The 70,577-nt window shown below is 43.7% G+C and overlaps 3 protein-coding genes across 8 annotated transcripts in view; all 3 read left to right on the top strand.

The window, feature by feature from the left end:
* LOC308251494 (caspase-14-like) overlaps window positions 1-15,696 on the top strand; it is a 16,661-nt gene extending 965 nt beyond the window's left edge. Inside the window, exons 2-7 of one of the 2 annotated variants that reach the window (XM_080674981.1) lie at window positions 837-889; window positions 2,598-2,747; window positions 8,541-8,766; window positions 9,495-9,611; window positions 11,815-11,924; window positions 13,470-15,696. In XM_080674981.1, coding sequence (XP_080531107.1) covers window positions 837-889; window positions 2,598-2,747; window positions 8,541-8,766; window positions 9,495-9,611; window positions 11,815-11,924; window positions 13,470-13,571 — 758 coding nt within the window. In that variant the 3' untranslated portion in view covers window positions 13,572-15,696. The remainder of the gene's footprint in view (window positions 1-836; window positions 890-2,597; window positions 2,748-8,540; window positions 8,767-9,494; window positions 9,612-11,814; window positions 11,925-13,469) is intronic. The other variant, XM_080674982.1, reaches the window with a different exon arrangement.
* A 2,792-nt stretch (window positions 15,697-18,488) lies between these two features.
* On the top strand, window positions 18,489-24,819 carry RPSA (ribosomal protein SA). The gene is made up of 7 exons (XM_080674980.1): window positions 18,489-18,556; window positions 19,401-19,566; window positions 20,419-20,537; window positions 22,112-22,357; window positions 23,313-23,441; window positions 23,571-23,736; window positions 24,655-24,819. Exons 2-7 carry the CDS (start codon window positions 19,434-19,436, stop codon window positions 24,747-24,749), a joined length of 888 nt encoding a protein of 295 aa, XP_080531106.1. The 5' UTR covers window positions 18,489-18,556; window positions 19,401-19,433; the 3' UTR covers window positions 24,750-24,819.
* An 8,919-nt stretch (window positions 24,820-33,738) lies between these two features.
* MOBP (myelin associated oligodendrocyte basic protein) lies at window positions 33,739-66,214 on the top strand. 5 transcript variants are annotated; one of them, XR_013960931.1, is made up of 7 exons: window positions 33,739-33,914; window positions 37,920-38,004; window positions 47,461-47,670; window positions 47,980-48,294; window positions 55,923-56,130; window positions 64,086-64,168; window positions 64,287-66,214. XR_013960931.1 is itself a non-coding variant. In XM_080674977.1 (5 exons), exons 3-4 carry the CDS (start codon window positions 47,465-47,467, stop codon window positions 48,257-48,259), a joined length of 486 nt encoding a protein of 161 aa, XP_080531103.1. In that variant the 5' UTR covers window positions 33,739-33,914; window positions 37,920-38,004; window positions 47,461-47,464; the 3' UTR covers window positions 48,260-48,294; window positions 55,923-58,637. The 5 variants fall into 5 exon arrangements, 3 of the variants coding, with proteins under 3 accessions (XP_080531103.1, XP_080531104.1, XP_080531105.1); XR_013960932.1 differs by lacking the exon at window positions 47,980-48,294 and having other exon boundaries at window positions 33,823-33,914; XM_080674977.1 differs by lacking the exons at window positions 64,086-64,168; window positions 64,287-66,214 and having other exon boundaries at window positions 55,923-58,637.
* Window positions 66,215-70,577: the final 4,363 nt, after the last annotated feature.

The following is a 70,577-nucleotide window of genomic DNA, read 5'->3' as shown; positions in this document are numbered from 1 at the left end:
CCCGTTAGCTCATTGCCCCAAATCTGGGAAGATGTGGCATAGGATCAAGACATGCAGCAGGAAAACAGGTGGAGGGAGGTTAGTCCCTCCACCCCCCAATTTAATAAGTGTATGTGTGTATAATATATGAGTGAATGGACAGAGAGAGAGAGAGAGAGAGAGAGAGAGGGAGGGAGAGAGAGAGAGAGAGGCAAGGCAGTGCTTATATGGGAGGCTTTGAGGTGGACACTAAAATGTACTGTCCATGGTCGGTGCCCTCAGCCTGCATATGATCTGGTTGAGTTTGAGGTACGGAGCTGTTGCTGATTTTTGCAGGTTGGCAACCAGCTGATTTTTGCAGGTTGGCAACGGATGAGAACTGTAATTGCCAACAATCAAGGCCTGTAGGCGGGATATTGGTCCCGTTGACCTTTGATTCCCCCTTCATTTGCTGCCCCTGCACAGCGCTTACAGTGTCCCTCCTGTTAGTTGTTTATGTATCACAGTTTAATTACCATTTCCTTTAGTTCATCTTCTCTTTATTGATGCCTTGGTCTCCTCCTCAGGAAGTGCATGTGCCTAATATCAATTAGTCCTTGTCCTTTTAACCTCTGGCTGGGGTCTTTCTGTCCCTGAACCTCACTGGGGCCTGAGGGAGTTCTGTTTTAGGTTTCTAGCCTCATGAGTTGGGGGGAGGGGGCATTCCTAATCGAAGGAACCTGTTCTAAAATGTGATCGAAGCCTGCTGGACCCAAAAACGTAAGAGGCAATTGGAATGCTTGGGAGGAGCTTGATTCAAAAGAAAAAAAAATAAATAATGCTCTTTTTCTGTTCTCTTTCCATGAAAATTCATTCAGTGACCCCAAGAAAAGCTCTGAAGAGAAGCTATGACTGTGTGGACGGTGACTTGGTAAATATCACCCTTACTCCCACACTGCACACTGGTTATTAAAGCTGGTATTTGGCCACCACTTGAACATTTTGGGTCCCGCTCCTGTAGGGTTAAAGATGACTCACTCACTACCTCTGTGCTTATCTCCAGTGGTCAGATCTCACTGCTTCCTGTTATAACAGTGCAAGCCAGTTGAAACCACTGTTACGCCCTAACTGATTTGGCTCAGTGGATAGAGCGTCCGCCTGCGGACTGAAAGGTCACAGGTTCGATTCCAGTCAAGGGCATGTACCTTGGTTGCATGCACATCCCCAGTGGGAGGTGTGCAGGAGGCAGCTGATCGGTGTTTCTCTCTCATCCATGTTTCTAACTCTCTATTCCTCTCCCTTCCTCTCTGTAAAAAATCAAGATATATTTAAAAAAAAAAAAGAAACCACTGTTACTCTCTCTATTTCACAAGTCAAAGAAAGTGACCACTGGAGATAAAACACTGTTTGCATGGCCTTAGGTGTTTTTTTTTAAATTGTTGTTTAAGTTTTATTATGGATATTTTAAACGTCTGATAAAGTAGAGAGACTGGAAAGATGGCTCCTCCAAACCTCAAGGGGGCATACGTATCCTGCTTCAGCAATTAGCAACATAATGGCCAGTCCTGTTTTATCTGTTCCCCCAAAGCAAATCCAGATATCTTATCCCTTTCATCTACATACACTTTATTTTAGTATGTATCTCTGAGAAAGCTTTTCTTCCAAACAGAACCATAATTCCCTATTTCTACCTAAAACAAAGCATTCAGATATCCTTGACTGGTTCCTATGTCTTTTAAAGTTGGTTTGTTGGAATCAGAACTCTGGTCTACACAACTACATTTGACTGGTTTGTCTCTTAAGACTTCTTCCTGCCCTGGCCGGTTTAGCTCAGTGGACAGAGCGCCAAACCCGGATAAAGGATCCCGGGTTCGATTCTGGTTAAGGGCACTTAGTACTTCGGTTGCAGGCTCCTCCCCGCCCGGGCCCTAGTCCGGGCACATGCAGAGTGCAGGAGGCAACCAATTGGTGTGTTTCTCTCACATCGATATTTCTCTCTGCCTTTCCCTCTCCCTTCCACTCTCTCTAAAAATCAATGGAAAAATATCCTCGGGAGAGGATTTAAAAAGCAAACAACAACACAAAAAACGTCTTCCTTCTTTAACCTTTTTCTAGTTGCATATATGTTAAAGAAACCAGACTGTTTGTCCTGTAAAATGTCCCACACTCTGGATTTTAAAGACTGCAACCCTATGTTGTCATTTACCACTTTCCTCTGTCTGTCCTGCTTCCTGGAACTGGTAGTTACGGTTGTATATACCGTAACTCATCAATCTTACCGTAACTCACCAATCTTTCTGGGATTGGCCTCCTAGTCCAGGTCTGAGAAAGGTATTGGAACGAATTATAAATCAAGTCATGCCTCCCCCCAGAACTGGTAAGAGAGGCCATCACTGTGGTGCCCCTGGTCTGAACTGGGAAACCTCACCATTAATCCCAGAAGAAACTCATCGCTTCATATACCGTTGACCCTTGAACAACACAGGTTGGAACTGCGCCGGGTCCACTTACACCGGGAGTTTTCCACTGACCAGCGCAGTTCCAACCCTCATTGTTCAGGTGTCAGTCTTCCGTGGTGTATTTGGCTTTATGAGTGTGGGTTGGCCTAAATATTGTTTCTTGGCTTTGCCGGAAAACAGGACTGTTACGACCTGAGAGGCAGGCGGAATGCTTTCCTCATGTGTATGAAGAAGAACAGGCCAGGGGCCGACCGGGATGTCGTTCTAATGAAGCAATGGCTTGGCCAGTGCCAGTTTGAATATACGTCATGCATCGACCCTGACAAAAAGGTAACAAACTGAAAACAAAAATGAAAAATTGTAGCTTGGATTTTATACCCTTCCTTCCTTTTTTTTTAGATAAATAGTTGGGCCCGAGCCCTAACCGGTTTGGCTCGGTGGATAGAGCGTCGGCCTGCGGACTGAAGGGTCCCAGGTTCGATTCCAGTCAAGGGCATGTACCTTGGTTGCGGGCACATCCCCAGTGGAAGGTGTGCAGGAGGCAGCGGATTGATGTTTCTCTCTCATCGATGTTTCTAACTCTCTCCCTCTCCCTTCCTCTCTGTGAAAAAATCAATAAAAAATATATTTTTTTAAAAAAATAGTTGGGCCCGACTGGCGTGGCTCAGTGGTTGAGCAGGGACCTATGAACCAGGAGGTCACAGTTCGATTTCCAGTCAGGGCACATGCCTGGGTTTCAGGCTCGATCCCCAGTGGGGGCGTGCAAGAGGCAGCCAGTCAATGATTCTCTCTCATCATGGATGTTTCTATCTCTCCCTCTCCCTTCCTCTCTAAAATCAATAAAAAATATATTTAAAAAAGTTGGGGTTTAGTACCTTGACAAGAACCAAGACCTGCTGAGCAGTGACCTGTATATCCTGATAATTGTTGGTGCTTTTATAATCCGAAGTGTATGACACCCCAGATCCCCTTCCAGTCAAGCAGGACCTCTTGGGTTTCAGTCTTAGCTGGGGCTGTGCAGTTGAAGAGGGAAAGGGAACTCAAGAAGATGTCCTAGGCAACATGGACAAGGAGCCCCAAGGATGAGCTGTGTGTCCAGAGTGGGCAAGGTCCAGGACATCTGGGAGAAGGGAAGACCAAGGAAATAGCTCTGGGAGATCAGCAGGAGGCCAGGTCGGAGGGATTTCAGCAACATTGGAGCCTCTGGGCTTTGAAGAGTCCTTGTGGGACTTACCTGGAACCATGTGAGAGGTGGGTCACTGAGATCCCAGGCAGAACTGCATTGTGACTTAAGTAGATGACACAGAAAAAATAAGATTGATGAGCAGTGGGGCGGATGGGAAATCCATTTTGATCTCTGACCCTAGCTCAATAGTGGCCTAGAGCTGCCATTATTGTGGGACAGGACATAGGAAAGCCCTTCAGGATCCCAGGAGTCACAGCTGGTGAGCATCAGGGGACAGCATAGCAGAGGGGCTGCGGATGCAGTGCGGATGCCAGAGTTGGAATCCTGTCTCTTACTGGCTGTGTTACTTTAAATCTGGTTCTCCGCTGAAGGTGACTTTGTCCCCCAGAGGACATTTGGCAAAGTGTGGAGACATTTTTGGTAGTCACAGCTGGTAACAAAAATGGGGAGGGAGGACTATTTCCTTGATAAATAAAAAGTGCCTACCAATCAAAAAGGAAAAAAAGCCCCAACAACCTAACAGAAAAATGTGCAAAGGATATGGAAAACAGCAAGTGGTGTCTAGTGGGTAGAAGCCAATGGATGCTGCTGAGCGTCCTACAATGCCCAAGACAGCCACCTACAGCAAAGAATGTTCTGGCCCCAAATGTCAATAATACAATTGCTTTAGAAACCTTGTCTTAAATCAATTGACTACTTTCTTTTTGTGTGTGTTAATCCTCACCCAAAGATATTTTTCCATTGATTTTTAGAGAGAGTAGAAGGGACGGGGAGAGGTGGAGAGAGAAACATCGATGTGAGACACATCACTTGGTTGCCTCCTGAATGGGCCTCGAGAATAGGCCCTGGTGGGAGACCAGGATCAAGCCTGCAACTGAGGTAGGTGCCCTTGACCGGACTCAAACCCCAGGACTCTTCAGTCCACGGGCCGACTCTCTATCCACTGAGCCAAACCACCTAGGGCTAATAGACTACTTTCTTATCTCAACAGTGGGCATGATGTTAGTAAATTATCTCGTAGGGTGCTGGTGAGAATGAAATAAGCTTCTACTAGTATATGTAGAAGTTCTCAGAATAGTAGCTGGCTTATAGTTAAGTGCTCAGTTTTGATTTTATTATTCCAAAGCTAAAAAAAGGCTCCTTCATTTTCCTCAACGATTGTACCAGAGTCTCTTCTGAGTTACATGATTTTTCATCAGGTCCCTTCCGTTCGGATGGCAGATATTGCTAATGTTCTTTTGGTTTATTCTCTTAAAGATCTGGAAGTAGCCCCTTTCTCTATATCCTGTCAACATTCATTTATAAATATTTTGTAATCTTACTGGCAAAAGTATTTCACTGTTTTAAGTTTCATTTTCTAGGTCATTAGTTTGGTTGAACATCTTTTGGCCATTTTTTATTTTTCCTTCTGTAAAATATCTGTATCTTTTTTCCTACTGGACTTCCTTTTTCTTTTTTTTTTTTCTTTTACATTTTTATTGGTTTCAGAGAGGAAGGGAAAAGGATAGAGAGATAGAAACATCAATGATGAGAGAGAATCATTGATCAGGCTGCCTCCTGCACTCCCCCTTCTGGGGATCGAGCCCGCAACCCAGGCATGTGTCCTTGGCCAGAATTGAACCTGTGACCCTTCAGTCCGCAGGTCGATGCTGTGTCCACTGAGCAAAACTGGCTAGGGCTGGATTTTCTTTTTCTTTTTTTTTTTAAAAAATATATTTTTATTGATTTCAGATAGGAAGGGAGAGGGAGAGGGAGAGGGAGAAAGAGAAACATTAGAAACATTAATGATGAGAGAGAATCATCGATAGGCTGCCTCCTGCACGCCCCCTGCTGGGGATCGAGCCCACAACCCGGGCATGTGCCCTTGACTGGAATTGAACCTGGGACCCTTCAGTCCGCAGGCCAGTGCTCTATCCACTGAGCCAAACCAAGTAGGGCTGGATTTTCTTTTTCTTATTCTACAGTTATTTTCCTGGACACTATTCATTTACAAAATAGAGTGCGAATGCTTTTCTCCTACCGTTACTTGCGTTTTGACAAATTTTGACTTTTTGTTGTCTTAAGTCATAGGGAAGTCTTCTGAATTTTGTGAGTAAACTGGTCACTTTTTCTGTTTGTAGGCCCTTTTTTCTTGTGCCTTGATTAAACCCACTGCCTTCCCAATTTAAAGAAGTTTAAATTATTTTTCTGTGACTTTTTTAAAATTAAGTTTTACCTTCTCCCTGTAATTTTAGTTTTGTAACTGTGTGGTGTAGGAGGTCTAATTTTATTTCCAAATGGATATTCAGTCCTCTGAATATTTATTGCATGATACCTTCTTCTCTCACATATTTGAAGTTATATCTTTATCGTGAACTAAATTCCTATAGATAGCACTTGAATTGATTTCTGGATTCTAAAATATCCCATTCACATAGTTGTTTATAGTTATACAGTATATCACTATTTTTTCCACCATGATTTTATAGTACGTTTTGAGTTTTGATAAGACCTATCCCCCACTCATTCTTTTTTCTTCTGAACGTTCTTAGTATTCTTGAGAATGACCTGTTCTCTATGGCCTTGAGAACCATCTGGTTAACTTCTACAGAAATCCTTTGGGATTTTGAGTGGCATGACACTGAATTGAAATTAATTTGGAGTGAATTAGCAAATTAACAGTATTGAGTCATCTCAGCCAGAAGCATCAGCATGTCATGGTTTGTTTATGCTGCCTCTTCACCAAATACATACATTCTTTTGGTTTTCTTCACTTAGGTAATGCGTATTCCTTGCTGGGTTTTTTTTTTCTCTAGGTATTTTAGTTTTGTTGTGACCATGGATGGGATCCCCTTTTCCATTATGTGCCTTAAATGATTATTGCTGGATAATTGGGGGAATGTAGACTCTGTAAGTGAATCTTATATCTGGTCAACTTGATGATCTCCAATTCTAATCGTTTTTTAGTTGATTTATCTTATATTTCTAGATAGTCAGGTTATCTGTATATAATGAGTTTTGGCTCTTTGTTTCCAATATTTGAACTTCATTTAATTTTTACTTTACTTCATTGAGATGGGTGGGTTTTTTATTAGGACATGCGTGGGAGTAGAGGTGGCTGCCCCCTGTGGGTGGACTTTGATGACATTTGCTGATAGACTCTGGCAGGTGTATATTAATGGCTGGACTCTTCCATTCCCTTCCATTTCTACCTTATTAAGAGTATTAATTTTATAAAATACTTTTTATATATTAAAATAAGTTAATAATAAGAACTAAAAACACCAGCCCTTTGAAGAGCTATAATTCTGTTGTATTTTGTGGTAGATAATCAGAAATGCCCTAATTTTGTCAAACTAGAACCAGTAGCACAAGAAGAAATCAAATGAACTCTGAGAGCAACCAAAAGGGAGTGACAAGTCAAGAAACGAATATTTACCTCATACTAACTCTGTTAGAGACGTAGGTATTGTCATATTTATCATTGCACTGGATAACCTCCTTAGTAAAGGGGCCACCTCTAGTGTTTCTGATTTCCTCCCACCTTCAGTTCTTACCCTATTCTAGTAGCCCTGTGCACGAATCCGTGTGCCAGTAGCTCTCTGTGGGGCCTGGCCGCTCCGCGCCCGCTGCCCAGAGGCCCATCTGCGGCCGGGTGCAGAACACTTGCCTCGTCGCCACAGTGACGAAGCAAGCATTCCTCCAGGCCGCTCACACTGCCCGCTCTCAGCGGCCGCCCCCCCCCCCCCCCAGGACTGGGGGACTCCGGCAGGGCCAAGAGGACTGGGCGCTGCCACCTTGTGGCTATGGGCTCCGCCATCTTTGTGATGGAGTGATGGTTAATTTGCATATTACCATTTTATTAGATCGGATAACAAAGAGGTAATATGCAGATTGGCCCTCACGCCTTCACACAAGATGGCTGCCCACATGTGGTCAAAGATGGCCACCACAAAATGGCTGGCAGGGGAGGGTAGTTAGGGGTGACCGGGCCAGCAGGGGAGGGCAGTTGGGGGCAACCAGGCCAGCAGGGGAGGGCAGTTGGGGGGGACCAGGCCGGCAGGGGAGGGCAGTTGGGGGGGACCAGGCTGGCAGGGGAGGGCAGTTGGGGGGCACCAGGTTGGCAGGGGAGGGCAGTTGGGGGCAATAAGGCTGGCAGGAGAGGGCAGTTGGGGGCAATCAAGCTGGCAGGGGAGCAGTTAGGCGTCGATCAGGCTGGCAGGGGAGAGGTTAGGGGGTGATCAGGCTGGCAGGCAGGCCAGCGGTTGGGAGCCAGCAGTCCCGCATTGTGAGAGGGATGTCCAACGGCCAGTTTAGGCCCGATCCCACAGCAGTCGGACATCTCCCGAGGGGTCCCAGATTAGAGAGGGTGCAGGCTGGGTTGAGGGACACCCCCCCCCAAGTGCACGAATTTCATGCACTGGGCCTCTAGTCTATCTTACCTAATAAAAGAGAAACATGCAAATTAACCATCACTCTGCTACACCCACAGCCAATCAGAGTGAGTATGCAAATTAACCCAACAAAGATGGAGGTTAATTTGCACATGCAGGCACGCGGAGCGGTGTGAAGCCTGCTATGAGGGGAAGGGGGGCGGTGGAGGGAGCTACTGGAGTGGTGTTCCGGACAGAAGCGAGGACTTGCCGGCTCCGGGTGGCCTGGGAGCGGGGATGTGCCGGCTCCTGGGCGGCTGGGAGTGAAGCCAAGGGAAGGAAGGCCTATTCTTGCACGAATATTGTGCAACGGGCCTCTAGTATATATATAAAAACCTAATATGCAAAGTATCCCCTCGGGAGTTTGACCAACCAGGAGTTTGATCACTTGCTATGACATGCACTGACCACCAGGGGGTGGTGCGGAATGAAGGAAGGCCCTGGCCGGCTGCTGCTAGGGACCCTACCTGTGCCCGAATTCCATGCACTGGGCCTCTAGTTTTAATATATTATTCTATTTCACAGGAGTTACTTGAAAAACTAACATCATTTCGTGATGGATTAAATGAGATTAAAGATGAAATTAGCTGTTGCCTTGTCACTCTTATGTCCCATGGAGAAAAAGGCTATATTAAAATAAAAGATGATGAAAGAGTCAGCCTGGAAGAGATTTTTGAAATGTTTAATAATAAAAATTGTCCAGCACTTCAGGAGAAACCAAAGATCTTTATAATCCAGGCCTGCAGAGGAGGTAAGTGGAAACGTCTTTGTAATCATCACGTTTGTAGGGAATTCTCATACTGATGACAGAGTAAAGAAGAATAGGTTTAAAAACATATACGAGCAAATAATATATTTTAAATTAGAGGATCCTTAGCTGATGTAACTTCAGTCATATAGTTATACTAGTGACTTTGAGCTGGAGGAAGGGATGGATGGAAAACTTACCTGGGATAGAATAGCTAACTTGGGCTGAGGAACGGTCCAAGTCACTGACTTCATGAGGTAGGTCTGGGAGCTTCAAATTCTGGGAGAGGTTACGTGTACAATTTCCAAGGGATGTCCCACCTTCCAGGTGATTCCAGGTGGCTTGTGGGACTAACATCCGACTTAGCTTATTTCTCTCTTCTTATGAAGATACAAGCTGTGATGACGTTTATTTTATTTTAAATATGTTTTTATTGATTTTTAAAGGGAAAAGGGAGAAAGAAATAGAAACATTGATGAGAGAGAAACATCGATAGGCTGCCTCCTACAAGCCCCCTACTGCGATGGGCTGCCTCCTGTATGCTCCCTACTGGGGAACGAGCCCGCAACCCTGGCATGTGCCCTGACCAGGAATCGAACCAGCGACCTCTGGGTGCATGGGTCGATGCTCAGCCACTGAGCCACATCGGCTGGGCATGGTGACGTTTATTAAGGGTCGCTGGTGTCAGTGATGTATCATTGTAATTTGTCTCTTCATTCCTCAAAAAACAGAGAGAAGAGATAGTGGTGTTGAAACAGATGATGAACCCATGGACTTGGATGACGTATCAGAGAGGAAGAGGCTGCCCACGTTCAGTGATTATTTCATCATCTATCCTACCCAGGCAGGTAAGACAGCAAAGCTAGATGATTGTGAGATGCCCATTACCCCCTCCATCTCCCCTCAAGAATGGTTCCTACTTTCAGAAATGGTAGGTTGGCATCTTACCATTCATTTCTTCCAGGAAGACATCAACCTCTGAGTAACCACAGAGTAAATAAGGTCATTCATTGGCTATCATGTGAAAACAATGTTGGCTCAAAAGCTAACTCTGTCACTGGCTATCTTTTAGACCCTGCAATATTTTTTATGTCAGCTTTGTGTGTGTGTGTGTGGTTTGGTTTTTTTTTAATCCTCACCTGAGGATATTTTTCCATTGATTATAGAGAGTGGAAGAGAGAGGGAAAGACAGAGAAATGTCAATGTGAGAGAAACACATCAGTTGGTTGCCTCCTGCACAAGCCCTGACCAGGGCCCGGGCCAGGGAGGAACCTGCAACCGAGGTATGTGCCCTTGACCAGAATCGAACCCAGAACCCTTCAGTCCGCAGGCTGACGCTCTCTCCATGAGCCAAACCGGCTAGGGTGAGTGTTTTTTTGTTTTTTTTTTTTTAAATATATTTTTATTGATTTCAGAGAGGAAGGGAAAGGGATAGAAAGATAGAAAGATCAATGATGAGAGAGAATCATTGATCAGTTGCCTCCTCACACCTCCCACTGGGGACGGAGCCTGCAACCAGGCATGTGCCTTTGACTGGAATTGAACCCAGGACCCTTCAGTCCACAGGCCGACACTCTATCCACTGAGCCAAACCAGCTAGGGCTAGGGTTGAGTTTCTTCATGTAAAATGAGAATGATAAAATTTACTTATGTCATTAGGATGTTATGTAAATTAAATTATGTCATGCAGGTGCTGTGCTTATTATAATTGGCATAATAAATACCGAAAAATTAGCTAATATTATTACTAATGTATTATGCTAATAACATCATTATTATTACTAATACTGTTTACTAATAAGTTAAAAATTTTTAAAAATCTTATGTGCTGAAGGGGTGGACTTGACAGGGAAATGTAGAGAAGATAGAAGTAAATGGTCAAGGACATTTATTTAGCTGTTTTTATCTTTACCTTCGAAAAGGATTAAGGTAGTATGTAAATAGATATATATATGCAGTTCAAGATAAAATGTTAGTGAAGAAATGGAAGCTAAGGATGTAAGGGCAATAATGTAAAATGAAACATACTGAGCCAAAACTGGTTTGGCTCGGTGGATAGAGCGTCAGCCTGTGGACTGAAGGGTCCCAGGTTTGATTCCGGTCAGGGGCATGTACCTTGGTTGTGGGCACGTCCCCAGTGGGGGGTGTGCAGGAGGCGGCTGATCGATGTTTCTCTCTCATCGATGTTTCTATAACTCTCTATCCCTCTCCCTTCCTCTCTGTAAAAAATCAATAAAATGTATTTAAAAAAAAAGAAACATACTGAATTGTGAGACATTAAAAATGTCCCCACTAAAGTTAGATGTAAGATTCCACTTCTTGGTTATTTACCCAAGAGAGATGAAAGCATATGTCCTCATAGTCATTTGTACACAAATGTTCATAGTGTACAAATAGTTGTTTGAAATAGTCAAAAACTCTAAATAACCCTAATGACCATCACCAAGTGAATGGATAAGCAAATCGTGGCATATCATACTTTGAATACTCAGTGTTAAAAAGAAATGAGCTCCAGCCCAACCAGTGTGGCTCAGTGGTTGAACACTTAACCTATGACACACGAGGTCAGGGTTCGATTCCTAGTCAGGGCACATGCCTGGGTTTTGGGCTTGATCCCCAGTAGGTGGCGTGCAGGAGACGGCCCATTAATGATTCTCTCATCATTGATGTTTCTCTCTCTCTCCCTCTCCCTTTCTCACTAAAATCAATAAAAATATATTTTAAAAAAATAGAAGAGGGATAAAGTGAAGCAAATGATGAAAACCAAGGGATGATTCTGTGGGGGAGTGTTAAACTTTGCTTTCTACCTTTGTGTATATTTGAAAACCTTTACTAAAAGAATGCCCTATTGAGAGGTTTCTGTGCTGTTCGTCACATGGGCCAACTGTTATGACCCATGTCTGTTATGGCCCCAGGCACACTTCTGCTATTGCAAGAGTGTTTCTGTCCTCTCAGTTCAAAGCCATTTCCTAGGCTTTAACTATGGGCACAAGCACAGTTAGCGCAAGTGGAAGAGGAAAATGGACGAAATGTTGGTGTTTTAATTTGTAGATCATGTTGCTTTACGGCACCCCCGCACTGGCTCTGTGATGATTGAAGCAATGACTGAAGTCTTTCAACAGTATGGAAATAAGTGGCACATCGCTGACTTTTTCACCAAAGTAAGTAAATTCCAAGGGTCTTTGTGCTTCATTCACTCTAACGCTAATGCACTGGATGGGAAGGTTATAATGACAAGATTGACCTTAGCCATGTAATCAACACTAGTGTTGCTGTTACTGTGCTCATTTACAGCCTTTTTTAATTAACTCTCTTTTCATATAAAAATGCCAGATTAAGAAGAAACTTACTCACCCTGGCTGGTGTTGCTCACTTGCACAGGGGTGCTTTCCGCAGCCCCTCACGCTATGTCAGCTCTTTGGTGTCAGCACGTACACCAGAGGGTTGCAGGTTTGATCCCCGGTCCAGGTGGGGGCACGGGCGGGAGGCAACCAATCAATGTGTCTCACATCAATGTTTCTCTCTCTCTTTCTCTCTCTCTCTCTCTCTCTCTCTTTCTTTCTCTCCCCCACCCTCTCTCCTTTTCATTCTCTCTTAAAAAAATCAATGGAGCCGAAACCGGTTTGGCTCAGTGGATAGAGCGTCGGCCTGCGGACTTAAGGGTCCCGGGTTCGATTCCGGTCAGGGGCATGTGCCTTGGTTGCGGGCACATCCCCAGTGGGAGGTGTGCAGGAGGCAGCTGATCGATGTTTCTCTCTCATCGATGTTTCTAGCTCTCTATCCCTCTCCCTTCCTCTCTGTAAAATATCAATAAAATATATTTTTAAAAAAATCAATGGGAAAAATATCCTGGGGTGAGGATTAACAAAATAAACTAAGTAATTAAAGTAAATGAAAAGAAAAAGAAGAAAATACTATTCAAACCTGATGCTCAATCACTGTAATTGGCCATTCTCCGAACTATGCTTCCTATGTAAGCTCTTGCGGACTAGACACTGGTGAAAAAAGTCTAGGAATGCCTATGAGGCGGCCTTTGCAGGTGACAGATGTACTGACAGCCACCCCTGGAATTGTACAGCTGTTGGGTACGTGGGACAACGCACTCACCCGCTTTCATTTCACCATGAGTACCAAGGCTCAGAAAGGGTTCCTACCTGGCCTGATGTGACCCAGGGGCAAGTTCAAGAGTGAACCCAGGTCTGTGGGCTCCTCAGTCCAGTGCTCTTTCCATCTCACAAGAACGAGCACTTGTTGGGACGTCTCCTCCCTAGAGCAGAGGTTCTCAACCTTCCTAATGCCGCGACCCTTTAATATAGTTCCTCATGTTGTGGTGACCCCCAACCATAAAATTATTTTCGTTGCTACTTCATAACTTTCGTGACCCACAGGTTGAGAACCGCTAGCAGAGTCGCCTAAGACCATCGGAAAACACAGATATTTACATTACGATTCATTAACAGTAGCAAAATGACAGTTATGAAGTAGCAACGAAAATAATGTTATGGTTGGGGGTCACCACAACACGAGGAACTGTATTAAAGGGTCCCGGCATTAGAGAGGTTGAGAACCACTGCCCTATAGTGATGTCTGCATTGCGCTCCTAGGGGTCAGCATTCTGCCTCCTCCTCCTGTGGGGTTTCCTGAAAGACCCTCTGCTCGTGAGGGGCTTTGCAGGCTCGTGGACAGTCTGTGCTTTTCTCTTACAGGTGAATAACAAGGTGGTGCACACGGAATTTTTTCTACGTGAGGAACCAATAAAAGTATCGCTTGTCATGGAATCAACTCTAACTAGATCCGTGTACTTTTGACATCAGGATGGTTTAAAAAATAAGGACTTCTTTATAATAGACTTTGTAAAGAACTGTGAGGCTTTGTAGCATAGGACAAATGAGTATCGTTTTGTATTATTTTTGTCACTAGTTGTATTCCTCTAATTTGTTTTGTATACGTATGTTGTTTTTCTAAGAGTTAACTCCGCGTATTTGGAGTTTGTAAATAGACTTTTTTTTTTCTTTTTTTACTGAATTTCTTATTTCCTGAACTGTTATGAAAACAGGGAAGTCCAGCCCCCTGCGTGTACTGTTTTATCATGTACTTCTCTTGCTGATCACCCCCATCCTCTCCACTGTCAGTTTGGTGCCGGTGTTAAGCCTCATCATCTTGGTTTAGTAATTCCAGAACTGCCTTTAGGTGGACTTCCCCGGGTTCACCTGTTTCCCCATATTGTTGTCTGCAGCCAGGCTGATCTCCTTCTTGACTTCCTAGGCCATCCTCAAGTCTGACCTTGGGTACCTCTCCTTGTCCTCTGTGTCTTTGATGCCTTCCTGTTTTCACCGCCCCCCCCCCCCCCAATTCTCCAGCCCCCTCCTCGTTGCCTCAGCACCTTTGAACTGCTGGTTTCTGCCTGGCACACTCTGTCCCACCCCATAGGTAAGTCCCTTCTGTCCTTCCAAGTTTAGTTCAAGCATCCTTCCTTGCATAGGGATGCTCTCCGCAGCCCCTCACGCTAGGCCAGCCCTTTTTCAGCACTCAGAGACCCTCTGCTTTTCTTCTGTAGCATTTAACACTACTGTACTTACATGACTGTGTCATGGCTGTTAGTCTCTCTCTCCGTTCAGTTGTAAGCTCCAAGAGGCAGCGGCCATGTGTCTTATTCGTAACTGTATTCCAGCTTCCATCTGTGCCTTAAGACAGAGAGAAGCCCTGTGAGAAATGTTTAGCAAAGGACTGATCCATCGTTTCATTATTGTATCCATTCCTCAGACCTCGCCTCGTTACCTCTATGCCTATCTAGCCACATGCTAGTCATCCCCACCTATGTGTCCCATGGCCACTTTTTAAAAATATATATATTTTTAATTGATTTCAGAGAGGAAGGGAGAGGGAGAGAGAAATAGAAACATCAATGATGAGAGAGAATCATTGATCGGCTCCCTCCCTCCTGCATGTCCCCCACTGGGGGTTGAGCCCCGGCCATGTGCCCTGACCTGGAATCGAACCTGACCTTCTGGTTCATAGGTCGATGCTCAACCATTGAGCCAGGCTCCATGGCCACTTTAATCAGTTGGAAATTAAGCTGTTTCCCCTAAATCTCCCCTAAAAGCCACCCATTGTTAATCCTTTGCCTCCTCACTGCCTACAGAATATACTCCAGATTTTCTTAGGGGCATATCCCAAATCCTGAGCCAGGCCCTACCGACACTACCTGAGTACTCCCTGTTTTTCCTGGTCTTGGCTATTCCAGATGATCTGCTGTTGCCTCAGTCATCCCCTCACCAAATCGGACTTGTGACTTAATGAATGCTAACTGAACACTCAGATACTTTATGTCATAGTTCACTCTCCTTTCCACCTGAAACGCCCTCTGTTCTGTGTGCTTCCTCCAAAATACATTCTTCAGGGTGCCACTTGGGTCCCAACCCACTAAAAGGAAAATCTGAATGCAGACCAGTGTCTTCACAGTAACAAGCTGTGGACTGAGCATGGGTTTTCATTGTAATGATGTTCTAACTTCCTATGTAACGTGGACTGTGTTTGGACCTCGGTTTCCCCATCTGTAGAAAAGGAGATGTGGCTCAGCTGACTCAGAACTCATCCCACTGGACCTCAGGGAACTTTGACTTCTCAGGGAACTTGCTCATGAACGTCCTACAGAGGTGACTGTTCCTAAACCCAGAGGTTCGAGATGGCATTTGCATCAGACTGTTGGGCCTGCAAGAGAATGCAGGTGGTTGGCGAGGATGCTGTGAAGATTGACAGAAGCAACCCAGGATTTCCAGGCCTATCTCCATTTCAGGGATAATTGTGTCCTTTTTGGTTAGTGTGATTTCTTAAGCATACATACATGTGATTTAATTTTGGAACCTTGGAGTTCCATTTGATCTGTAACTTTGATTTTTGTATAGGACATTAAAATGTCTCCTTGGTTCGTAAATAACAGCAGAGAGCCTCTGCATTCACTTGCGTCTGTAGGATTTCCAGGCACAGGGGCCGCTTCCAGGGGGCTGGCAGCACCTGAATTATCACCAGCTCTTACTTCCTGGGAGAGGTGAAGTGACTTGTTCCGAGTCACAGTTAGAAGGTGGTACAGCTGGGCTTCCGAAGCATGAACTTAACATAAGACGCAGAGTGCGAAGTGATTGAGAAAAGTTACACAGATGAATGCTTTCCGTGGATAGGAGGGACCATACCATGTAACTGAGAGAATGAGAGCTTTGGAACAAAGCAGGGAAAAGGGCTTTTGGGACATTGCTCAGGCACTGCAGGTGAAGGACTATCAGACAACGAGGTATCAGGCAAACAGGTGAAGGGGAGCAATAGGGAAGTCTGGGTTAGAAAGGGTGGTGGGAAGATGCCCAACATGAACTTGATGCCTGGGGCCAATTAGATGCCCCATATTCTCCCAGCTTCAAATCTCTTCGCCACCCAATGCCATGTGAACTGTAGTCCAAAATACTACGGTCCCTAGCCCAATTTTATATATGAAAAAAAAATTCATTTAGTTTTTAAATACAGGGCCCAGCAACCAAAGTTTGGAAAAGGAAAGCTCTGAGATTTTTGTTCATCAGAAGTGGGCATGAATAAAATAATAATGGAGATGCTTGTGCAGAGGACCTGGGGCCTGCACAATGGAGCCACAGCCAATTGACAAGTGTGTCTTAGGCTAGGGCTCCTCACCGGGACTTCCTATCCCCACAGTGCATTTTTCATCTTAGGACTCTTATCATTTCCTCGCCAAGAGTTTTCACCGTGCAGATTAGTTGTCAAGGACAAGGTTAATTTTGTGGGGGAAATATTAGTGTCTTTTGGAGAAACAAACGCGTAAATGTAATTACAGTACAATGTCCTGGTAGTTACAATGATGGAAGGTATTCTTCAGACCTTGGGGGACAGAGGAGGGAGCTGATGAGATGGTTTGGGAGTATCCGGAAGGTTCTCCAGAGTCCTTCACCACCAGCCATTCAGTTTTCATAAAGCTCTTCCTAAGTCTTACCTTTTGTGAGAGCCAAAACGTCTCCAGATACTTAGTTTCTAAGGATGCTGAAAGGCAAGCCTCTACATTTACTCCTTTTCTATGCCAGCTTTGTTTAGAAGCAGTGGGGTTTTGTTTTCAATACACGAACATCCTGTGTTCCTCAGAAAATTTTTTTAAAAATATATTTTATTGATATTTTACAGAGAGGAAGGGAGAGGGATAGAGAGTTAGAAACATCGATGAGAGAGAAACATCGATCAGCTGCCTCCTGCACACCTCCCACCGGGGATGTGCCCGCAACCAAGGTACATGCCCTTGACCGGAATCGAACCTGGGACTTTTCAGTCCGCAGGCTGACGCTCTATCCCAGCCGTGGGCAAACTACGGCCCGCGGGCTGGATCCGGCCCGTTTGGCTGTTCTATCCAGCCCACGGAGCCGAAAGAGCGGAGGGTTCTCTTGCTCTCCCCTCTGCTCCTTTACTTTGAACTTATATTAGTTCACACAAACACTCCATCCATGCTTTGTTCCGGCCCTCCAGTCCAGTTTAAGAACCCATTGTGGCCCTCGAGTCAAAAAGTTTGCCCACCCCTGCTCTATCCACTGAGCCAAACCAGTTTTGGCCCTCAGAAAATTTTAAAAATACTGAAAAATGAGGGGAACACCCCACCCACTTTCTGTGCTTGTACATCTGTGGTTCTCACCTTGGCTGCACATTAAAATGACCTCAGGAGCTATTGTATTAAAACAGGTTTTCTTGGTTTCGGTTAGGCATGTTTAAAAGCTTGCCACTGATTCTCAGTGCAGCCAGGGTTGAAACCTATTGTATACGTAATTATTAATAATTTGGCCATTTAAAATAATCTTTTAATGCGTTTCAGTTTTTTAAGAATCACCCTCATCCTCTAATTCTCTTTTGTACCATAGAATTTTAATTATTTTTTAAATGGTTATATAGTACTAGAGGCTCAGTGCACGAAATTCGTACACAGGTAGGGTTCCTAGCGGCTACTGGCTGCCAGCTGCTTCCCTCACACCCCCAACCCCTCTGCCATTGGCCAGGACCTCCCTTCCCCTGGTGGCTGCCTGTCGCCAGCTGGGGCCTCCCTTTCCACAGTGGGCCAGCTCTGCCCCCTAATCGAACTGCCGGTCAAGGGGACAATTTGCATATTAGTCTTTTATTATATAGGATTGTATTGGAGTAAATTTTTAGTAACTAACCGATGGGTGAATATTGCAATTTTTTATACCTTCAACCCCACCCCCACCCCCCAAAAAAATTCTCATGCATCTGTGCAGTCTTGTCCTTTATTCCCATAAGTGAACTTTCAGGATCTGAATTACGTACTTCTAAAATGTCCTCCAAAAAAGTGACAATAGTTTCTGCAGCTTTTGTTCAGCAAACACTCAGACTTGTGGGTTCCACACTCCTTCCCACGTAGGGCCACTGCAGCTTAGGTGAGGGACCCGCTGAGTTCGCAGGTCAGGACAAAAGGCTCGAGTCGTGGCTGGCGGGCTGCCTTATGGCTCGCGTCCCCGACCCGATTACAGCAGCATCGCCAAGAGCCGCGGACCTCGCGGCGCCGCTGTGGGGGGAACCCCGCGCTCTGCCCAGCTAGCATTAGAGCGCCCCCATCCGCCGCTCCGAGAGCCCGCGCCGCGCCGTCAGCCCGCCTCCCGGAAGGAGAAGGCCTGGATCCGCCCCTTTTCCGCCCGGCTTTTGTTGTCATTGGCTGGCGGCGGGGTATATAAGTACGTCATTTCCGCCCGCCTGGCCTTTCCGCGCTACCCAGGGAGGGCTCCATACGGCGTTGTTCTTGGTGAGTCCCCCTGTGAGGTTCCCTGCGTCGCCCAGGGCCCCTTGAACCACCTTCCTGCACAGACGAGGGGTGTGAGGACCGGGGGTGAGACCCGCAGATGGAGCGGCTCGGCGCCCTCCGCATCCGCCCGGCGGCCCGCACGTGGCCGACTGGGCCCGCGGGCTCCCACAATGCCTTCGGAGGTCGTGCTGGAGCCCAGGCTCGGGGCTGGGGTGCGGTCGGAGTTGCTAGTGGACGCGAGTTCAGAAAGGGGGAGTGGGGATGCACCGCGCTGCGGTCGCTTGGGACTCCCAGACTTTGGCTGTGAAGCCAGAGGCCTAGGCTCCACCTTACACCTGCTGTTAGGGCGCGTCGGTTTTTCCGTTTGGAGTTAATGGGTTTTGAGGAAAAGGAGTTGCTACCGGAGGGAGAGGTTCATTCCAACGTGCCCACCGACAAGCTACTTGAATGTAAACGTGTTCATCCCTCCACTGCCTTGGCTCTGCTTATGTTCTCGAATTTGGCTGCTCTTCTCACATCCGGTAGTTAGCTTTGCTCATCTATAACTTGAGCTTACCTCCTGGGTACCTTTTGAAGTGTTTAAGTCTCAATTCACTAGTTTGATTTAGTTTATTAGCCGGCTGTTTCCCCATCTTCACACCACTTTCTCCTCAGTACGATTTGATGCAGTTAGTATGCGTGAGGCGTCTGTATAATTGTGTCTCATCCCACCGGACTGTACGGTCAATCTAGAAGGTGGGCTAGATTGCATTTTAAAAAGTTGCTTTGAGGAGTAATTAGAATGCACCTGCTCCCCTACCCCACTGAAATGAAAAGGACTAGATGGTTAACTTGTGTCTTTCAGGTTCCCACGTAACTTAAAGGGAAACTTTTCACAATGTCCGGAGCCCTTGATGTCCTGCAAATGAAGGAGGAGGATGTCCTCAAATTCCTTGCAGCAGGAACCCACTTAGGTGGCACCAACCTTGACTTCCAAATGGAACAGTACATCTACAAAAGGAAAAGTGATGGTCAGTCATTGCTTTAGTGGCTTTTTTTTTTTTTTTTTTTTTTTTTTTGCCATTTCACCTTTCAGGGCAAATTTTGACTCCCGCCGTTCTGATGAGAAGTGCTGGGAGAAGTATTTTCTGTGTCTGCTTTGGAGGGCTCTCTACTAAGTAATAAAACCAGATCTCTAGATTGAGAACAGGCTTTAAAACTGACAGTGTTCTGGCTGCGGTTGGAAGAAAAGGTTTCTGGGCTCCAGTGGAAAAGGGTGGTGGGACTTGAGTTGGGTCATGCAGGTGTGAGATGAGATGATGAAGCTCATGAGCTGAGTTCCCCTCCCATGGTACCTTATATTTCATAGGTGCTGATAGAGGTTAATTCAACTAAATTCAGAGGAAAGTCGAGCAAGAGATGGGAATTAGCAGTTCGGCTTGGGAGGTATTAAAAGAGGGAAGATAGGTTGTGACAAGAGTGTGGAAGGCATTACAGTGGGTAAAGCCGTTCTCAGCTGGGAGATGGAGCCACAGAGGGATTTCAGCTATGACGGGAGTTTTAGATTGAATTAGGCATCGGAGAGGAAAGAGCGGTGAGAGGCCAGACAGTGGGCAACGACTCCTAGGCATTGCTGCAGAGAAAGACATCAATGACCTGCTGATTGGAAGCTGCACACTATTAAAGCTCGGGGTGGAGGCCAGTCTTGGCCAATGAACTTCTGAGTGTCGGAAGTGTGCTATATTAACGGCAGGACTTTCGCTGACACCAGTAGAGCTCGCCTCTATGACTGGAGTTGATAGTGCTCTCTGCCACATTCAACTGTTTAGAAGAATGTCCATTTGCAAAGCCAGGTCAAGTGCTAACACCTTTGCTGCCACTAGGCATCTACATCATCAATCTGAAGAGAACCTGGGAGAAGCTTCTGCTGGCAGCTCGTGCCATTGTTGCCATCGAAAACCCAGCTGACGTCAGTGTCATATCGTCCAGGAATACTGGCCAGGTTTGTGGAGCAATATGCTTGGTTTTTATTATTAAAAAGTAAACATTTAAAAATAAATAAACATTTTGGGATGTATAGAAGAGTATAAAAATAACCCATGATTTCACTCTAGAAATGTTGAGCTGCCAGTATTCATTTCCAGTGTATATTACACTTGCCACCTAACAGTATGTTGAGCTTCATTTTTCATGTCATGTATATCCTTATGCCATTAAATATTGAGAAACGACCTGATGAAATGGCTCGTCAAATTTTTTATATTTAAATCAAGTGTACTGGGTTACCGTAAGAGAAATTTTGTTGTCAGCTACAAAGTTTTTCAGAAAGGTTTTCAACTCTCCCTCCTGGCAGCATGCCCTGCTTTTCCCTTTTCCCATCCCTGCTCCTAAAATAAAAGAAAGGTTGTCTAAGACTATAGTGCTAGTCCTCTCCAAGTCTTCATAAGAAGCAAGAGTAAGGATCTTTTCCAACTTAAATAAAAAAGAGCTTTTTTATTCACCCCATTTCTAATTTTTAAAAAAATGCTTGGCTTTGATTTGAATGGAGCTTTTAAAATAATGGGAGAATCCTTTCATGTTTCATTGTTTAGCTTGACAATAAAACTAGTTCCCATTAACTTCCAGTGTGTTTTGTGGGGGTGGGGATAGTGGAGTTGGTTGTTCCCCAGAGGCTGGCTTGTGACTGGATCCCTCCAGTTTGGTGCCTGGTAGAAGAAAGTCTGTAGAATGAACTTATCATGCTTCCTTCACTGAAAACTTACTAAGCATTTATATTGATCTAGGAAGTGTTGCTAGGTGCTTGGGATCTAGCTGGAAAACAGCCAGATCTGCCTTTTGGAAGGCAAACAGGACATAATAAGCTCTATAGAAGAAAAAGGTGAGGGAGGGTAAAGAAAGCTGGCTGTTTCTGCTTTTGTAGGATAGCTGTGTGATAACTTGACCAGAGCTGGGAGTGCTTACTGGTTATCAGGCACTGTTGTATTGGTTCGTTTAATTTTATAACCCTACTAGAGGCCCAGTGCACGAATTCGTGCTTGGGTCGATCCCTAGGCCTGGCCGGCAATTGGGGTCATCTTGCCCAGTCCCGATTAGGGCCAGTCCCAAATTGGGGTCAGCTGGCGGGGGGGGGGGGGGGAGGGTGGGGGGGGACCTGGGGAGTGCACTGACCACCATAGCAACTGGTCACCTGGACTTTCAGTTGTAAGGGTCGCTTAGGCTTTTCTATATGTAGATGAGGAACCTGGAGGCATATGAGTAATTAGTCCAAGTCACAAAGTGGCCCACGTGGGTAGAAATCAAGCAGTGTGGCTATGTCCTCCGGGAGCAAGGTACCTGAGGTAGTGGGGATATAAATAGTGTGGGGTGTATTTTGGTTTTTTTTACTCTAGTTTTATAAGTATTGGTCAGGTAAGGAGGACAGAAGAATTGCTGGAATTTGATGCTTTCATTTTTGAGAAAGGGATATTTGGGAGTTCTGGCTAAATAGGCGGCTTCACGTGATAACAACCCGTCACACGTTGACTCTGAGTTCCTCTGTCTCTGGAGCACCGCTAACTCTTCATGTCAATTCTTAAGCGAGCTGTGCTGAAGTTTGCTGCTGCCACTGGAGCCACTCCTATTGCCGGCCGCTTCACTCCTGGAACCTTCACCAACCAGATCCAGGCAGCCTTCCGGGAGCCAAGACTTCTGGTGGTTACTGACCCCAGGGCTGACCACCAGCCTCTCACAGAGGCGTCTTACGTTAACCTGCCCACCATTGCTCTGTGTAACACAGACTCTCCTCTGCGCTATGTGGACATTGCCATCCCTTGCAACAACAAGGTAACTGCTTTTCGATCTAAACTAGATCTTGAGAATGAGTGCTCCAGAGATGGTTGGGCATTCCTCTGCACATTGTTAGAGCTTGGAGTTGCGGCCCCTGGTGGCCCATTGACTCTCAAGTGTAGGTAGTGTGCTACATGAGAGGCAAGACTTTTGCAAACACCACAAGGGTCTCTGGCCCAATGAGTGGAGTTTGATAGTAATTCTTGCTACAAGTATGAATTGAATGTATGAGAGTTTTAAGGATTTGAAAACATTTGAAAAATGGTCTGTTTTCTGCTTTTTCCAAATTCCTTGCTTTACTTGGGCCTCTCAGGCATTACTCAGCCTGTCTGTTTTCAGACCAGCTTGATGAATCCTGCTGTAAGATCCTTAAAAAGTGGGCTGCATACGGTTCAAGTTGGTCCGGTTTGTCACTGGTCTCAAAACCCTGAGTCTCCTAAAGGTTTTTAATTAAATAACCAGTGTCCTGGCACTGATCTTGGGGTATTTAATTTTGTTGCCTAGGATAGAGGCTTGACAGCAGTACTTTTGTAAAATCTCAACCAATCAAGAGTGAGAGCTACTGATAAATAGAACAATCTTAATCTTCCTTATTATAAAACACTCATACTAAGCCATGTCTGTTCTCTTGGAACCAAGAACCTAGATGATGTGGGTTTGGGTTAGGTGGAAAGGGAGGTACATGCTGTTTGGGGTTGACAAAGTGTCATATATATATTAATTTCAGAGAGGAAGGGAGAGGGGGAGAGAACTGGAAAACATCAGTGATGAGAGAGAATCATTTATCGGCTGCCTCTTGCACACCCCACACTGGGGATCAAGCCTGCAAAACCCGGGCATGTGCCCTGACTGGGAATTGATCCAGGACTTCCTGGTTCAGGGAGATGGTCAACCACGGAACCCCATCGGCCAGGCCCAAGTGTCACTTTGTAATATCCTGGCATTCTTGCAGGGGGCTCACTCAGTGGGTCTGATGTGGTGGATGCTGGCCCGAGAAGTACTACGCATGCGCGGCACCATCTCCCGTGAACACCCATGGGAAGTCATGCCTGATCTGTACTTCTACAGAGATCCTGAAGAGGTAAGCTTCCTCCACAAAGGCTTATTGTCACATGAGCAAATTGGACACCTTGGTTTATACTTGTTGCAAGTAAACTTTGTCAGTCCTTATGAAAAACAACAACAAAAAAACAAAACTTTTTTTAACCAGATTGAAAAGGAAGAGCAGGCAGCTGCTGAAAAGGCTGTGACCAAGGAGGAATTTCAGGGTGAATGGACTGCTCCTGCTCCTGAGTTCACTGCTGCTCAGCCTGAGGTTGCAGACTGGTCTGAAGGCGTGCAGGTGCCCTCTGTACCCATTCAGCAGTTTCCTACTGGTATGTACAGTAAAGCCTCCATGTCACGGACTAAGGCAGGGGGAGGGGTGTTAAACCCAAAGTCCGTTAAAAATTGACAAGTTGGTTTACCTGTTTTTACTTACGTAGACACGTTTATGTAGTTAAAATTAAGTATGAAAAGTTAACTTCACAGTAAAGTTTTCTATATGTATTACTGTAATTTTAAATTTGTACTGAGTAGGTCTAGTCACTTCGAGTAAACAAATGCACATATCTGAGGTATGGCTTAGCACACGTCAGAACATCCGAGGAAAGTCATGCCATTTAACAACAACCAGTTACCTCAAGTGATGTGGTGTCATATTCTAATCATTGGCTGAACATTTACAAGTGGTGACTCTTGAGTTTAAATATGTACACCGTAGTTGTAGATACATAATGTTTATGTCAGCGAAATCATAATGTTTATGTCAGCGAAATCACTAGTGTTTTTCCCAACATGGCCTATTCACTAAAATTTGTTAAAAATAGCAGTATGGACTAATAACAAAAATAACCTGTTAATTATGAGCAAATCTTGGTTAAAAGCCTTTTAAAATTAATAGGGTGTTAATTTTTACATGACATATGGACTGGAAATTTTGCCCATTAAATCCGAAGTCTGTTAAATCGAGGTCTGCAAAATCAATGTTGACTTGTATCATGATACAAGTGCATCAAGCTGGTGTTTTGGAATGTCTGTTTTTAACTTGAATGATCTCCATGGCCATGTTAAAAAGTTCATCTTAGTATTCATAGCTGTGTTAACTTGAGAGATTGAATTCAGGTGCATTTGAATTGATCTGACTTAGAAATGTGTGTCAGACAGAATGCAAGGCAGATTGCTGGTGCCAGGAAGGTGACCAAAAATACTATGGGAACAGAGCTGATGGCTTTTTCTTTGTATTTTCTTAACAGAAGACTGGAGTGCTCAGCCTGCCACTGAAGACTGGTCTGCAGCCCCCACTGCTCAGGCTACTGAATGGGTAGCAACAACCACTGAGTGGTCCTAAGCTGTTCTTCCACAAATTCTTAACAGAACGGAAATAAGGTTGATGGAAAATAAACAGTTTCTAAAAGTCGTGTCCATTTGTTTGTTTTTTATTCCAGATCAAGATGCCTGGAATTACTTTAGGTGCCTTGACAAGTAAGTGTATTGCTTTTCACTTGGGAATTTTCCTGAGCTGCTTTTTTGTATAAGGATCATCATGTGTTAGGAAATAGATGTGAATAGCTGCACGTAAGTGTTAACCCTAGGAATATTTTTCCAAGGCCCTGATACTCTTAACATCTGTATTGGTCAATTCTATAGAATCCAGATTTTAATTGGTTTTCATTGACAGCCCTACTATTTGACAGTTGTATGGCCAATGTATGAGTAATGTGGCATTAAAGACCCACTCTGGGCAAAGGTGGGATATTGTCTTCAATTGTGGAACCACTGGAGGGGTCACAGCCTCCCCAGCTTTGAGAGGCATCTATTTTCTGTCACCTAGTCAGCTTATCTATAGATTCTGGGAGAGGGTTGTACAAGTGTATAGAAATTGCATAGAATTATAGCATAGTGCTCTGTGCATTTCAGTTCTATTAAGGATATGGCTCTCTACTAATGTCACATTGCCACTCAGCCAAGTGAAAACCATTGTCTTGAATGAAAATAGAGCAATTAAGTGGATCCAGGTTTGGAGTAGCTTCAATGATTTACATAGATTCATTGTACCCTTGGAAATTGACAAAATGTCCATGTGACTATATTCTCATTCCCCCTTGCAGTGGAGCAGAGGCAGTGGGGACCCCTCAGCTCAAGCAGCATTAGCTTCATAGAAAGTCTGCCACAGGCTGTGTTTAGGAACAAGTTTGGACAAATCTGCCATGTCCTTCAAAGCTCCAGTGTGTTTGGAGCTCAAACCCATAACAAGTGGTCAGCAACACCTGCCGTAATTTCTGGAATCTGGGTGGCTGGAAAACTCATTTGTCAGGATGTCTTTGGGGTCAAGGAGGCTGTTCAGAGAACAAGGAATAGGAAAACGTGGTCAGTTTCATCTGGAAAATACATTCTTTTGTCATAAATTGACTCCTGTCTCCAATTGCTGAACCCTCCAGGACAACCCAATCTATTCCCTTACTCCCTCAGATCCCCTTGCAGTCCTGTGTCTTAGTGCCCAATATCTCCAACCTGCAAACCTTGCTGCATTCCTCTTGTTGGGGTGCTTGCCTTCTGTCATTGGCACAACATCAAATGGCCTTTTATCTCCCATAGAATCTAATTTTAAGGATGAGCTGTCTGGCAAGGTTATTGTACCCCATACCAGAAGCCAGGTCCTAGATTGGGAACTTTACAGACGCCATACTGGCTGGGTTAAATTTGCCCTGAGGATCCATCCTCTTAACCCTCATGAGATGTCGCAGGCACATACAGGAGAGACTATTGTAGACCGAGGACCCATTGCTACTACAGGAGCCATTAGACAAAGGAGTTCTTGAAAGTAGTCCCACAAAAGCTGCACAAAACAGCCCAGCCACCTGGCTGGTCAGTGGCAACTTATATACACCCTCAAACAAAAGAGGCCTCATGCCGATTTGTGATGCTCGTACTACATAAACTGATACATCCTTACCTGCACACATGCATATGGCCAATTGGCCCTGATCATCCAGCGTTCCCACACCACCCCTTACACAGGATGGTCTTCTAGGGGTACCCTGCCCATTTGCCAGCTCCCTGAAGAGTCTACAACAATAATGGGTCCACCCTAGGTGAAGCTCACATTCCTGTCCCCACATAGGGTGATGGCCTACTGGCCACTATTGCTTGTGCCATCGTGGCCTCTACATAGTTAAGCCTGTAAAGAGTCCAGCTGTCCTAATGAAGGGCTACTTTGCTCAGCATCTGAATTGAACTATATATTCGTCAGTATCCATCTGGACAGTCTCAGCTGTCCATGTAGCGGGGTTCTTTACTAGACCCGTCCTTACACCACATGGTCTCCGGGAGGGGTGTCATACCTTCTCGGGAACAGACTAGGGAGTACCCCTCCGTAGGAGTTTCATCCCTTGATGGGGTCTCATATGTCACAGGACCCAACAGGGTTTGCAATTACTGTGACAAAGGGCTGGTACTTATTGCTGCTCTCTGTTGATAGTTACTGAAGCTAGGTTAAAAAAAATAAGGATTTCCTCCCTAATTTTGTATAAAAATTTTCATAAAAACAGCCTGCCTAGTTATGTTGAACATTGCAATTCACTGAAATTTACTGAGAAAAATAAATACATGAACCAATATCAAATATTGAAATGAAAATACCATAAACTATAACCTCCACAGTAGATTCCTGAAATAAAGACTTTCAACCAAGCCTGGCCAGCGTGGCTCAGTGGTTGAGCATTGACCTATGAACCACGAGGTTAGTTTGATGCCTGGGTTGCAGGCTGGATCCCCAGTGTGGGGCCTGCAGTGGGCAGCTGATCAATGATTCATCACTGATGTTTCTCTGTCCTCCTCCCTCTCTGAAATCAATAAATGTATTTTTGAAAAGAGAAAATAGTGCTTGACCATTAATTCAAATCTATTAACTCAAATGGCCACAGATTACCTAGGATCTGTGATTTTCTCAAGGCATTTTCTTAACAAACCACCAGATAAAATGGTAGATGCATGGCTGTTGGTAAGCACAGAATTAAAACAAAGGTAGTTCCCTTTTTGAAGATTATTCCCATTAATGTTGGGTCCTACTTCATTGTGCATATTTCCTGTCTCTGTATTGATAGCAGTAATTAGAATCAGGGCTCCCCACTGCCATGTGCTGACATCTGACCAAGATCCCCTTGACCAACTTCGGTCAGGCTCCTCTGAACCCTTTCCCAACGAGGTCTCTACCTTGAGGCTTCTGTCTGTCTTTGTATCGTCCCATTTGAACAAGAATCTAGCCGAGTCATTTTAGCAAAAATGCCCCACCCTTGACTTATAATTGAATCCGTCATCCCCCGATATCCTTCCCACCCCCATAGTGATGTCTGCTCAGTTGGGCCTGACTCAGCAAGAATCCTATCAACTGGGTTTGGCCAGAAATCCCCACCGCCGGATACTTCCTCTTAGTAATTTTCTGTTCAACGACTCCCCCAACCTGCTCCTGGGCTATAAATCCCCACTTGTCCATGTTGTCTTTGGAACTGAGCCCAGTGTTAAACTGAAGTCTCTTTTTCTCCTATTGCAACAGCTCCTGAATAAAATCTGTTTTTAACACTTGAATTACTGTTCAGCTTGGGTTTTCTTTAACACAGTACACTGATCCATTCTTTTTTTTTTATTTTTTTAATATATTTTATTGACTTTTTACAGAGAGGAAGGGAGAGGGAGAGAGAGTTAGAAACATCGATGAGAGAGAAACATCGATCAGCTGCCTCCTGCACACCCCCTCCTGGGGATGTGCCCGCAACCAAGGTACATGCCCTTGACCGGAATCGAACCTGAGATCGAACCTGAGACCCTTGAGTCCGCAGGCCGACGCTCTATCCACTGAGCCAAACTGGTCAGGGCCACTGATCCATTCTTGTTCTGAGTCTCTATCTTTGCTAGAATCCTTGCATTTTGCTACCCTGTGTCCACCCTTTCCTTCTCTAATAGTAATGTTACAAGGGGTAAAATCCATGAATTGGGCTCAGAAAGTTGAATAGGAGAAGCATGCCACCTTAAGAGTGAGTTGTTTTTTATTTTTCTTTTTTTCTTTTTTTTTTTTTAAATATATTTTATTGATTTTTTACAGAGAGGAAGGAAGAGTGATAGATAGTCAGAAACATCGATGAGAGAGAAACATCGACCAGCTGCCTCCTGCACACCTCCCACTGGGGATGTGCCCGCAACCAAGTTACATGCCCTTGACCGGAATTGAACCTGGGACCTTTCAGTCCGCAGGCTGACGCTCTATCCACTGAGCCAAACCGGCCAGGGCTGTTTTATATTTTTCTTAATCCTCACCCGAGGATATTTTCCCATTGATTTTTAGAGAGAGGGAAAGACAGAGAAACATCGATTGGTTGCCTCTTGCACAGGCCCAGACCAGGGCCTGGGCCAGGGAGGAGCCTGCAACCGTGGTACGTGCCCTTGACCAGAATAGAACCAGGGATCCTTCGGGCCACAGGCTGACGCTCTACCCACTGAGCTTAACCGGCTAGGGCAAGAGTGAGTTTTAACACAGCAAGTTGGATAAAGCCCAGTCCCTTAATTAATGAATATAATGTACATTATTCCACAGGTCACTAGTGGCCAAACACAATTCACAATTTTGCCTGGGCAGAGGATAGGAGGGAGAGAGAGAAAGGGAAGGGAGGAGAGGGAAGGGGGAGAGGAGGAGAGGGGAGGGGAGGAGAGGGAAGGGGGAGGGGGAGGGAGGGGAGGGGAGGGAAGGGAAGGGGGTGGAGGAGGGAGGCTGGTGTGGAGCTTGGGAACACAGAGGCTTTGTCCGAGCTGCTGGCAGCTCAGATGGTGCTGTATTCTTCTGTTAACCAAAGTTGGGGACTGTAGCTAAAAATCTGTAAGATCAAGGTCAAAGTCTCGATGGAGACAGATTTGCTCTGAAAGTTAGGATTAAAGGACAAATGAAGAACCATTTAGGTTTGTTTCTTTCAGTTTTGGTCAACCAATTCACTATATACCTTGAAATAATTAAATGGTCTTACAGCTATTCATAAAACTCATTTTTTTTTCATATTTCTACAGGAAAAATAGAATTTTTGTCATGAATCTGAAAATCTTTGGCTTGTTTTTTAAGTCTTTTAAATAAAAAAACAATTTTTATAACACATTTTGACACATGGTTTTGTTAGGTAAATAACAATGCTCTAATTGTGGATGACTTCATGTACATTGAAGCTTTAGGGTGAAATAATAGAGATGTCTTTATCTCATCAGAGTCTTTCCTAAGATAACTCCCCTCTATAAATGATCCACTCATTTCATACTTATCTTCACCAGTCTCCATAACAAGATGTCATACCCTCCAGCCCTTTTTCTGCTTGAATCTCTATACACTCATATAAAATAGTGTATGTTTCACTGTAAATGAGTATGGATTTATTTTTAAAGTAATGAAAACGTTAGAGAATTTGATAGTGGTGATGCTTCTATAACTTAAATATATTTTAAAATCTCTACATTTTATGCCTAAAATTTTGAATCCTATGGTACATATATAAGTTATATTACAATGAAGCAATTACTGTGTTTTTGGTTAAAAGTGGCAGGTGAACAACACATACTGTTTCTTCCAAAAATATGGAAAAATGATGCATCCACAATTTTGAGGGAGAATAATTTTCAATCTAGAATTCTATACCCAACAAGGCAATCAAATATGAGGGTAGAATAAAGATTTCAGGTATGCAAGAACTAAAACAAAATTCACTTAATACGTGCTCTTTCCAATGACGGCACTAGAGAATGTACTTCAAAAAATCAGGGAGCAAACAAAAAATGAGAATGACATGGGATCCATGACATAGGTGATCCTTATGGCAAAAATAATGCAGGGAAGTTTCAATCCTGCAGAAGACTTTGAGAGCAACCAGTTCAAAAGTAGAGCAAGAGGACAGATTACAGAAGACAGTAGAAGTAAACAATTATTTGATATATTGGAATATTTGAAAAATTGATAGTTATTTGACAGGTCTGTTGGAATATTTAAAAAAATGAGAAATAAAAAACTAAGCAAATTAAATAAATGAAAGCAAAATAGAACAATTATTAACTCCAGAAAAAAACAAATTTGTACAAAGAAATGAAATCATCGTAATTGATTACAAAGTTGTGTAGAAAAGATATTTATATATTGGTAATAATATAAATTTTGACAGGTATAGTTATATTTAGTTGGTAGGGGAAAGGGAGAAAAAGGAGTAGAGTGTAAGAAAATTAAATCCTCAATTGGAAGCCAATAGTCCATAATAATAAGCATGTATGTAGCTGTTTGTATGAATTATTTAACAATATGGAAATAAATATAAAAAAATAGCTAAAATTTGTTGAACGTGTTGCCTCTGGTGAGTGGGATTATGGAGTGGGATGAAGTGCAAAAGGGACTATTGTTTCTCCTCATAAGCCTTTTAATGCATTATAACTTTGTGCAAATATTATTTTGATAAATACTCATCAAAATGAATTAAAATAGTACTTACAGTAACTGATGTATTCATTTGCTAGGGCTGCCATTACGTAGTACCACCTAGTACCACTGAGTGGCGTAAACAGCAGTTCTCCAGGCTGGAAGTCCAAGCAGAAGATGTCAGCAAGTTGGTTCCTCTGGAGAGCTGGAGAGAAGGTATGTCGCAGACTACTCTCGTTGGCTTGTAAATGACCATCGTCTCCGTGTGTCTTCACACTGACTCCCCTCCGTGAGTGTCTCTGTGTCCAATGTCTTCTTTTTTATAAGGACATCAGTGACCCACCCTAACAACCTCATTTTCACTTGATTACGTTTGAAAAGACCCATTTCTAAGTAAGGTCTAGGAGTTAGGTCTGCCACCTGTGAATTTGGAGGGGACACAATTCAGCCCAAAACCTGTGGGGATTGTCAGTGGCAGCCAATGTTTCTGTGGAGAAATTATCTGTAATGTTAGCGAGTCATTTAATGTTGGCCACGAATCCACTTGAAGTTCTAGGAGGTGGTGCCCTCTGTGGAACACAAAGCTGCCATTCAAAGAAGGGACCCTGGCCCTAACCGGTTTGGCTCACTGGATAGAGCGTCGGCCTGCGGACTGAAGGGTCCCAGGTTCGATTCCGGTCAAGGGCATGTACCTTGGTTGCGGGCACATCCCCAGTAGGAGGTGTGCAGGAGGCAGCTGATCAATGTTTCTCTCTCATCGATGTTTCTGACTTTCTATCCCTTTCCCTTCCTCTCTGTAAAAAAATCAATAAAATATATTTTTAAAAAACAACAAAGAAGGGACCCTGACTCAGGTGTGGCCTCCTATGCTGTCTTTCTGGGACTAAGAACACCACCGCACGAAGGGCAAACACCAAAATTTAAGTAGGAGTAAAGAGAGATGGCATAATGAGTGTTCTGTGGGGACGCCATACTTCGGTTGCATAAATGGTACATCACTCCATATAGCATGGAGTAGAAGAGCGAAGACAGGACTTCACAAAATTTGCCAGTGAGGACCTTTGTTGGAAAGGTTTGAGAAGCAGAGGAGTCCTTTAGGGAAGAGGTATCTATAATCTACCCACTCTATCTTGCACTTTTTAAATAACCTGAATTCACCAGAGGGGGAGGGGGTGGGGGAGGAGAAGAGGGTACAGAGGGGGTAAATGGTGATGGAAGGGACTTTACTTGGGTTGGTGAATACACAGTACAATATGTAGATGCTGTATTATAGAATTGTACACCTGAAACCTATATAGTTTTATTAATCAGTGTCACCATAATAAATTCAATTATAAAATGAAATGCAAAAGAAAAGCCTGAAAAATAAATAAAATGAAGTGCAAAAAAAACCCCCAAAAAAACCCCAAAAAACCCAAAGCCTATTTAGACAACATCTCCAGTTGTTTTCTAAGTAGGAAATGTGTTCTTACAACTGTTTTGCAAGCTTCTTTAGGGCCAGACCACAATAGCTAACACTGATGTAGCACTATGTGCCAGGCACAACTCCAACCAATGTGACATCGTCACCGACTTAGTGACTATCCCTGAGTCCTCCAGGGCCCGTGCTCTGAGCCACCTTGCTCTGCTCCCGAACCCTCACTCACGTCCATGCCCTACAGGCAAAGCGCTGGCCTCACAGCAGGAGTGAACCAACCAGCAGACATATATATACCTCATTACTCAGATCAAGAATGTTTCATTAGCGGTGAAGTTAGTGTACAATGAGATTTATATTGTGTGTTTTCAGTCTTGTTGGATCACCTCCTCAAGGTCCCCTAGGACGATTCTTTTCTCATGACTGTGACAAGAGGCTAGAAAGAAACTTTATGACAGTGTTGACATTTAAATCTCGCTGTCATGCAAGGAGCTGTGGGAATTCAAGAGGCAAGGCTGCTGTGGGTTGGATTAGTTTCAGACACATCCTTTCATCTTCCAAATCATTAGTATGTAGTTCTGCACATAGAATGAAATTTAGCAAAAGCACTGGTTGTAGGATCATGACATTTAACCGAGGCACAGAGTTATAGGATTCAACGGTGTAACCCCCAAACTCCAGGAAAAGGATAAGAAAATGCCATGTCCAAGACTGAAGTCAATATTATCATGTTAATTAAATGAGATTCTTAATGTACAGAAATAATCTATCACAGATTTCTTTTTAAGTTTTCATGAATTTGAACGTAAATGGTAATTGTTATAGAATTGTCCAGATCTAATCTCAGTAGTAACTACACTGAGGTACTCTTGCTGAATTGTGTGAGGGCATGCATGTATGGATGCTAGTCTTGGACGTGTGTATACATGCATGCTTGTGTATGTAGGGAGTGTTAGGGAGGGCGGGTGTTTACTCTGAGTCGAGTGTGGAAAGAGATTCCAAAGGCAGGGTCTTGTCAGTGTGATTCCAACTCTGTTCAAAGCTTGTGGGTTTGGCTTGTGGCGTGTGCGGTGAGGTATAGCGCGGTGGGGGCTGGGTTGATTGCTGTGGCGGATGCCACATTGGCAGAGGGATGTGTGGTTTGGTGGAGTGAGTTGGTGTGCGGTTTGATTTGGGTAAAGTGAGTAAGGAGAGAGCCTTGGTGAGGGGGTGGGAATGGGGCGTTATGGGGGATGTGAGAGGTGGGAGATGGATATGAGAGTGCGGGATTGATGTGTAGATATGGTTTGTGACTGTGTATGTGTGTGCTTGTGTGTAATGTGGTTGTAACTTAGCTTTTGTTTAGATTTTCTTTTGCCCTTTGTTTCGGTCTTTGTTTGGCCTTTGTGCTGTCTTTGTTTCACTCTTTGTTTAAACTTTCTTTGGCTTTTGTTTGCTCTTTCTTTAGCCTTTTGTTGAACCGTTGTGTGGCCTTTTTGTAGTCTTTGTGTAGCTTTTGTTTTTAAGGGAATCTTGGCTGAGAATCCATCAAAAACACCTTGTGTAATGACAAACCCGGATATATAATCCCTCCCTATATATTCCGCATGCATTGAGTAGCCTCATCCTCTCAGGCGCCTGGCACAGACGAGGAACCTGTTTCACACAACAACTGCTACTTGAAGGTAAGGGCATTCCGTGGTTTTCATCTTACTTCATGCTGTACTTCGTCTCCAGTGGCGAGTGCGCGTTTGTGTACGGGCCGTTTCACTGTATCCCGGGGGAAACCTGCCGGAATAGCTGCCAGAAGTGGGAGGACATAAAAGAATGGAGAACGCAAGCACAGAGGACACCAAGGCTATTCTGATGTGGGCAGAGGGCCCTCCTGGAATGTTCTGGCAAATGCCTGGAAATTGTCTGAGCCTGGGACAATTGTCTGAATCTGGACCCTAACTCAGATTCTGGTCTGAAGCCCCCTGCTCTGGCTTCTTCTTTTTCTCTCCTTTTATAATTTATCATGATTTGAAATGAGTTTTCTTTTTTTAATCTAGGAACGCTTTCCTTCATACAGCCGGGTTTATATGGGGGGTGGGGGAGGATGTCCAGCAAAGCCCCAATCTTGGAAGAACGTCTGTTTCCTAAAAAACATAAATGGAAGACATCCATGCTTTGTCTTGAACAGAATCTCAGAAATCACAGAGGTGTTTCTTTTTATTTTCAGTTTTGTAGTTGATAGAAAAAGGAAAGAAAATATTGTGTGTCAGGGGAATAAAGTTATGAACTTGGCCAAAGTTCTAGGAAGAACCTGGGGAAAAGAATTTGTAATGCTTCATGAATAAATCCGGGAGGCAGAAAACAGACTATTGTCAGATGTGCAGCTATTTTATGTTTATTCAGAAGAGCAGGAGAATGCCTTGGTGAGTGGATTTTAAAAATTATTTCATGTTTACAGAAAAATCACAAGCAGTACAAAAATCCGATGTATCCAGATTACTCAAATGCTGACATGTTACCATATTTGCTTTATTATCCTTTCTTTCTCTGTATACGCGTATACATATTATTTTTTCCTGAGCCATTTGAAATTAAATTAGAGACATGATAAAAATAAAAAAATTAACATGGAGAAAATACTATTATCTATTCTGCAGACAACTAGATTTCACCAGTTATCCCAGAAATCAATCCAGGATCATGCATCCCCTTTAGTGGCCATGTCCTTTAGTCTCCATTACTCTGGAACAGTTACCCAAGACAGTCATTCTCTTTCATGCCTTGACTAGTTTTGAGGAGTTATTATTATTTTGTTAATCCTCACCTAAGGATATTTTCCCACTGATTTTTTTAGAGAGAGTGGAAGGGAGGGTAAGAGAGAGAAAGACATTGATATGAGAGAGACACACTGACTGGTTGTCTCCCACATGTACCCTGACTACCAGGGCTGGGGTCAAATCTGCAACCCACATAGGTACCTGCCTTTGACCGGAATCAAATCCAGACCCTCTGGTGGACCCCTGGGGTGCACAGGCCAATACTCTACACTGGCCAGGGTAAGGTGTTATTTTGTTAAATGTCCCTCACTTGGGGTTTGGTCTGATGTTTTCTCATGATTAGGTCCAGGTTATGAAGTTTGGAGGGACTATGCTTGCATTATAGATCATACATATCCAAATTCACACTTAAATCTGATTGTACAAATTTTTAATTCAAGGTGTTGTTTATCTAATGGTTACTAGGATTTTAAGTGAGTACCTAAAATCTTACAAGAAAGTGCAAAAAATTAAAAATTCAGGGCTTTTTGCTGATAATTCCCAATATTCACCAAAAGTGTGTAAGTGCTGTCCCTTACTTATAAATGGTATTTTTTTAAATATATTTTATTGATTTTTTACAGAGAGGAAGGGAGAGAGATAGTCAGAAACATCGATGAGAGAGAAAGATCAGCTGCCTCCTGCACACCTCCCACTGGGGATGTGCCCACAACCAAGGTACATGCCCTTGACCGGAATCGAACCTGGGACCATTCAGTCCGCAGGCCGATGCTCTATCCACTGAGCCAAACCGGTTAGGGCAATGGTGAGGTATTTAATCTAGATTCTTTGTGTGTGTTGGATTCATGTCTGCTACTCTATGAATATGAGTGTCATAAATGTGATCATTTCTTTCTAAGCAAAACCGTCTGCTGAAAACAGATATAGTTCGATAAAGAGCTGTCCTGAAGAGCCACTCCAGGCTCACTGGCCACCTTTAGCACGCTGACAGGGTGTCTGGTAGAAGGAACTTTCATTTGTTTGCTCGTAAGTGGGAAAACTATTTGGAGGTGGCTGGCAGTTTTATTATTCTTAAAATAGATTCTTTAGATACACAAATATAAAGCATCCTTTTTTTTCCCCTCAAAAACTGATATCATCATAAATCTGAATGAGGGGGAGTTGATTAAGTTGTTATATGATCTTTGCAGTTAAGTGAATGTATTAGGGCTTTCACAGGACTATTTATTCCCTGGATTAGGTAGATAAATATTTTCTTTCTAAACATGAAATTAGGTTAGAACTTTGGGATTCTGTACATGGTTCTGTTTAATGTTGAGGATCCCAGCTTTTGAGAAAGTGTAGCATTAGTTGTTATAATTGCCTTATCTGGGCTGTAAAACTCACCCTGGAGTTGGAGAAACTGTTTTCTACTTGAAGGATTATGTGTTCCTGTGATGAGCCATCCTGGGGTAGAAAATAAGGGCCTCCTCACACTTTAGTAAAAAAAAATTGGGGTCAGGACATGGAAGGCTTGGAAGACCAGGAGAGTCTTGTCACTTGGAGTTGAGTTGCTTTCCACAATCTGAAGACTGCCAACCTGAGGATTAGGTACCATCGCATGGACTCCAGGAGTGACCTCTTGTATGGGCTGTGAAGGCCACCCTGGATTCTGGTGCTTCTGTTAAAATGCATTAGGTAAAACCTGGTGTTAGCTGTGGTGAAGGGACCAATATATTTTAAAATGTACCTGGGATTTTGTTTTTCTTTAGGTATGGTGAGGCCAGCAAATCAGATGACTGCCATTGAAAAGATAGTTTGTTACCCTGGCTGGTGTGGCTCAGTTGGTTGGGTGTGGTCCTGTGCCCCGAAAGGTTGCCGGTTCTATGGTTCGATTCCAGGTCAGGGCACAGGCCCAGGGTGCGCACTCGATCCCTGGTAGGGCGTGTGCAGAAGGCAGCCCATAGATGTTTCACTCTCATATTGATATTTCTCTAAGCTCTCCCTCTCTAAAAAAAAAAAAAAAAAAAGTTTTTTTTAAGTGAAAAGATAGTTTGTTACTCACAGTTCCCAAGAGGAGAGGGCATGCCAGACCATGGAGGGCTAGATGGGGAAGCACTAAGTCTGCCAGGAGCCGGAAGGGGCTAGGAAGGCATGAGCAAGAGACTTTATTGTACCTTTGTACGGGTATGAATGAGCCAGGCCAGGTAAGCAGGGAAGGCAGGTTTAGGATGGGAGAGTTTAAGTTCATGGGGGGACTCTGGAGTGTAGGGTTGACCTGAGTCATCTGGTACTTGGCCCTGGGATGATTAGGATAGAGGAATTTGGGCTCAATCTGTGACAGTTTGATAAAAAAACAAAACAAAACAATGGTAGTTGGTGTGTTTAGGCTCTGGATTGGTTGCTTTGCATATAAAAGTCACTCTCAATAGGGAGTCCTTTGCTGTGTCTACGAATTAATTAGCCTTGAGAGGGGCAGTCTCTCCAGGATCAGCAAGGCCCCAGATGCCAGAGCATCATCAAGAATACAGGAAGTAGAAGAATATAGTTAATCCCTCGTCAGAGTCCACGTGTGGCATGAATGGGCATAGGGGAAGGAGAACAGCGTGTAGCCCAGGGGTGGGCAAACTTTTTGACTCGAAGGCCACAATGGGTTCTTAAACTGGACCGGAGGGCCGGAACAAAAGCATGGATGGAGTGTTTGTGTGAACTAATATAAATTCAAAGTAAAGGAGCGGAGGGGAGAGCAAGAGAACCGGATAGAACAGCTGGATCAGGCCCTCGGGCCGTAGTTTGCCCACGGCTGGTGTAGACTCTGGAGCAGCAGCATTTAAAAGTCAGGAATCTGATGCGTACTGTGAGAGTGGAGCTCTGTGCATAGCGCACTCGAATTAACTACAACCTAAGTAACCAGAACACATTCTGCTGCTTCACTTCTAGGAAAAAAAAGAAGAAGAAGCAGATGATACCAAGACAAGCTCACAACAGAGACCCAATCACCAGATGTGTACGGATGAAAATACAGGTACCAATGAATCTCTTATACTCTTTTGGACCTGCATCTAGATTACTGTATAATGATCACTTGTTCAGAAAGTTCAGGTGGAATGCAGAATCAGCAAAAGACTGAGCAATCCAATTTTGAATAAGAGTTAAACACGTTTGAAAGCTATTCCAGGTGTTTCATAGTATTCTAGGTTTGGGGAGTAGAAATTTTTGGGGAAAAACCCTATGTCTGTGCATCAAGACAGTATGACCTAAGCCACCATTTGTCTACCTTTGTCAAACCCATGTACTATACACTCTGCCTCATCCATTCATTGGCACGCTGTGGAAGCTGCCAATATTTGAAACTACCTCCTCTCTAAATTCAAGTAGTACAAACATCTAGGGTCTCATTCATGACCTTCCTTTCTTTCAACTTACTATGTTAGGCATCCTACTACAACTCTGGAAACCACTTACTTCCTAGCTTCCACGACTCTCCTCCCCTTCATTTTCAAACTCTGGCCTCAGTTGACTTAGTTTCTCTCTCCAAATCCTCAGCCCCTATTCCCTCCCCAAACCCTCTAATCCAATTTCTGTTTTAAACATTCCATGCTAACAATTCTTGCTAAAGTCACCAATTGCTTGCTTGTCTCTTAATCTAATGTACTCTTTATATCCCCATATCACACCACCAGTGTCTCAGAATCTTTCTACAAAGTTGACTACTTCCTCTTTTGAAACACTCCTTCCCTTTGGCTCCCATGCTCCATATGTCCCAGTGTCCCTCCTTCCTCTCCGACTTTTCTCTTTATTCCTTGCCAATCACTCCTCCTCCACCTAACCTGTAAATGTGGGAGTGTCCTACGGCACAGTTATACCCTCTTCTCATCCAACATTCTGCCACCAAGGCAATTCCATCCATCCTCAAGGCTTCAGTTGCCACCTATACTCCAGCAACTTTCAGATTCCATGAACTTTCCACCTGACATCTCCATCTAGATACCCTCTAACGCCTCAACTCCACTGCGTCTAAAACTGAACTCATGATTGTGCTTCTTCCCCCAAACCTTCTCCTCCAGCAGGTTCTTCCACCCCCCACCTGGTCACTCAAACTATATACCTTGGAGTCACCCTTGACTCCGCCTCTGTTTTTTTTTAATAGATGGATAATTTCCATATAATATGGTAAATATAAAGATGGAGGTATATAAACTACAAAGATAAGTGGCATTTTATCCAACCGAGGAAGTCTACAAAAGTAGCTGCCACTGGATGACTCAGATAATGGCCTTGGACACAAAACTCACGAAAGGGGTGGTCAACAATCCAGTGCATATCTTAGCTTGTCTCTGGCCTGGTCTCTTCATCTTCCCGAGACTGATGCCCTTGGAGAACCCAAGGCAAAGTAATCAACCAGCCCATCAGGTAATCTAGGTTCTTTCCCTTAGCCCCCTGCCAAGACTAGGCCAAACGGACACAGGTTTTTCTATAAACAAATGCAAATCTGGAAGATTGCTTGCCTTCTCCTTTATCCAGGAAAAATTACAAGAGAGGATTTGTTTTACTTACATAGGAGTACATTCAAAACCCCATCCTTTTCATAGAGAAGGAGAAACACAATTCTTATTTTTAAAATCACAACCAGATTAAGAAAGACTAATGATTATAAAACTAAGCACACGTTGAAAAAATATTTTCTATGGAGAAAGCACTTAGGTTAAAAACTTAATTCTTTTTTAAAAAATATATTTTATTGATTTTTTACAGAGAGGAAGGGAGAGGAATAGAGAATTAGAAACATCAATGAGAGAAAAACATCGATCAGCTGCCTCCTGCACAACTCCTACTGGGGATGTGCCCGCAACCAAGGTACATGCCCTTGACCGGAATCGAACCTAGGACCTTTCAGTCCGCAGGCCGATGCTTTATCCACTGAACCAAACCAGTTAGGGCAAAACCTTAATTCTTAAAATAACCATGCTGAGAATCTAACCAAAGCCACCTGAGTTCTACGTAATACTCCAGAGCAGCGGTCGGCAAATGGCGGCTCGCGAGCCACATGCGGCTCTTTGGCCCCTTGAGTGTGGCTCTTCCACAAAATACCACGGCCTGGGCGAGTCTATTTTGAAGAAGTGGCATTAGAAGAAGTTTAAGTTTAAAAAATTTGGCTCTCAAAAGAAATTTCAATGGTTGTACTGTTGATATTTGGCTCTCTTGACTAATGAGTTTGCCAACCACTGGCCCAGAGGATTTTAAAGATACTCAATTCAATAACAGTGGAGGGCACAGCAGAGCCCTGGGGATTCAGACAGATGCCCTTCTCTCAAAGAGTTCAAGCTGGGATCCCAGACATACAGCCACCCTCTTCTAGTGTGACATGCCCACCAACAGAAGTATGTAAAAATTACATAGGTAGCCCAAAGGTGGGTGCATCCTTTAATGAGGTGAGACCTTAGCTGGGTTGTTGAGGATGAATAGAAGTTCACCACACAAACAGGATGTTTCTGACCTATATCAGAGAGGGGTGGTAGTGAGAGATAGGGGCAAGGTGGACAGGAGGTGTCTGTGTGCCATATTCACTAAGAATCAAGGACTTTGCTCTGTAACTGGGGAGAGCCTCTGAAATTTTTGAGTAGGGGAAATGACAAACAAGGAGACAAATCATACCTTTGGTTCCATTTCCTGGATCCATTTACCCCATCTATAGAAAAGTTTGGAATTATTTATTCACATACCATTCTAGTGCAAATTCACATGTCCATAAGGTAAAAAACGATGTAATGTATAATTTTAGATGTAACAAAAACAATGTCATGTTACTAAAATTGCATTCAGAAAATCACTTCTTACATGTTTATCTGGCTTCACTATAATGAGCAAGGTTTTTATTCCTAGAAGATTTGCCAAATATATAATCTGTGTGCAAAGGATACCAACCTTGGGTCACACGTATTCCCTTTCTGGAATAGCCCGAGTCAGGCAGTGTTTGTTCAGTCAGAAAGGTCTTTTGCACAATCTGTGAGAGAGCTGACTGCCAGCAGTAAGGTCCTTGGGCTGCTTTAATTTATCCTTGTCACCAAAGCCAAAGAAAGCTGTGAAGGTGTTGTTTTGTTTCCCAAGTAGGTTGTCAACTCCAAGACTGTCAGGATCCTATTTTTACAGCCCCCGAAGGTCCTCCAATCAGTGTTGGGTTTTGACAAGATGCTGCTCTCTGGGGAAAAGCACTCTGACTCAGAATAAACACCTGCATGGCGTTTCCTTACCTGGAACTGGCTTCCAAACAATAATCTGTTCAACATTCCTTGTACTAATTTGTAAACATTTTGGTTGCCAAGGATACACATGGATAAACAAGGACAAATGGATAAAGATATCCTTAGAGACAGCATGTGATAGTTGCAAAGTTTACTTCCTAGATGTATTTTTTTTTGCTGCTGTGGACTGATCCACACGGCAGCCATTGTCTGTGTAAATCTGCACTTGGAGGAAAGCATTAGCTCCTGGCCTGAGAGAGAGTTAGCAAGGGGTTAGAACAGGGGTGGGCAAACTTTTTGACTCGAGGGCCACAATGGGTTCTTAAACTGGACCGGAGGGCCAGAACAAAAGCACGGATGGAGTGTTTGTGTGAACTAATATAAATTCAAAGTAAAGGAGCGGAGGGGAGAGCAAGAGAACCGGATAGAACAGCCGGATCCGGCCCGCGGGCCGTAGTTTGCCCATGGCTGGGTTAGAAACTATTACAGGTTCTAATGGAGGTGGTGGATGTAGGATGAATTTGCTTTGCAGTGATCGTGTTTTTCATAGCAGAGGGGTGGGGCTGAGCAGCCTTCGAAAGGATATGGTAGGTGAAAGAAACCTAGGCATGAAGTGGAACTTTTGAACCCCTAATTTTTATTCCAAAAACAGCTCCTGGTCAAAGCATCTGTATGCACTCCTCACTTGCTGGAAGTCGGAGGCATCCTTCTGACCGCCCAGGGCTTGCACCCTGGATGGTTCATTGAACCCGACTCCAGCCCAGTCCTTGTTTGCTGAATGCTGCTAACCACCGCCCCCTCCCCAACATGCTGATTGGCAGCCTTTCCCCCGTTCTTTGCTAATGTCATCCCCTCTTTTTTGGGCCACTCAGAGTGGGCACGAATTGACATTTCTTTGCTTTTATTTCTTTCTTTTAATCTTACAGACTTAAGCCTATTGGTATATGATCACTGGCTTTTATATTACTTTTTTTCTATTATTTGCATGTTTCTTAAAAAATTTATCATTTTTTTCCTGTAAACATTCTGGTTATTAGCACCTTATATTTTTATGTGTTTATATATTTTCTTCCCTACTGGCACAGCTCTTTTAACTTGCAGCTTTGTAGTATCTTTTGTTCTATTAAATCATCATCTTTGATTTGCTTCCCTCCTCTTCATGTCTGCTGTTAGAAACCGCATAACGTCAAGATTAGAAATAGTGACCAGTCTGCCTTGGTTGAGATCTTGGGGCCCCCATTTACTAGCTCTATGTCCTCAGCTTTCTCATGTGCAAAAACAGGGCTATTGTGAGGATTAAATATGTGAAGTCTTTGAATTGTGTCTGGCTTGTATCTCCTGACATGTATTTGCTGTTATTATTCTAATTGGGGTCTTTGATCTATTCTCATTTTTGTGTCTCGTTTGGGTAGTTCATCTATTTTCCATTATAAAATGCCCCATTGGAGAAATCTGGTTTGTTCTTCTTTCTTGCCTGCCATTAATCCATCTGCAAGTCCTGTTCATTGTTGGTCTTGCTGCCTTGCCTCTTGCTCATGTTATACTCTGGTCCTTAGCAATTTTGAGGCCTAGGCCAATGTTTCTACTACAGACCAGTCTACTGTGTGGCGACATCAGCACTAGATCCTCATAAGCATCTCGGAATTAACATATTTGACACAAAGTGGATGCTCAATTAATATTTGTTTAATAAATGAATGTCCCACTATACCTTTACTCCCCTCCCCCCATCTCCTCCATCTCAGTAAACTGCTCTATTAGGCATTTGCTCAGGCCGAAAGCCTGGCAGTCATCCTTGCCCTGCCCTTTCCAATGGACTCTACATCCAATCCATCCTTAAGTCTTATTAACTTTGCTTCCAAGATCCACCTTTACTAGGTGAATTGGCCACTGCCCTAGGTGAATTTCCTATCCTCCCGCACTGGTCTTCTCGCTTCCACTTCTGCCTCCTTCTGATCTCCATTGCCAGAAGCCCCAGTGATCTTCCTGGAACATGAATAGGAAGATTTACCTCCTCTGGTCAAGACCTTTCTGTGCCGTCCAATTCTTCCTATTCATTAGCTCACCATCAAGGCCCTGGGCTGTCTTGCCCACATGATATTCAGCTGCGACCCCCTTCTGTGGTTTCCTCAGCACATCAAGTCTCAGGGCCTTCTGTCTGCAACTCTCTCCTCCCCTACACATGGGTGACTCCCACCTATCCTTTAGGTTTCAAGTTAAATGTTTCTTCTTCAGGAATCCTCCCCTAGCCCCTCCATCTAAATTTATTTCACTGCTACACTCACTCCTAGCACTCAGCACACTTCAATTAGACATTGTTCATAATATGATCTGTCAAAGTCTCCTTCACTGTACCCTAAGCTCCATGAGTACAGGCACCTACTTTGTCTTGTTTACAATTGACACTTAGTAGGCACTCAATAAGTATTTGAATGAATGGCTGAGTGTCACTATTGTATTTACCTCCCATCTTTTTCCGTGTATATTTTTTTGCATATATCACCTGGCCTTCACTGTCAGTGGGTCCACTGTGGTCCCAACTGTCTTAATAGCTCCCACCAACAATTCAGAGAGTCTTTGCCAGCCTGAAAATTAGGCCTAAGATTGCTCGAAGTCTCCAGAGCATCAATGTCTCACCTGTTCAAGGCGGGGTCTGATTGTGTGTCTCTCTCCTGCCGAGGCCACCCTGGCTTCTGTCCTAGACCCTGAGGAGAGGACTACTTCTGGAGGAGTCCGAGGAAGCTGGGAGCCTTCTTGAAGTGGTCAGCCCCTCTGACTCTCAGCTGGCTGCAGCTGGAAGCTGGAGTTGATGACATGCAAGGAATAGTCTGGCCCCAGCTGGATTGGCTCAGTGGATAGAGCGTTGGTCTGCGGACTGAAGGGTCCCAGGTTCGATTCCGGTCAAGGGCACATGCCCGGGTTGCAGGCTCAATCCCCAATAGGGGGCGTGCAGGAGGCAGCCAGTCAATGATTCTCTCTCATCCTTGATGTTTCTAACTCTCTCTCCCTCTCCCTTCCTCTCTGAAATCGATAAAAAAATATATTAAAAAAAAGAAATAGTCTAGCTTCCTTCTGCCTTCACTTGATATTACAGAAATATTTTCTTATGTCAGTATAACCTCTTCATAAGCATCTTTAAAAATAGCTGCCTAATATTCCATTGTTCTTCAAATAGCTACCTATTATTTCCATGATTCATCAAGTATAAAAATATTAATAATTAAATAAAATCAAAGCCTTACTGCTTACATTGTGTTTTTATAAAAATGCTAGGATTCCCTTGCCTATATTCTTGCCTTTAATAAGCTAGTCTGATTTTAAGAAATATATAGAGTTACGAATGCTTCAATCTTTCTGTTCTGGCAGTTTCTTGCAAGACCATCCCCTGATTCTGTGTAATACGCAAAATTAAGTCTTTTTTTTTTTCAATCACTTATCCCAGCTGCCCTCCTATGCTTACCAGTTAGTAAAACTCCATTTACTATTTTCACCCATATTCATGCATTATTCCTGTAACTATATTTTATTTCTGTCTCCTCTCAGAGAATGAAAGGTTAACTGCTTTTATTGCTCTCAAGGGCTTTGATTTTCAGAGAATAAATGTTACATTGTGAAATGGAGGCAAGATCTAACAGAAATTCATTAGAAACTGATAAATATTTTAAGCACTTGAAGTTAATTCTTCATGTTTTGAAATACTAGTGCTTTCAGTGCTAGACATTCCATCTTGTTCTATGAAAATGCCGTTTTCTCGTTACTCCCATCTTTTCCTTACAATTATTCCTAATCACTTGAAGGCCGAGGGGGTGGCCGGGTGGGTTTAGTGAGAAGTGATAGCCATGTATAAGAAGGAGTTGGGGAAAGGGAAGGAAAGGCCTGGGAAGGAGCATGGCCTCCTTCACGCAAGCCTTTTCCACTTGGGGAGTCAGTGGAAGAATTCTGTGTACTGTGGAGCACAGTCATGGGGGAGAGAGAGACACTGAAGGAGGCAGACAGCCATGTTCTCTCTTTTCTTCAGATGAAACCTCAAAATCAGGGCAGGGGTGTGGTAGAAACGTCCAGACAGATTTGAAAGTGTGTGTGGCGGGTCCTACTGCCACATTTCAACAGGAATAGTGGGGACAGATTGCAAGTCCTTGGAGGATGCCTGCCCTCATCTAATGTGGCCCATGCGTGAGCACACTTTTTTTGGGGGGGGGGGTTGGGGAGACCTCTCTAGGCCAATGGCCCCAAGAAAGGGCTCTTGATTCCCCATATGTAGTGCATGGCATGCACGGGAACCGTACGTTACCTGGAGTGGGTGTGGAGGGGCTGAGAGGACAGCTGGATCACAATAGGAGGCTGCTGAGTAGGGACCAGTGGCTTTGGTGGGGTCAAGTGGTAAGTGGTAATGTGTCATTCATGCCAGGGGCCAGGTGAGACCACACAGGTACTCTGTGGCAGAGTCTAGCAGAAGAGGACATGACCTAGACCAGCCACCCCTTCCTCCTTGCCATGAGGACTTTCAGGTACCCTTGTCCACTTTGAGAAGGAATTGTCTCATGTAAAGGTGTACAGTGTTCAAGAGCCCAGGTTTAGAACAGCAGGTTCACTGTCACCACGGATTCGGGCTCCTCCAGGCTTTGGCTTAACCCTGAGGCTTCATCTTCACGGTTGAGCCATCATCCAAGGTGGCTGCTGTGCCCAAGAATAGATGGCTAACCTGCAGTGTGTGCATACTTTTATCTTCATTAGATAACCCCAAATTGTTTCTAAAAATGCACATTTTTTTTCAAGCACATGTGGAACGTGCAACAACATATATGTACTAGGACATTATCAAGCAAATCTCAACAAATATCAGAGTCATGATCATATACACTCTTCTCTGACTAGAATGCATTAGAATTAGAAGTCATTATAACAAAATTAATTCCAAACACTTGGAAATTTTACAACAGATTTTTAAAGAGAATTGATGAATCAAAGAACTCATCCATATTTAAAAGGAAGTGAAAATGATTTATGTTAACACTTGTGGTATGCAACTAAAGTTGTATTTAATGGAAAAGTTACAGTCATAAATGCCTATGTGAGAAGCATTTGATTCAAGAATAGAGAAATAGAACAAGAACATAAATGTAATGAAAACCGAAGAAAAGAAATAATAAATGCATACAGAAATTCATGAACTAGAAAAAAAAAAATGAGCAAAGAGAAGCAAGAAAACCAAGAGATTGTTTCTGAAAAGAATATAAAGGAGATGACTTCTCGCAAGATTAATCAAGAAAAACGAGAGAAGATGAAAATATATAAACTATAAAGGGGGCTGTAACTATATGTGCTCTGACTGGGAATCAAACCATGACCTCCTGGTTCATAGGGTGACATGCAACCACTGAGCCACGCCAGCTGCGCAGAACTTTTATATCCAAAATATTTTATTTCCAACAGTGAATGTAGATTTTAAAACCTGCTAAAGCCAGGTGGTGGAGGAGCAGAGGGAAGCACCTGTCTGTCATTGTCCTTTCAGGACCCTCTCTGAGTTTACATTCTAGTTCCCCACTGGGAGCTTTCTTGCTTGCTGGTTAAGTCGTTGCTGCATATGCATACTGTGTGAGGTCTCCAAATGCCATTCTCTACCTTCCCTTCTTCACTGAGCTCTTTCCCCAACTTTCAGTCTTTTTCAGCCCAGAACCCATGCACATCTATGCAGACTTATCCTTTCTCTGGGCCCATCTCAGTCCCCCAAAGTCCGGTTTGGGCCCAGCGCCTGGCCCCCTGCTGCCGGGAGAGGAGGGCTGAGCACAGGGGGCCCAGAGAGCACTGGACCTGGTCAAAGGGCACAGGATTTTGGAGTCCTAGAGGCATGGGTTCAAATCCTCTGTCTCTTACAGGCTTTATGAACTTGGTCATGTTTCTTGGCTTCTCTCATCTTTAGTTTGTTGATAATGCCATATGTTATAAAAATGAGGTGACTTGTATAAAGCAACCACCATACACTAGGTGCTCAGTAATGTTTGGCTTTGTAATATCTTTTTCTATCTTAAATGGATCACTAAACATATGGGAAAAAGAGTCCATTTCCAGAAAATAAAATAAAAAATTAATCAACCCTTAATTTAGTTGTTCTCCGTACAGGTTTTTGTTGCATAAGACAGCTCTGGGAGTAGCAGGGAGTGTGTTCCTTGAGTCGAACACTCTCTCACCTGACCTGCTGTTTCTGTCTCCCCACCTCCCCCTGCATGGATGACTTCCAGTGAGATGAGTCAGAAAACGGGTAAGGAGGGTCCCAGACTCTCCAAGAACCAGAAGTTTTCTGAGCAGTTCAGCATACGTTGCTGCCCGCCATTCACCTTCCTCAACTCCAAACGTGAGATCGTGGACCGGAAATACAGCATCTGCAAAAGTGGCTGCTTCTACCAGAAGAAAGAAGAGGACTGGATCTGCTGTGCCTGCCAGAGGACCAGGTAAGGGATCAGCACCTGGGCTGGGCGTTGGCCTGTCGTCTCTCAGCTCCGAGCCACCCCCCCTCCTCCGCACCCCTACCTTTCTACTCTACTCTGTGATGCTGGGGCTGGGACTCTGCAAGCTGCGCTTCCCCCAGTCCCCTGACAGTCGGATCCCGGTTAGGTTCTGCCATTGGAAGGTGCTAGAGGGAGACTGGAAGGTGGGAGGGGGAGCAGGGCCTGCCTCCCTGTTTCCAGCTCCTGTCAGCATCCCTTAAGCAGCAGAGGAGAGCCATGGCTCCAGCCTCCAGCTTCTTTTGGCCCTCTCAGAACCAGGCGCCGTGCAACGTCCCCCCAGAGGCCCAAGCAACAGCCAGCTGCACCCCCCGCGGTGGTCAGAGCACCAGCCAAGCCACGGTCCCCTCCGAGGTCTGAGCCACGGTCCCCTCCAAGGTCTGAGCGTCAGCCACGGCCCCGTCCAGAGGTCCGACCACCACCAGCCAAGCAGCGCCCCCCTCAGAAGTCCAAGCAGCCGCCACGCAGCAGCCCCCACAGAGGGCCAGGCACCAGCCGTGGGGGGTCCCCCATCAAAGCTTCTAGGTTCTGGTAACACCATCTCTTCCCTTGTGTTCCCCCAGCCCTAAGGTTAGTAGCTGCTACCTGTGTTTACTAATATCTGGGTTATCTCAAGAGCCTTCTTTCAGCCTTTCCAAACCTATGCCGTCAATCCCCTGCATTAAACCCCCTCTGTTTGAAATACCTAGTGTGGCTTCTGCTTTCCTTATACGTGCCATCGACATAATACTTCAGATGGCAGTTTCCATGGTCTGGCATAGCTGGAAGTGATTAATTTATCAGTTCAGAGTATTGACCACAGTAACAGATTGAGTAGATGAGGATCTGGAGCCTGGAGAAAGGAGGAATGGTCACTCTAAAGAATATCTGGGTATGTGTAAAGCAGAGGTTCAGCCATTTTGTCTATCCATCCTCCCAACACACTTCATCTAATGTTAATCTCTCTCATTCATATATATATATATATATATATATATATATATATATATATATTTAAATTTAATTTAGAGAGGAAGGGAGAGGGAGAGAGAGATAGAAACATCAATGATGAGAGAGAATTACTGATTGGCTGCCTCCTGCACGCCCCCTACTGGGGATTGAGCCTGCATCCCCAGCATGTGCCCTTGACTGGAATTGAACCCAGTACCCTTCCGTCTGTGGGCTGATACTCTATTCACTGAGCCAAAACAACTAGGGATAATCTCATTCATTCACTCAGTCAGTCAGTCATCTAACAAACTTGGTTCCATACTTATAGAGTGCTGGACACCATGCTGTAGGAAGGGGCATGGCACTGGACAAGCCAGTTATGTGTGTGTGTGTGTGATTCACTAGGACCAAACAAGAGAATAGCTGGCCACAGTGTAGGGTATCCCATAAATGTCCTAATATCGTCACAGTCAGTATGTACATTGGGTTATAGGAGTCTGGGGCAGGGCCCTGCTTCACTGGGGCTGCACAGAGGTGGTCAGCTGGGCTGAGTAGAAGGTAAAAGGCGGGGGATCCATGTAGAGAGAAAAGGTGAGCCAGAGAGGCGCATTTCCTCTGCATCATCTTAGGCAGGTCAACTTTCTTTTTAAAAATATACTTTATTGATATTTCACAGAGAGGAAGGGAGAGGGATAGAGAGCTAGAAACATCGATGAGAGAGAAACATCGATCAGCTGCCTCCTGCACACCTCCCACTGGGGATGTGCCCGCAACCAAGGTACATGCCCTTGACCGGAATCGAACCCGGGACCTTTCAGTCCGCAGGCCGACGCTCTATCCACTGAGCCAAACCGGTTTCGGCAACTTTTTTTAAAAATAATCTTTATTTTTTAAAGCAATTTTAGGTTCACAGTAACATTGGGCAGAAGCTACAGAGATTTCCCATATTCTCCCTGCCCACACACACGGCAGGCCAACTTTTAGTCCTTTTAATATTTGGAAATGAGCCTATTTTATAAGTTAATAGTGGGTTTTAATTGTATTGGAGAGTCTCATGTCCCCTCTGATGCCCAGCCCCTCACTGCATAGTACCCTGGGTGCATGTCACATGGTATTTACAGAGTTAGTATGCAGAAGAGTCAGCTGGGGAGCATGTCACAGATTCTCACTTTGAGAAACTGACCTACATCTCCCGTAAACCAACGATCCACATTACTGTGATGTGGAAGGTGACACATTATGGTTCTAAAAGGGAAAGCATTAAAGAGTTTCCTGGGCTGAGCTGCTTTTAGCTCTTCGGGGCTCCACTTTTGAGAGCGGGTGGCTGTGAGTGACTGATTTGGGGCCAGTCACCGGGCAGGGCTGTGTGTGCCTTTGACTCATTTGTTCACAGCGTATCTTGTACCTTGAGCCCTGCACACAGGAAGCCTGGAGGACCAATTTGTTTCCATATGTATTTCCAAGCCTATTTTCCGTGACCATGTCTACAGCACTGAACTAGGCTCTGGCAATCAAGGGAAATGATGCAGGTCCCTGGTCCAGATGCTCAGATGGTCACGACTGGTCACTATGATGCGCACTGACCACCAGGGGGCAGAAGCTCAATGCAGGAGCTGCCCCCTGGTGGTCAGTGCGCTCCCACAGGCTCAGCCAGAAGCCAGGCTCACGGCTGGCAAGTGCAGAGGCGGTGGTAGGAGCCTCTCCTGCCTCCGCAGTAGCACTAAGCCGGCAGTCGGACATCCCCTGAGGGCTCCCAGGCTGCAGGAGGGTGCAGGCCGGGCTGAAGGAACCCTCCCACCCCCATCCCCAATGTACGAATTTCATGCACTGGGCCTCTAGTGCAATATAAACCCATATACTTGACAAGGTAGGATTTACTTCCATGAGCAATTACTATAACGGGCTGGATAGTGTGCCTCGTTAGAACCAGGTGTTGGGGCAGCTGCTAAGGTCCAGGCAGTTAGGGGGAGGTAGCTTGCCTGCCCTTCAGTCATGTGGATCCAAACATCCCAGACATTTTCTATGACATGACTTGTCTTCCTGTTGTCCTTCCTGATGCCAAGATGTTCACTCTGAATTTTCTCCCTCTAGAGAACCATGGAGCATTCTTTCCTTCGTGCAGGGTTGGATAAACTGGCCCTCCCAGTCCCTTTTTTGAGCCCTCCCTCTATTTCCCCAGACAATAACATTGGCTTTGTAGTCATGTCTTAGAAAAAACTTCTCTCTTACATGTTTGTGGAAAAATCGCATCCAAGCATATATTATGCTTAATTTCACCTGAGTGTTTATGCCTTGGTAATCTACCTTTGGTCTTGTCAGCCGAACAAACTCAGAAATTCACCCATCATTTCCCCGGGAACAGCAGAGTTGGGGAAGAGACCTGAGCTTCTGTTGTCAGATCAGGCTCTTGCCCTGCCTGCCTCTCAGGTTGCATTATTGCTTTTGTGAGTTTGGGTGACTGAACTCCTGAATGCTGCTCTCCATAAATCATAAATTCCTTCCCATTCAGGAGCAGGCCTTTGCCCATCATGGTGGTCCCTAGAGCATCTTCGCACATGATAGGTAGTCCCAGTGCAGAGGCCTGGGTTAGGCAGCGGTGTGTTCCCCCAGTTTGACAGCTCCTCCCTGGTCACATGTCCTTAACCTAGACCACATGGTGAACCAGTCTCCCTCCAATAGCCTTAATCCTATTGTCCCGTATCTTGTTACCTTCATCTCACAAATCCCGGATCTTACATCAGACTGATGACTCACCTGCAGTTTCCCAACTGCTGAGCCCATGGCTGCTGAGCATGGCTAGGAAAAGCCTTATTGCCCTGTGGGTTGGTGCCACCACAAATGGATGAGCCTGAGCCCCTCTCCAGGCTAGCCTGCCCACCAGCCCTCACACGTTTATCAGGATATACCCCTGTCTTTAAATGCTTCCCCTCAGCCTCAGAGGACAAAGCATGCTTTTCTGATCAGGTCAGCCACACCTGTGATCTTCCTTCCTCCTGTCTCCTCCAGGGCCTTGCATGTGCATGTATGTGTAATACACACCACCCCTACACACACACACACACACACACACACACACACACACACACACACACATCCCACATATGTCAGGTTTATTAAGATAGACAACCTTTTCAGAAAATAGCTCTACGCATACAACCACTACCACAATTAAGATATAGAACATTTCATCACCCATAAAATTCTCTCATACTTCTCCTTTGCAATCAACCCCCAAGCTCCTGAAAAACCACTCATCTTTTTTCTGTCTATAGTTTTGTCTCATCCAGAATGTTGTATAAATGGAATCATACAGCATGGAGCCTTTTGAGCCTGGCTTCTTTCACTTAGCATAATGCATTTGAGATTGAACCACATTGTTGCATGAATAAATAGTTCTTTCATTTGGATTGCTGAATAGTAGTCCTTTGTATGGACGTACCTATCATAGTTTTGCATTCGCCAGTTGAAGGAGATTTAGGGTTTTTCCAGTTTTGGGTGATTATGAATAAAGCTGCTATAAACATTCATGTGAGCATAAGTTTTCTTTTCTCTTGAGTAAATAACTAGAGCTGGTATGACTGGGACATATGGCAGTTGTATATTTCAATGTATAAGAAATTGCTAAATTGTTTTCCAAAGTGGCTGTATCATTTTGTACTCTGACCAGCGTTGTGCAATGCTCTGCATTCTTGTCAGCACCTGGTATGTCAGTGTTTAAAATTTTATCCATTCTAATAGGTGTGTAATTTTGCATTTTCCTAATGATGTTGAGAATCCTTTAATGAGCTTGTATATCATCCACCATTTATTGGTGAAGTGTATGCTCAATCTTTCGCCCATTTTAAAAAGTGGGTTTTTCTTTTCTTATTATTGTATTTTGAGAGATTATAAAATTTATCTATATACAAATATATGTTTTGCAAATATTGTCTCCCAGCCTGTGGCTTGCTTTCTCATTTTCCTAACAGTGTCTTGTGTTGAACCAGTTTCAAATTTTACAAAGTCCAATTTATCATTTTTTATGGGTTATGCTTTTTGTATTATATGTAAGAATTCTTTGCCTAATCCAAGGTCACCAAGATTTTCTTCTAGAAATTTAAAAATGAAGGTTTTACATTTACATTATTATCCATTTTGAGTTAATTTTTTCTAAATGGTGTGAGGCATGAATTAAAGTTCAATTTTTTTTCATATTAATTTTCAATTGTTTCAGCACCATTTGTTGAAAAGATTCTCCATTGAATTATTTTTGCAATTTTGTTGAAAATTTTTTGGCCATTACGTGTGAATTTATTTCTGGACTTTCTATTTTGTTCTGTTAATGTATATATCTTTCCTTTCAAAACCACCACACTTAATTACTATAGCCTTAAAGGAAGTACTAAAATCAATTAGTGTGAATTACCTAACATTGTTCTTCATTTTTGAAATTGTTTTTGGCTAATCAAGTTTCTCTATTTTTCCATATACATTTTAGTGTCAGTGTGTCAGTTTCTACAATATATCTTGGTAGAATTTAGAATGAGATTGTGTTGAGTTTATAAATCAATTTGGGGAGAAGTAGTAACACTGTTGAATCCATTAACATAGTATATCCCTCCATTTATTTTGGCTTTTTTTGTTTTGTTTTATAATTTTCAATACACAGATCTTGCACATATTTTGTTTTATACCTAAGTAGTTTATAAAAGTGCTATTGAAATTGTTCATTGGTAATATATAAAAACAATTGATTTTTGTATATTGATCATGTATCCTGTGATCTTGCTAAACTCACTTATTCTACCCTTTTTGGGAGGATAGACTGGGATTTTCTGCATTGACAATCTTGTTGTTTATGAATAGAGACAATTTTATTTTTTACTTTTTAATCTGTATGCTTAACCATATGCAAACCTAAGCTATTTCACTTAGAACACTTGTTCCTTAGAGAATTATTTTAACAAGATTAAGTCCTTGAAAATCTGGCTTCCTGGATCACTAAAAGGGATTAGAGTCCAAAGGCTTGAGCTCAACCAGATAAGGTACTTGGGCTGGGTTGTAGACTCATACCTGTGCTTTCTTCATATTCTCATTTCAAGATATGGTTAATCTTTCCTCATGGTTCATTGATTGACATGCTCTATCATTAAACTAGTGAATGGGCATGAATGTGTTTTGGATTTAAAACACAAAGAGGTTCTAATCACTACTAGAATTTGGGGCCTATTTTGAGTTGGTCAATGGGGATGATGTGTAAACTATTTCACGTAAGCCGAGAACCTCTCTCCTGTGTCTGCAGAATCATCATGCTTGTCAGTCGTTAGGAGCGTTGGCACAGCCTTCATATTTCTTGCTTAGCAGATGCCCACCCCCTCCCTAGGCTCAGGTGGTATCTCCACTGCTACATATCGGGCACCATACAGCCTATCTCCCCTGCTGGAGTGTACATGAGTCAGGAGCAGGGACTCTGTCTTACACTCATGTCTCCAGGGCCCGACTCGGGGCTTGGCTGATGTTATTGAATGAATGAGACCTATAAATACACCTAGTCTGGCACAGTGGGAAGGGCAAGGTCACTGGCATCAGGTTTGCATCTCAGCTCTGATGCCGGTCCAAGTTACTTATTCTCTCAAAACCACATTTTTTTCCATCTGTAAAATGAGGATGTTATCTACTTCATTATTGATTATGGTAAAGTACTTAGGTAGTATCTTATAGCACTAGGTAGGTAGATGTTATTAGAACTGTTAAATGGATACACTGTGCCATTTAAACCTAACTATTAGCAGATTCTCCTCAACTCAGGTGATCCCACTTGTTGAAATCGAATTCAGGGGCTGTTGCTGCACAATTTGGCCATCCCCAGTGCCATCGATGTGGCTGCCATTGCCAGTAAAGTGCCAGTTACGTAACTAGGTGCTCATATTTTGTAAGATGCCACAGTGGCTGATTGCAGTGGTACCTGCACAGGGTGATGCCTGGGATCTGTGGGCTGCTATGCTACTGTTCTCATCCAGGGTTTTATATTCGGCAGGACCTGTGTGGAGCTCTAATATGAAAAGGCTGTTTCATGTCGGAGGTCATAGAGGCAAACCAGAAAATATAAAGATTCCCTCCCCCGATTTCAAGGGATGTGTTCCAACCTCCCAGGCCACTACAATTCACTCTGCAAATTTCAACAAATTGTTTCTTCATTTATCCTTAATCCTGTCTGAAGGGCACCAGAATTGTTAGCTTGATATATAATTTGGGGTTTGGGAAAATGCTATTGTTAATATGAATTTTAGGTCTAAAATAAAATTATAGGAAAAGCTGTGATTCCCATAAGTTCAGTCCGTAGTGCAAAAGTATGGCACACTTCTGAGATATGCATCTTTGCTATTGTTTTTTTTTCTTTTTTAAATTAAAAACGTTGATGATGATCTGAAACTGACAGTCTCATTTCAAAGGTGGTCACAAAAAGTTCTACTGTCTAAGTTAATTGCAGTTAACATACCATGGAGAATGAGCTTGCAAACAGTGCTTGCCTGGGGCCACATTTTCACAATATCTTTCCTGGGTGTTGTTTATTTTCTTTCTTTTTATTTTTTAAATATATTTTATTGATTTTTTTACAGAGAGGAAGGGAGAGGGATAGAGAGTTAGAAACATCAGTGAGAGAGAAACATAGATCAGCTGCCTCCTGCACGCCCCCTACTGGGGATGTGCCAGCAACCAAGGTACATGGCCTTGACCAGAATCGAACCTGGGACCCTTCAGTCCGCAGGCCGACGCTCTATCCACCTAGCCAAACCGGCTAGGGCTTGTTTATTTTCTTGAATACAGTCTGGTCCCCATCAAAATGGGAACATGTCAATATAGTCACAATTTTATAATGTGAATGCATATGCTCTATGTGTATATGTGTGTACACTCACATCTTTACATTCCTGGGCAGTGTGACTAGCTTTGTGGGTTTTTTTTTTTTTTTTTTCCCCATAGGAGTGGGGTGGTATTTTGATTTCCTTTGTGTTTTTCTGTGTTTAAAATTTATCTGTAGTGATTAAATAGAAAAGCAATAGTTGTTGCACCTAAAAATAGAAAGACCTTTAAAGAATATCTTTTCTAGGATCAGGCCAGGAAAAAATATTATTTTAGCCAGGTACTACCAGAGTTGAGAAATTAAAGAGAGGGACTCCAATGACTTTCCAGAAGACAAATAACCTCAAAGGTAGTCTACAAATTCAGTCACATGAACTGAGCCCTTACCAGGGTCATGGATTCTTATGTCTCTCTTTGTAAACCAGATTGAGAAGGAGGAGCAAGCCAACCCCAAGGAAGAAGTAACCAAAGAGGAGTTTCAAGTGAATGGATGGCCTCAGCTCCTGGACATTCTGCTGCCTGACCCACATGCCCTTGGGCAAGCTCGCCGGTTCCGAATATGATGCAGAGGCAGACACCTGCTGATGCCCAAGGTCTCCATGGCAGGAGGGCCACCGGGCGGCCTGCCTGGAGGTGAGAGGGGCATCTCTGTGTTATGCTCCAGTCGGTGGGTCTGAGCAGCGCCCCACGGGCTCCAGAACTCAGGGCATGGCTCTGTTGTTCTCACCTGCAGTCCTTTCTCCCCAGGATGTGCACAGGCCCCCAGGGTCTTTGAATCAGGATGGTTTAAGTGCCAGCCCATGTGTTAGCCTCTAACCCCTGTTCCTTTCTGTCCCTGGCATCCTGTTGCAGATCCTTGATCCTGTTTAGATCCTTGACCTTCTTCTTTGTAGTGAGTTCCCTGTACTAGCCCAAAGTCAGAGGCATAGTTGGCTCTGGGGAAGATCCACATTCTTCTCAGAGTAAGATAATAGGCTCTCAAATAATCTAGAGATGCAGAGATATTCCCAGGGAGGGTCAGAGTGGTCTACATCCACATGTAGCCAATGTACTGCGTCAGAAGCTAAGAAAAAAGGCATGAGAAAGCAGCCCCTGACACGCCCCAGGCCCCTGTCTCCAACCTCACAGAGGAATTCGTGAATGTCTCCTCCTGATCCCGGCCAGAGTGAGAGAAAATACTCTAAGGCACTGCTTTTGAGATTGTCAACCCATCTGGATGGTCTCAACTTCAGAATTCATTGCTTTGCAAATTGTGTTGCTTTGAGCAGGTTATTGGCCTCAGCCATGATGCCCTGCTCCCGTCCCCTCTTTTGGGGAGTCCTGGAAACCGGCTGCTAAGATGGGCCCTCCATGTGAAGCAGGAATTGTTTTCCCACCTCCTCACTTCCCTGAGTGGGCAGATGGCCCCTGGGCACTTTCACAGGACCGAGAGTGTGCTCAGAGAGCTGCTATAGAAATAGTGCCCAGTTCCTGGGGAGGACTGAGGCCTGGTCCCTCCGTGCTCTCCCTAGCTGGACCCCTTCACATTTCTCTCTGATACTGCATTGGGATCAGGAGAAAAAAAAGAGGAGCTTGGCTTTGGGGAGAGGAGAATTAAGTGGGTGGGAGGGATGAGTTAGGGGTGGTTAAGCAGCCCAAGACTTCTCTTCCTGTGTAGGAGGCCATGCAAAGGGTGTGTTGGGGGAGGGGAGGGACTGGTCCCAATCATAATGGTGCAGGATTGTGGTTGAATGCCCATCTCTGCTGTTTTACTCCCCCTACCTGTAGCCCTAGACGCTTGGGAAGGACTTTGGTGTCAGTATGGGCTCTCTATCACCACCATAGGAACTAACCCTCCCCCGCCCCCATCTACTCTGGTTCCACCACACCCCCTACACACATACACATGCTGTAGGGAGGGAGTGTGTTCACAGGTATCAGCCGTGGGCAAACTACGGCCTGCGGGCCGAATCCGGCCCGTTCGGCTGTTCTATCCGGCCCACGGAGCCGAAAGAGCGGAGGGTTCTCTTGCTCTCCCCTCCGCTCCTTTACTTTGAATTTATATTAGTTCACACAAACACTCCATGCATGCTTTTGTTCCGGCCCTCCGGTGCAGTTTAAGAACCCATTGTGGCCCTCGAGTCAAAAAGTTTGCCCACCCCTGGAATGGTTAAATGAAGGACTCTTAGGTCACCTTGTGGATTGGTGTGTGTGTGTGTGTGTGTGTGTGTGTGTGTGTGTGTGTGTTAGGGAACTTGGCTTTGGGAGAACATCATCTTTGGGCTTTTATTTTTTTCTCCCACGCACAAATACAAGTCCACATTGGATCCATGTCCCTGAGGACCCTGACCTCTTAAGCTGATCATCTGAAAAAACAAACTCTAATATACTCCCTTCTGGGCCTGTCTTTGACTTAGGGTCCCATTGCATGCCAAGCAGTAGCCTTATGGGAGCCCCTCTTGGCCACTTTCCTTACATCAGAGTTGGAAGGTGGAAGGAGAGGGTTGGAGTGGATCTATCTCTCTTTAGGCTCCAGCAGGGTCCATTCCAGAAGCCACCCCAGCTTACTTGAAGCCCAAGCTTGGCTGATTGATATGTTGGGATTGAAGGGTGAAAGATGCAAGCAGTAGATACTTCCCCATTCTCCCCACCTCCCCACACTTTTCCTCTTAGGTCTGGAGGGGATGTGGAGCCAGGCTCCAGACCATAAGGGTAAAAGGCTTATGGTTCATCCAGGCTTGGTTCACCCTGCTTGGGACTCAGATGCCCTTTCCCTACTGAGGAAGACCACACTTTCTTGCCTTCTTTCTGTTCTCTCCTTTTGTACTTGTAAATAAGATGTTGTCATATCTCCTCAGTGCTTGTGCCCATCCTGGGGCTCTGTTCTTCATTCTGCCTGTGATGTTCTGGCCTAAGATCTTTGCACGGGTGCCTTCAGCTCAGAGTGGTTTCCATGGTTACTTTCTAGCCTATCACTCTAGTTTGTTTGTCTTTACAGCTCTTATCACCCTGTGGAATTACCTTGTTCATTTTTTCACTTGTTTATTGCTTGGCTCCCTTTCCTTCCTAATGTAGACTCCAGGACTGCCGGTACTCATTTACTGCCACATCCTCAGTTCCCAGCACTAGTAAAAGCAATAAATACTTGTTGATTGAATGGATGTTTGTTTGTTTGTTTTTTTATAGGAACAATTTTTTAAACATTTAGAGACTAAAGAGGAATCAAAGATGTCTCTTGTGTTTAGTAATAAGGAATTTTTGGTGACTTTGTAGGGCACCCTCTGTATGGAGCAAATGGAAGGTGAGGAACAGGAATTCATGAAGATTGATGTAACTCCCTCAACTAAGCTTGACCATAAAGGGAAACAGAGGATAGGACAAGAGCAGGAATTTCCCATGAACTCAGGAGACACTTGAGCATGGGGAATGCCGCTGGGAAGAAGGCAGCAGAGAGGGTGCATGAAGAAGAAGGAGGAGATTAATTGATAAAGTCAAGAACTGAGGATGTGGGAGGTGGAATCCAGGGAATGGATGAGGGGATTAGGCATGGATTCAGAGGCACCTTTACAGAGAGGAAGGGAGAGAAATAGAGAGTTAGAAACATCAATGAGAGAAACATCAGTTAGCTGCCTCCTGCACACCCCCTACTGGGGATGTGCCCACAACCAAGGTACATGCCCTTGACCGGAATCAAACCTGGGACCCTTCAGTCCACAGGCTGACGCTCTGTCCACTGAGCCAAAACGGTTAGGGCCAGAGGCACCTTTTTATTAGGAAAAACTTGAAGAAGAAAAGGAGAATAGAGTCTGATGGGTATGCAGGGTCAGTGGCAGGAGCTTGGGTCATTTCCCACCTTGGGCTGTGATTTTCTCTTGAAGTTGGAGGTGAAGTGGCCTGTCCACAATGGGGGTGCTGATATTGGGGTCAGAGATAAGAGTGGTGGAGAAGAAATCACTTTATCTCATGTCATTGAAATCTTAAAAAAACCTTCCCCTGGTGAATTTAATTAATGAGTTAATTAATTTACAATTCAAGGCAATATTTTGCCACTAAGTCCTTGCCTACAACTTCATATCCCCGATCTAACTTGAGACCCATATGGTCTCAGAAGAGTTGGAGCAAGAGAGAGTCTAATCTTCTTAAGGAATAAAGAATGATGAGGAAGCCTTCACTCTTGGAAGCTATAAAATTTCTGACAGCTCACAGCCAGATGGGGCTGTTCTGTGAGACAGTAGTTTGCTGAATGTCATCTGGGCTGCTGTTCTAACATCAGAGGAATGTGGAAACTCACCCTGGAATTGTCCTAGGAGGGCTTCTTGTCTGACTCCATAGCACATGTGTCAGGCCCATTAATAACACCATTAAAGAGTACTTCTTACCTCTGTTGAAATATAATGAAGGGTTCTTTTGTTTAAAGATATTTTTTATTTATTTCAGAGAGGAGGGGAGAGGGAGAGAGAGATAGAAACATCAGTGATGAGAAAGAATCATCGATTGGCTGCCTCCTACATGCCCCACACTGGGGATTGAGCCTGCAACCCGGGCATGTCCCTTTGACTGGAATCAAACCTGGGACCCTTCAGTCCGCAGGCTGACACTTTATCCACTGAGCCAAACCAGCTAGGGCTAATGAAGTGTTCTTAATGGACAAAGATGATTCTGTCGACTGGACAGTAGGGTGTACAGTTGTGATTTGGAGAGATTTTTCACACTTGCTCTTCTTATTTGTATGACAGGTACACACTCAGAGGAATGCTGGGTAAAGATCGTGCTTCTTTTTTATTGAGTATAAGTTACTAGTATACATCCATCTTATAACACACAGAGTTTTGCATTTGTAGATGGGAGAGGTTGGTCATGGCCCCGGTGGCCATTGAAATGTGACATTGACCTTGCTGCCATAATGCTGTGACCTAGAAGTTTCCAAGCTGAGCTGGTGGAGCCCTGAAATACTTGGAGATGCCACCTTATGAGATGAGAGGGGGGTGAAGTCAGCAGGCTCCTGGCCATACCTCCACATCATCTAAGGCAGATTTTAGGGTCTATGTTGACTTCTAATTTTATATAGTTAAATGGTTCCACTGGAGTAAAAGAATCTGACAGTCTCCACTTTCATGACTGAAAGCAAATATTGATAGAATAGTTATGTTAGTGATTTTCTGAAAGATTTATTGAATTGGAGAGCATACTATTTGGAATTACATCATAGGTTTGGGTTACTTATTTCCGCTTACGAAACAATTCACCAACACGAAGTTGATTGTTTTGACCTTTGATTAACTGGCTAGGTTTATCCAACGTGTGGCTGAGCAAAAGAGCATAGATTAACAAACATTCCTGATAATTATACTTTAAAAATTTTTATGTAAAAGTATTACACTCAACATGGCACTCAACATTTCTGTTGCATATGCTACATTAGCTATATAAACTACATTAATAATGCATAAAATGGGTTTGAGGAGAGTGGAGAAAACCAGAGACTAGAGTTTAAGTGGTAGCCTTCATAGCAAATAAAATATCTAGCAGATTTGAATAATGTGGCTCATAAAAGATCTTTTAATAATAAAACTAAGCTCTAAAAAGGTGTTAAATTTAATTACCAAAGTAACATTCACATTGGGTTTTGAAGCACATAAACTCTCCCAGTAGTTTCTTTATAACCTGAGACTGGAAGCCTGTGGGGCCCAGGGTTGGCACCTGGAGAAGCTGATGGCCTTCTCTCTAGACCCCATAGGCTGGAAGTATTTTGTAGAGAGAGAAAGATAGATAATCTCAACTAATTAGGGTCCAGAAAGAAGGTAGTCTCTTATGGCGAAAGGCTTTAAGTTTCTAAAGGTTCCTTTAGACAGACTGCAAGCCCACCAGGAAGAAAGTGTGAGAAAGAGTGTCTGGGTCCAGGTGGCTGATAGCGGTGGGAGTCTTTTCTGTGCTGAGTTCATGACAGGTGCTCCTGATAAAGATAGGACGTTACTTCCATCAGCATTAGCCAAACCAGCCCTTGCTGCAGAAAGTGCAAGCTCTTTGGGCCATTCTTCATTAATGAAGCCACCGGGATCAAACCTGGGACCCTTCAGTCCGCAGGCCGATGCTCTATCCACTGAGCCAAACCAGCTAGGGCTAGAGGTAGATATTTTCATCAGATATTGAAAAAGTCCCTTGGCCAAGGTGGTGGTCCATGAACAGCCCTATGCTAACACCCAGGCAAATCTATTTGATTAATGATGAAATGGAGATATCACTCTTGTGTCCACCATCAAGGAGGGTTGGGTAGTGTGTCATCAGAGGGTGTGGGACCCACTACACATTCTGGCAGTGTTTCATCAATTAAGTCATGTTTGCATGCAGATTAGAGGGTAAGGTTTTTCCTGACAACACATACATCCCTGTACCCAGGTACAAGCCCACTCACAACTAATTCACTTCTAGGCGTTCATCTTCCATAGTAAAGAAGGTGAAAGGTACTGTGGGGAGTACAGTGCCCCTGTACTCATCAGAATATCTCATGGGAGCCCACCTGGTTTACAGAACCTCTTATTGATGGGAGTTATTTAGTAGATCTTGTTGGATTTGGGTTTATTTCTGAAATCTCTGAAGTACAACCATCTTTGGGCTTGCTACCTGCAATTTCTGTCTTATGCAATTTCTGTCTTAGGAAGGCAGCACCTCTCTTTTCTACAGGAAGAAATCTTGATGCATCAAAAAGAAAAAAAGCCTGGTGTCCTAGGCATTTTTGTTTGTTTGTTTTCCCAGCATGGTGATCCAACAGAGTTTTACATAATCTGTTTTCACTATAATTCACCCTCCATTTCTTAAATTCTCCATGAACAACCTCTTCTGCAGCCAACAGCTTCCGTTCTTTCTCTTCTGTCTTGTAAGCTTTCTGAGTCAGGCCCTTGAACAGTCTTAGTTTTCTGATGGAGATCATTAAGGATCTCTATTGTCAGCTGCAAGATATGGCATTTATTTTCAACCAGAGCTTTGGCTGCAAGTAAAAAAAGCATCATCTTCCAACTTTTCTCCACAGCTGACGTCTCGCTGACAACTCATTATATAGCTTGTAATGTTAATGATGTGTGTCTTTATTCAACGCCTGGCAATGTGGATTTCGCTATCACCTGATTTCCCTGACTTTTCATCTTCTTACTATGGTAATCTGCCAACTAACGTTTTATTTTAAAAATAATCCTGTCCATTTCTTTCCCTAAGGGTTTTCTCCTCTGAGGCAAAGATCAAGTGGTTTCAGCTGCATAACGTATTTATTCAGAATGTCAACTCCATTATTTTTCTAAGTCACAGCTTCTTAAACAACCAAAGATCTTCCGTGACTTGCTCACTGATCTCAGTAGGCAGTGCTGGGAGGGCAGGAACAGCTAGGGGCAGACCATAGCCTTCTCTTCACTCCAGGGTCCTGCATGCCCTCCAAATGCCATCCTTTTTTCAGCTCCTGTCTTCCATCTCTTTCCCTCACTCATCGGTCTTTCTACAACTTAAATTCACAAGACATCCTGGCTTTCAGATCTCTGGCAGAGCTACTATCAATCTTTCTACACTTTTATTGCTCTGGGCTTTACAGTCTTCACTGCCTTCTCCAGACCTCTTTCCAGGTGCTGACAGCTTCTGTCCAAACCAACACCACTTTGACTGAGGCAAGTCCCCACTGTCAGGTAACTATGAATGGCCCCTGATAGGGCTGCTGTTCTGCAGCCAGGTGTGTTCTGACTCCAGGTCTCTCCAATCTTGGTTTTCTTCACTTCCCCAAATGGCCTGGTGCCAAGGTGCTATTATGCCCTGCAGGTGTGTTCACCGGCATTAGGATGGTTGTATCATCTCGGAACCTATCTCCTTAATGTCCTTTCACCTACAGGTTTAATTTGGTGTTACTTGCATCGTCTCAAATCTCCGAAAGTCCTCAGTCAAATTTTTGAACCCAGTTCCTCATGTGATGCCTTCCATTATTTTCTAGTGTAAGTTTCCCTTTGGAGAGCCATTGGGATCCTAATAATACAATAGCTGGAGTCCTAAGGAAGAGCTGGTAGCATTGAGCACCAAAGTTTTTCTTTCTTCCTTGAAAAGCTTCCTCACTGGACTCTCAGATGCAGGGGGCCAAAACAAAGAAAATGTATATTCAAAGCATGGAGATGGAAGGGCTGAGAATGTCCAGAGCTCTTTCTTTTAAAAATATATTTTTATTGATTTCAGAGAGAGGAAGGGAAAGGGAAAAAGAAACATCAATGATGAGAGAAAATCATTGATCGGCTGCCTCCTGCATGCCCCCTACTGGGGATCGAGCCCGCAACCCAGGCATGTGCCCTATCAGGGAATCCAACCATGACCTCCTGGTTCATGAGTCAACACTCAACCACTGAGCCACACCAGCCAGGCCAAAGCTCTTTCTTTGTTTATGTGCCTACTCTTGACAATCATGTGACCAGAAGGCATGAGGTTCTAGGATTTGCCCAGCTTCAGACACCTACCCACCCCTTTGGTCAAGGGACAGTATCTATTTCTGAAGAAGGTGGGGGAGGTCCAATAGAGAATGTACAGATAAAATCACCAAGAGAATAATAGAGAATTCTAGTTTGACTGATTTTATTCTCCCCTAACAGCATTTTCAAGATATCATTCTATTGTCTTCTGACCTCTATAATTGCCAGTGAGAAATCTGCTATCATTCTACTTGCCTTCCATTGTAAGTAAATTGTATTTTCCCTTTGGTTGTTTAAAAATGTTTTTTCTTTTGTTTTGGTATTCTAAAATTTCACTATGATGTTATTCACTATGGACTTATTTCTATTTATTTTGCTTAGGACCCAAGTTTCTTCAATATGAAGATATATATCTTTCTTCAGGGATGTGCAAAAAATATATATTGTACAACCATCATAATGGCAAAAGATAAAAATTTTCAAGTGTTGGCAAAGATGTGGGGAAAATTCTCATAAGTTACCAATGAGAATTTATAAACTTCTACAGCACCTTTGGGGTGAAGTCTGTGGATGCTAGTAAAGCAGGATATTGTATAGAACAAGAAATTATAATTTTAAATACCCGTCCTAGAGAAAACTTGCATTCATAGAAAAAGGAGATACTGGTGTAAGTTTAAATCTGTTCAGTGAAGCATGGTTTGCCATTGGGAAAAAAAGAGAGACATAGAAAGAAATTAATCAATGTCCACCAATAAGAGAATGAATAAATCAATAATCATATATTTACATAAAATCCTAAACAGCAGTTAAAACAAGTGAATTAGATATACCCATACCAAGTAGATAAATTTGGAAAACAAGATGAAAAATATAAAAAGCAATAGTAGATGGTAAGTGCAATATGATGCCCTATGCAAGATTTGAACGACTCACAATGATATAGTTGCCAAATAAGCAGAAACCTTAAGATCTCACACTTTCTCTGTAATGCAAGAGAATTTTAAAAATGACAACAAAATAAAAGGTTACCCAAGAAATATCTATCCTCTTGGAAAGTAAGAAGAAGACTTGAAATAATTACTGGCTTGAAGAAACAATAGAAATTAAAAGCTGTATGGAAATGGTCAACCATATTAGTCAGATACAAATGTTTTTGGAGAGATAAGTGGGGGACTGATGATAAGCCTAGCGTCTCTCCAAGGTTACAAGTCTTAGAAAACAAACACATCTGTTCTGAGTCAGTTTTGGATCTGGATTGTATTGTGATTCCTGCAGGTTTCTGACATGGGGGAAAAGGGGAGTAAATAGAATACTCCCTCTCTCCCAACCTTCCTTTAATAATACGTAGAAAAACTAAGAAGATAATAGAATGTTGTAGAATGTGGAGGGATGTTAGGTGGAGCAAAACTCAGAGTAAAGGAGGAAGGGGGCATCCAGAGCAGTCTTGTGCTGGGAGCCAGGGTAGCCAAACACTGGCATATTCCTGAAGCTCTACCAAGGCATGGCCCTATGTCCTTCAGTGAGCACAGGCAGACCCAGCCGAGTTTAAGGGGCAAGTAAGAATATGGAGGCAATGCCAGAGGAAGTCTTGTTTAAGGTGTGGGGCTGGGGTTAGAAGAAACGGTAGAGAGTAGGGAGGAAGTGTAGTAGATTCAGATGAACTATAGCTCAGAATACCAACCCCTCGGAAAGAGGAATCTGGCCAAGTACTGTCCCAAGGCAGCTGGAGGGCGAGGCCTGAGTGTCCTGGCTTAGGCCATCACTCTCTGTTGCAGTGGCAATAAAAAGGCAGGGGAATTCAACTACACAGAGCCTTCAGGTAGAAGTATTCCTCCTGCCTAAATTAAGGTGCTAAACGAACAATAAAATGAGAACCTCTACTGCAAACAGTTTCCAACGATGAGTTATCTGAGGCCATTACGTTCCTGGGAATAACACCAGGGGTGCCATGACAGACTACTAGAAAGAAGAAATTAGTGGGCCAGCCCCACTCGGACTCAACAAGGAGACAACATTTCTTCAGTCCATTTTAGATTTTGGCAAAGCCAGACCCCATACTCAGGCTTGCTAGGCTCTATTCTCCATATCATCCAGAAGGTACACAGTTATGCAGAGTATAAAGTTGGGGAGGAGAGAGCATAGCATGTATTCATTCATGTAAAGAATTGGATGTCAGCATGGAAACTTAATCACTAGACATTACTGAATTCTCTATGTTTGTCTGTTGTGGAAATAAAACCCTCTGGAAACTGGTAGATAACTAAATGTAATGTGCCTTGGATATTATAACTAAAACGTACTATTAATCTAATTGTATTTTTTGTCTTTTTTAAAAACCAAATTACTGTCTTATTTTATTACACACACACACACACACACACACACACACACACACACACACACATTGATTTCAGAGAGGAAAGGAGAGAGAGAGAGATAGAAACATCAGGTGATGAGACAGTATCATTTATTGGCTGCCTCCTGCATGCCCCACACTCGGCATCGAGCCTACAACCTGGGCATGTGTCCTGACCAGGAATCGAACTGTGACCTCCTGGTTCATAGGTCTATGCTCAACCACTGACCTATGCCACCAGGCTGTATTTTTTGTGTTTTAGGGTTAGTTCTGGGGAATGTTATGCAGTGACAATTGCAGGAATTATATAAAGCTCCCAAAGCTATTCTATATAGACCGCTTGAGTGGGAATTCTCAACCATAATGTTTGGCATATTATTCGGATAATTCTATATGTTAATTGAGAGCATGTTCTGACATTTTGACTGATTTTGGGAAAACTGAGGTGTGTGCCCGGAGTTGTTCTGTAAATGCTTAACAGTCGGCTCTCTGGGTAAAAAGTCCTGATTTACAGCATTTGCCAATTTCCATGGTGTAAATACTTCTACTGTGGGTGACTGCAAGCTATGAACATGGTGTCTCTGAATGCAGAATTGGGAAAAGATGTGCACAGTCGACTCTTGAGTTGGTACAGGCCACTGTATGTACCCAGGGGCTCTGTGAAACTATAGTTTTCTACTTAAAGTTCTGCCCCATAAATATACAAAGACACCAGAGGAAGAAAAAATATGGAGGGAAAGTAAAACAAATTCAAATCAGGGAGTTCAAATGGAGAAAAGTGACAGATTTTTTTGAAACTTTGAGAAGTGGTACTTGTCTATAATCTACATTGCACTGTTATCTATTAAGCAAACATGCTATCACTCTGAGTGTACTGAGCTCTTAGTTTCTTTGGTGTTTTCTTGGAAGAAGGCCGAGGCTTTTTTCTTTTTTTTTTTTTTTTAAATATATTTTATTGATATTCTACAGAGAGGAATGGAGAGGGACAGAGAGCTAGAAACATCGATGAGAGAGAAACATCGATCAGCTGCCTCCTGCACACCTCCCACTGGGGATGTGCCTGCAACCAAGGCACATGCCCCCGACCGGAATCGAACCCGGGACCTTTCAGTCCGCAGGCCGACGCTCTATCCACTGAGCCAAACCGGTTTCGGCATGAGGCTTTTTTCTTTACAGATTTTGCGCTAAGGCCATGCTGACCAAAGAATCAATGGGATTTGCACACGGTGAAGCCAGTTTCAGGATGGCTGGCCTGAGGGTCAAGGAAAAAAAATAAGATAGGGAGCCTTCTGGTTTGGGAATCAACACTGAAATTTAGAGCCCTGGTTTGGTATGAGAATGTAAAGCTTTTTAAAATTAACATTAATTTAAAAAAGAAAAAGTAGTTGTTCAAAAAGTGAATAAAAAAAGGATGACTAAACTTTTCTATTAGAGTAAGTAAAAAAGAAGTTGTTTAAATAGAAGTGAATTGGAAACAGCAATAAGAATCCATGGACATTTTTTTAAAGGAGGCTTTTTCTGTTCTTTCCCTATGTGATTTATACTTTTGGAGAGTTTTGCTGCCATCCTGCCAAATTCCAGTCAAAATGTGGAACAAGCTTATTTGTAGAAAGTACCTGTGGCCTCTACAACTGTTCTTCAGTGAAAGGAACAAATACTAGAAGCTTTGGAGGACAGTTGATCCCATATTTCCAAGCTCAGGATTAGTTGGCGAATTCTAGATGTTGAAACAAGGCTGTATTATCAGAATCATAAAGCCACAATGATGTGAAAGAGAAGATAAAACAGAATTGCCTGAAAACACACCTGGTTTCTGAAGTGTTTACTGAAAAGACTGTACATTGTCTAACAACACAAGTTGTATGAGGCCTACACTTAGATGGGTTTTTTTGTTTGTTTGTTTTTAAATATATTTTTGTTGATTTCAGAGAGGAAGAGAGAGGGATAGAGAGATAGAAACATCAACGATCAGAGAGAATCATCGATTAGCTGCCTCCTGCACACTGGGGATCGAGCCTGCAACCCAGGCATATGCTCTGACCTGGAATCAAACCGTGACATCCTGGTTCATGGGTCGATGCTCAGCCACTGAGCCACTGGCCAGGCTATCTGGGCATTTTGTGAATCGGTCAAGCTGACATAAAATTAACCATTACATCAAGTAAGTTTTTTTTTTTAAGAACTTTACATTTTATTTTTCAATTACAGCTTACATTCAATATTATTTTGTATAAGTTTCAGGTGTACAACACAATGTTTACATCAAGTAAATTTTGCTTCATTTATATTGATATAATTTGCAGAGGTAGGAATATCATGGATTTCTATAACATATAGACCGAAATGGGTTACAAATGATCTAAAGTCCTCCCTTCTAAAAGAACAGGGGTATTTCATTTCCCCACGAATTTGTTGTCCAAATAAACAGCCATTAGAGGGAGCTCTTGTTGCAGTTGAGAAACAAAATTATTCTCCATGAACTGACAGTGTGAACTCGGAACTCCAAGTTCTAAGTTTTAATGGAGACACAGGAAAAAACAAACAAAACACACACACACACATACACATTTAAAAAACGAAACTAAAAAATAAGTATCCTTTAGCATCACCATTTTGTATTTCTGAACTTAGTGAGACCCAACTTGCTTCATGGGGTGCAAGAGCCACGGCGATACAGAGACAAGGCCCGGTGGAATGGGAGGGCACTGAGTTCGAGTCCAGCCCCGTCCAGGAGCAGCTGTGTGCCTCCCTCTCTCCTGGCCTGGTTCCTCTTCGGAACAATGAAGAAGATGACAGAGATTGGTGTGCATCACACACCGGTGTCTGTGGCTGGGAGGATTCTAGAATTTAAATATTTTTCTTTTTTCAATAGGCAACCTTCCCAAACGTGTAATATTCTCAAAAGCTGATGGTCATACAAGGATTATTTTCACTGTATCCTCAGTCCTGTGGGAGAAACACTCAGACTGAAATCAGCTTCTGCCGTGTCGTGTCTGAGCTGTGTTAACAATGATGTGGGCACTGAGCCATCCCCGTCTTGAAGTGACAGCATTGAACTTTTACCAGGCGGCTAAGCCTCTCTGGGTGACGTTAGGGCGGTGGTGTCGAAATGACAACAGTTGACTCATAATTACCATTGTACTCATGTTATAAAGACAGATTTTCTCTTCAGCATTGGTAATATGCATGGGAGAGCATTGCCATAGGAGAAGGCTTTAGAGTTGTAAGTCATTTTGCAAACTGAGATTCTGATTTGACATCCTAAAAATTATTGCAAAACAGGAATATGCTTACTACTTCCATTTCATTTCTTTCACTTCTTATGCTAATGAGCACAGAACACTATTACATAACCGATGCAACCATGCAAATGAAAGCTGCATGACAATATATTGGGCTGAATAAGCCACACACAAAAGTGTTGTGTGGTAGTTTGAAGAGAGACAAGAGGTAGGAGAATTGAGTCCTCACTCAGCATCTATATGATAGACAAGCTGAAGTAAAGAGACCTAGGTCACAGCAGGCAGAAGTAGACTCATGAAAAGTAAATGCCTCTTGCCCGGCTGGTGCCTCAGTAGTTGAGCATCAACCCAAGAATCTGGAGGTCATGGTCCAATTCCCAGTCAGGGCACATGCCTGGGTTTTGGGCTCAATCCCCAGTAGGGGGCATGCAGGAGGCAGCCGATCAATGATTCCCATCATTGCTGCTTCTATCTCTCTCTCCCTCGCTCTTCCTGTCTCTGAAATCAATAAAAATATTTTTTAAAAAGTAAATGCCTCATGCAGATCTTGTTTCTGTGTTATCAACTCAAAATGGTTTAGTAGTAGTAGCTGTAAAGATTTTCAATACATTCTCATTATTGGATTGCACAGTTTGATTGATTGGTTCATTATAATAAAGGGTCATGTTAAATGAAAAGATAGCAATACTCAGCATGCTTGAAGAGAAAAATAAAGTAGATCAACAAATTTAAAAACCCCCCAACAACCTCTAAATACATTTTTCTATTATTAAGCCAACATAAGTGTTCTTTGTTTAGCAAAACAGCACCATCCATTACATTAAACATGTTAATTTGAATGAAAGCAGTTCTGTAGTTTTGCTTCTGGACTAGGATCCAGAAAATGTGTCATGTCAAAAGGAGAATGTGAATCAGGTCTTTCTTTCTTTTTTAAAAAATTTTAATATATTTTAATGAGGGAGAGAGAGAAAGAGAGAGATAGAGATATCAATGATGAGAGGGACACATCGATGGGTTGCCTCCCCCATGCACCTGGGCCAGGGCCGGGGATAGAGGCGGCAACTGAGGTAAGTG

Source organism: Plecotus auritus, assembly GCF_963455305.1.
Source record: "Plecotus auritus genome assembly, chromosome: 6".
Taxonomy (NCBI): Eukaryota; Metazoa; Chordata; class Mammalia; order Chiroptera; family Vespertilionidae; genus Plecotus; species Plecotus auritus.
Note: the sequence above shows the minus strand (reverse complement) of the source record. Positions and strands in the feature narration are given on the sequence as shown.

What these genes read in the sequence shown, in the direction of transcription:
- MOBP (XM_080674977.1), top strand. Translation starts at nt 47,465, where the DNA reads ATGAGTCAGAAAACGGGTAAGGAGGGTCCCAGACTCTCCAAGAACCAG. An exon ending in TGTGCCTGCCAGAGGACCAG is followed by an intron (nt 47,671 to 47,979) that starts GTAAGGGATCAG and finishes TGGCCCTCTCAG; the next exon opens with AACCAGGCGCCGTGCAACGT.
- RPSA (XM_080674980.1), top strand. Translation starts at nt 19,434, where the DNA reads ATGTCCGGAGCCCTTGATGTCCTGCAAATGAAGGAGGAGGATGTCCTC. An exon ending in CTACAAAAGGAAAAGTGATG is followed by an intron (nt 19,567 to 20,418) that starts GTCAGTCATTGC and finishes TGCTGCCACTAG; the next exon opens with GCATCTACATCATCAATCTG. An exon ending in CCATCCCTTGCAACAACAAG is followed by an intron (nt 22,358 to 23,312) that starts GTAACTGCTTTT and finishes GCATTCTTGCAG; the next exon opens with GGGGCTCACTCAGTGGGTCT.